At 40.5% G+C, this 69,443-nt stretch overlaps 9 protein-coding genes across 10 annotated transcripts; 5 read left to right on the top strand and 4 right to left on the bottom strand.

Moving 5' to 3' along the window:
- Window positions 1–5,760: 5,760 nt before the first annotated feature.
- LOC149649696 (NFX1-type zinc finger-containing protein 1-like) lies at window positions 5,761–12,124 on the top strand. The gene is made up of 4 exons (XM_089849258.1): window positions 5,761–6,039; window positions 9,385–9,975; window positions 10,443–11,068; window positions 11,580–12,124. Exons 2-4 carry the CDS (start codon window positions 9,404–9,406, stop codon window positions 11,984–11,986), a joined length of 1,605 nt encoding a protein of 534 aa, XP_089705384.1. The 5' UTR covers window positions 5,761–6,039; window positions 9,385–9,403; the 3' UTR covers window positions 11,987–12,124.
- A 1,739-nt stretch (window positions 12,125–13,863) lies between these two features.
- LOC149649697 (NFX1-type zinc finger-containing protein 1-like) lies at window positions 13,864–15,915 on the top strand. The gene is made up of 2 exons (XM_089849188.1): window positions 13,864–14,387; window positions 15,153–15,915. The coding sequence occupies exons 1-2, from the start codon at window positions 13,864–13,866 to the stop codon at window positions 15,913–15,915; spliced, it is 1,287 nt and encodes a 428-aa protein (XP_089705314.1).
- A 4,395-nt stretch (window positions 15,916–20,310) lies between these two features.
- Window positions 20,311–21,414, top strand: LOC149649698 (SCAN domain-containing protein 3-like). The gene has a single exon (XM_089849190.1). The coding sequence runs from the start codon at window positions 20,311–20,313 to the stop codon at window positions 21,412–21,414; it is 1,104 nt and encodes a 367-aa protein (XP_089705316.1).
- Window positions 21,415–22,659: 1,245 nt separating this feature from the next.
- LOC149649699 (uncharacterized protein F54H12.2-like) lies at window positions 22,660–23,982 on the top strand. Its single transcript, XM_089849191.1, has one exon. The coding sequence runs from the start codon at window positions 22,660–22,662 to the stop codon at window positions 23,980–23,982; it is 1,323 nt and encodes a 440-aa protein (XP_089705317.1).
- A 353-nt stretch (window positions 23,983–24,335) lies between these two features.
- Window positions 24,336–27,613, bottom strand: LOC149649700 (uncharacterized). The gene is made up of 5 exons (XM_089849257.1): window positions 26,895–27,613; window positions 26,747–26,834; window positions 26,281–26,690; window positions 25,380–26,222; window positions 24,336–25,304 (listed from the first exon to the last, which is right to left on the bottom strand). Exons 1-5 carry the CDS (start codon window positions 27,052–27,054, stop codon window positions 24,547–24,549), a joined length of 2,259 nt encoding a protein of 752 aa, XP_089705383.1. The 5' UTR covers window positions 27,055–27,613; the 3' UTR covers window positions 24,336–24,546.
- LOC149649701 (uncharacterized) lies at window positions 27,294–32,262 on the bottom strand. 2 transcript variants are annotated; one of them, XM_089849259.1, is made up of 2 exons: window positions 29,548–32,262; window positions 27,294–29,482 (listed from the first exon to the last, which is right to left on the bottom strand). In XM_089849259.1, exon 2 carries the CDS (start codon window positions 28,563–28,565, stop codon window positions 27,294–27,296), a length of 1,272 nt encoding a protein of 423 aa, XP_089705385.1. In that variant the 5' UTR covers window positions 28,566–29,482; window positions 29,548–32,262. The 2 variants fall into 2 exon arrangements, with proteins under 2 accessions (XP_089705385.1, XP_089705386.1); XM_089849260.1 differs by having other exon boundaries at window positions 28,005–29,482.
- LOC149649702 (NFX1-type zinc finger-containing protein 1-like) lies at window positions 32,139–37,070 on the top strand. Its single transcript, XM_089849192.1, has 5 exons — window positions 32,139–32,206; window positions 32,299–32,582; window positions 32,641–33,988; window positions 34,151–34,708; window positions 36,066–37,070. The coding sequence occupies exons 1-5, from the start codon at window positions 32,139–32,141 to the stop codon at window positions 36,601–36,603; spliced, it is 2,796 nt and encodes a 931-aa protein (XP_089705318.1). The 3' UTR covers window positions 36,604–37,070.
- A 13,091-nt stretch (window positions 37,071–50,161) lies between these two features.
- Window positions 50,162–51,954, bottom strand: LOC149649703 (uncharacterized). Its single transcript, XM_089849262.1, has 4 exons — window positions 51,173–51,954; window positions 50,915–51,110; window positions 50,653–50,854; window positions 50,162–50,535 (listed from the first exon to the last, which is right to left on the bottom strand). Exons 1-4 carry the CDS (start codon window positions 51,512–51,514, stop codon window positions 50,277–50,279), a joined length of 999 nt encoding a protein of 332 aa, XP_089705388.1. The 5' UTR covers window positions 51,515–51,954; the 3' UTR covers window positions 50,162–50,276.
- A 3,450-nt stretch (window positions 51,955–55,404) lies between these two features.
- On the bottom strand, window positions 55,405–57,197 carry LOC149649704 (uncharacterized). Its single transcript, XM_089849261.1, has 4 exons — window positions 56,416–57,197; window positions 56,158–56,353; window positions 55,896–56,097; window positions 55,405–55,778 (listed from the first exon to the last, which is right to left on the bottom strand). Exons 1-4 carry the CDS (start codon window positions 56,755–56,757, stop codon window positions 55,520–55,522), a joined length of 999 nt encoding a protein of 332 aa, XP_089705387.1. The 5' UTR covers window positions 56,758–57,197; the 3' UTR covers window positions 55,405–55,519.
- Between the last annotated feature and the right edge of the window lie 12,246 nt (window positions 57,198–69,443).

Raw genomic sequence — 69,443 nt, forward strand, 5'->3', positions numbered from 1 at the left:
GTTAGTTGTTCGCCTTATTGATCTTTACATCGTGTTAATAAAGAACAATTAAACATTCTTGAGAGACTTGACTAATATTGGCGTTTGAAATGAAGCATACGCCGGTTGCTTCGCCTCACTCAAATAGGTAGTATATAAGGGTGTCGAACTACAGCTAAAAGCAAGAACAACCGCAATTGCGAAAACCTTTGGTGGTGATCCCACCTTAGGGAGGCTAGACGTTTCTCGTAACCCTAGCTGATCGCCGCGAAAGTCTTAAACCCAACGATGACGATGGAGTAGAAGCCAGGTGTGCAGACTGGTGTCCATGTGGGATGGACAAAAACAAAGACCAGAAGATGGTGGTGTTAGAAGCCAGGTGTACAGACTGGTGTCCATGTGGGATGGTCAAAAACAAAGACCAGAAGATGGTGGTGTTAGAAGCCAGGTGTACAGACTGGTGTCCATGTGGGATGGACAAAAAAGAGACCAGAAGATGGTGGTGTTAGAAGCCAGGTGTACAGACTGGTGTCCATGTGGGATGGACAAAAACAGAGACCAGAAGATGGTGGTGTTAGAAGCCAGTAAGTACAGACTGGTGTCTATGTGGGATAGACAAAAACAACGCCCAAAAGATGGTGGTGTTAGAAGCCAATGAATACAGATTGGTGTTCATGTGGAATGGACAATTGACTAGTCAGATGAAGTAATAGTGGTCAGTTGAATTGTGGATAGCCTCAAGTTTTGAATTTTCCGGGAACTGTGAATGAGGTCCGGAAATAGCGAACACATTTGCTTCGATTCGGAAACTGCGAACGCGGTCCCCTGGGGTGTAAGTCAATAACAACAGCCAGACAGACACACACGTCGAAATTAGAACCTCTCCGTGACATACGTCACTCGGAGAGGTAAAAAGTCGAGAGAAAGAGAAATTAAATGTAATTACAAAGTAGAAAACATTAACACGTAATTAATCATGAGCAAATAGTACAATATCATTAGGCAAAAATAACAACACGGGAATAATTGAGACCATGTATATGTAGAAAAAAATTAAATGAAATAAAGTAAAAAAAAAAGATAATAAAGAAAAGTAATTAAAAAGGGACATTAAAAGTTGGCCAATCAGAATAAAATAAAAAAAAAAACTAATAATACAGTGAGGAACCGAGGGAAATGGAAAGTCACAAAGTAGCACTAAAAAATTTTATCAAATGACGACGGAATTGAGATTTGGTAGAAAGTATGATAATATCATTGGGCAATGAGTTCCAATCATCAATGACAGAAATGGCAAAATGCTTTTGGCGGAAGGTAGTCGCGACCCGCGGTTTAGTTAATTTCTGTGAGTGACCACGAGTTCTTGTATTGGAATATGGGGTGAAAAATAGAGAGGGGTCCAAATCAAGGTTACGATGGACAATATCGAATACTAAACACAGGTTGTTGATTTTGTGTCGTATGGCGATAGGGTCAATGTTTAGAGTAGATAGACGTTGGGGGGCTGGGTAGTTACTAAGTTTGTGCGGGAGCTTGGAGTAATCATTTTGGGCCTTTTGTATTACGTGGATATCAGTTAATAAATGGGGGGACCAAACTGGTGAACAATAGTCAATTAGAGGAAGGACTAATGAAATGTAGAGCGTTTTAATAAGGGGTATGGACCTAAAATTTAAGTTACGGCGGATTATGCCTGTCAGACTCCTAATACGCTTAGAAATTTTGAGTGTGTGAACGGAATATTTGAGAAGGGGGTCAATAAATACCCCTAAGTCTCTTTCACAAGAGGTCGTGGCTAAAGTTGTGGCATTAATGGAGTAGTTGAATAGGGGATTACGGCGACCTAAATGGAGAGTTTTGCATTTAGTGACATTAAATGAGAGTCCGTTGGCGATACCCCAGTGAACCAGTGCATCAAGATCAAGTTGGAGCAAGGTTTGATCAGTGGAGTTACGGATACGACGATAAAGTTTGGCGTCATCGGCAAAAAGGATGATGGAAGAGTGTTTCACAACCGACGGCATGGAGTTAATAAATATGTTGAAAAGAAGGGGACCCAAGATGGACCCTTGGGGCACCCCCTTCTCAACATACTGCCAGTCGGTTGTAACACCTTGGAGGACGACTCGCTGACGCCTGTTTAGGAGATAGTGGGAGAGCCAAGCAAGGGCGTTACCCGTGACACCAGCAACCTCGAGGGCATGGATAAGGGCACAGTGAGGGATCGAATCAAAAGCTTTACTAAAGTCGAGATATATGACGTCAACGGAGTGGCCATCATCCAACCACTGCGTCCATTCATTTGTGGCAAAAAGTAAATTTGTGAGACAAGAACGACGGGGAAGGAAACCATGTTGATAAGGGGAGAAAAAGTTTTTCGATTCGAGAAAGGAACGCAATTGTTCATGAACGAGACGTTCACATAACTTCGAGACTTGGGTTAAGGAACTAATAGGGCGGTAATTAGCGGGATCGGCCCTAGACCCTTTTTTATGTATAGGAGTGATATTGGCTTCTTTCCAGGCAGTGGGTACAGAACACGAAGAAAAGGAACGCGCTATGAGCAAGTAAAGTGGTAGAGCTAAGAGGGGCGCAAGGGCCTTTAAGAGGTTAGGGTGGATACCATCGGGACCTGGTGATTGTTTAACATCTAATATAGTGAGGAGTCAAAGGATGTCGCTAGGGTCACAAGTAAATTCACTTAAGGGGAGAACCGAGGAATTCGTGGGGATTGGAGGGAAGTTGAACGTTGGATGCGAGGATGTATATTGGACAGTAGTGGCAAGGTAATCGTTAAGGAGGGTAGCACACTCCCTGATAGTGTTGGTCAGGGAGCCATCTGGGCGTTTTAATTGCAGGACTGTGTATCTACACTGACGAAATTTATTTATATGAGAATAAAATGATTTCGGGTTGGAACGGATAAGGGTGGTGAGGGAATTCTCATACCAACGCCGAGAGTTTCGGTAATGTGTCGTGTGGGCATTGCGAGCTTGACAGTAAGCATTACGGAGACGAAGGAGTGTTGCAGACGCAGCACCACGGGATTTAGCTTTACGTAAACGCTGCCAAGCTTTTTGTTTGAAATCATGACTGGCTTGAGTGCGAGGAGCAGCGGAGATAGCTTTACGGGGTTTAGTTAATGGGGCAAAAGCTCGCACGCCATAATGGAGCAATGTGAGGAGGGAAGAACAAGTAGTATCTAGATCACCTTGACACAAGATCAACGACCAGTCAATGGTAGATAAAAAGCAACCAAATGCAATATAGTCAGCTTTAAAAAAATTAGGCTTAGGGACATGTATCCGACTGGTGGGAGAGAGTACAATGTTGAATAAGACGGAACCGTGGTCACTCGAACCAATTGGAGGTAATAAAACTGGGGAATGTGCAAGGTTAGGATCCGAACTAAAAATGAGGTCTAATAAATTATCATTACAAAATGGACCACCATCACGGGTAGCAAAACGAACAGTTTGAGTTAGGGAATGTTGTTGTATAGCATCACAGAAAAGTTTAGTGAACCGACACGCACCAGGTTTAGGGGAGGACGTAGACCAATCAATTAAGGGATAATTAAAATCACCTAGGAGGAGGAGTAGGAACTTATTGTTATCACAGTAGGCAATTAACATATTTAAGTACAAAATTAATGGGTCGTGATTGCGGTAAGTTGCATTGTTCGAACGATAAATTACGGATATAACAATCTTAAAGGTTGACTGGGACACTAAAACAGTTAAAATATCAAGACCATGGATATGTGGGGTGAAATTAGGAAGACCAAAGTCGTGAAAACTCAAGACGGTAACCTGTAACGAAGAGAGTTTATATAGCGCTACACCGCCGTAGGAACTAATAAGTCTATCTTGCCGATAGAGAGTTAATCCCGGTAGGGGATAATCACAGTCCTGAACTTCGGGTGACCACCATGTTTCGGTAACGGCAATCAGTGAGAGATGATATGTGGCGACTAGAGTAGTAAGCTCATCCAGTTTATAACGATTGTTAAGGCTACGAACATTGGTCAGTAACGCGCGAGAATCACAAGAAGATGAGAGGGAAACACGGTCAATGGCACTCGGGGAGCCAGTGGGTAAAATTGACGAGGCATAACAATGTAAATATGTAGACAAAGTAGGTCGAAAAACAGCGGCACGAGAGTTTAGGGTTGATATTACAGTGGTATCACACGGCAAGAAATGCCGGGGGACGATGAGTGGCGAACGGCGGAGGACATATGTAAGGGGACCACGGTACTGGGGGAGGGTACGGAGGGTGTCCAACAGCACCAGGGAGAGATGGGGCACCAACTGGAAGATTATTGGGGAAGGATAGAGGTGGACCAGTGGCGAAAGGAGCTGGCGGAGAGTTTGGAGGTGCGTTAAAGGCAAACATTTTCGGCACAGTACTAGATGAGACACTATGAGAGGGAGTAGTAGACCTGCCCACAGAAGAACTGTTTGTAGAACGTGGGAGAGGTGTGGGGCGTTGAGGTCTATTAACTATTTTACAGTTACGAATTTGAATATCAGTTTCACCATTAGCAAGTCGACGGGAGAGTTCAGCTCTGGCGGCGGCCAGCTTGGTACGCTGAGACGGAGTGTAATCGGGTCGCGCTTCAAGCGAAAGGTTAGGATCTTCGGTTTTACGCAAGCGAAAGTAATGATAGATCAAGCCCTTATGACCAGGGGAAAGAAGAATCACCTTTACTGGGCGGGGACGCGCACCTTGAGGGGGGGAACACGACCAAGTCTAAAGAAACGTACAAAAGACTTAATATTACAGTTGGACATGATCGACGCGATTTGATCGGCTTCATCATTTTGGCCAGATTCAGGGAGACCAAAGATAAGGATGTTGCATTGTCTGTTGAACATGGAGGCAGTTTCATCGTGTACTTGACTCACGATATCAGATAAGGCAGGTTGAGAACTTACTGTAGAAGAGGTAGTGAGACAGTCTTCGAGTTTGGTAGTTATGGATGAAATAGCGGCATCATGAGTTTGTAAATCAGAGTGTATAGTTTTAATAACAGGATGAGAGTCAAGGTCAGAATGGTTGACCAGGTTGCAAGTGATAGTGGACAGCGAGGCATCAACTGCCTTGATATTACTTGATAAGGTCAATAGATCAATTCCGTTAGTAGCAGTGTGGTCACTTATTTGTGACACAGTGTCTTGAAGTTTACGAACATCAGTTTTTAGAGAATCCAAGGTTTGGGCCAGTACACAAAGGGGACAAGGCAATATGACCGAAGTCGCAGAGATGAGAAAACTATGGTTGCATGTCGAGCAAGTAGACAATTTAAAGCGGGGCTGTCCAGAAGACGGAGATGTCGGTGAAGGGGTTGAAGAAGTGCCAACAAGCTGCGGAGGAGTTGGAGTAACGGGTTGACAATTGTCCGAAAGATCGGTGATCACAGAGTGTGCCGGCACCTTAGTAGGTGTACGCGGTAGGGTAGGCATAGTGAGTTGATCTATGACGGCACCAAAACCATTGAAATAGCACTCGAAAAACCGGCAGTACTGAGGCTGGCGTAGACCAACTTGGAAAACTAAACTAGAGTTAAGCCTTGGTTAAGAAGACCAAAATCATTATCCTTCAAAAAATACTAAACTATGACAACATCTAAATCTTGAAAAGCATAAATAACACTCAATTTAAAACTAATTTAAGTAATAATTAGTTAATAATTAAGTTAAATATTTCCAAAATAACAGAACTGTGGAGCAAATGTGCCGACACGCTTACGAGCAGACGACTTTGTCTTGGTTTTTAATACATGTTGAACGCCGGCGGCTTGCAGACGGTAAATTTGGATTTTTGCTGACAGACAGGTACAGAGGTAGTACTCTCGGTTTAAGTTTTAGTTTCGGTTTTCTCGGTTGTCGATTTGTAGCGCTGTGTGAAAATGCGGTGGTGAATACAATCATATCCAAAGCCAACCGTCGCAAAGGCGGCGTTCAAATAACATTCTAATTTACGTTGAAATGCATTGTTCTTAAAGAAACACCGGAAATTGACCAAGGCTTAGCGAAAACGAAACAACGAATATTTGTAAGTTTTTGTTCTTTTTTTTTTATTTAAATATTTTACGGGTTATTTGCATTTAATTTAAATACTTCAGATTGGGTTTAAAATTAACGATAAACATGTTAGTGTCTTCATTCTTTAATGAAATTTTAAGGTTAGGTAAATTAGGGACCGTCCATAAACTACGTCACGCGAAAAAAAGCATTTTCTGACCCCCCCGTCCCCCCAGATCACGCTTCGTCACGCTTTTCTCAGACCCCTCTCCTAAAAACCACGTCGTATTTCTTTAACCCCCCCCTCCGCACTATGATTTGTCTTAATTTACAAATTTAATTTGATTAATTTCTTGAGTGATTTGCCGCCCTCTCAGAAATATTTTGCTCGGCTGAAAATTCAAGTTCTCTTCCGTTTTAACCTTTTTCCCTCTGATTGACGTTTATAATTTTAATGTCTGGATGTGCTTTTTATAAGCTTCAAAAAAGTTCCATAAAGCTTAGTTAAAGGGGCACAATTTTAGGTTTCGACTAATCGAGCTTGAGATTTAGAAAATTTGCCCAAGAATCGAAACCATTTCAATCGGCAGGGGGATTTGATTCATCCTCACAAATAATGGGGGCGAATAAACAGAGACATAAGAGAGTTTACGCTGTTTATTTTAAATGCGCTATTTAAATTGGCTATATAAATGTGTAAATAGTAGATAATTGCTTAAATTTTCTACTATTTAAGTGATGATGGAATAACAATTTTGGTAAATTATTGTAACGGTGGACTATGGAACGTTGTCTTTCTTCTTCTATAACATAAGAGAGCCAATCGGCCTCTTACTGACTTCGTAACAAAATCAATGCTAAATGTGACGTCACGCATGGAAGAACCCCTCCCTCCCCCTTGTCACGGACCGTCACAAATTTAGAAACCCCCTCCCCCCCATAATAGTGTGACGTAGTTTATGGACGGTCCCGATTGTTGTTAATTTGATCATGTAGCCTAGTTGTAATTTAGGTGGGCGTTGAAATTTTATCATCAGGTAGTGTCAGTGTACATATCTACGCGTGTATTGTAGTAGAATTAAAGTCATGGGGTGTCATTACCTTCTTTGAATTTATAACGACTCAGCCTGTACACTTTGGGTACAAAGTACAGTGTATTATTTATATTTATGGAATGAGTTTTAGAATTAACCAGACATTAGTTAATTATGGTAATTAATTAAGATTAACTGCCCATTAATTAATAACTCAAGGCTCAAATTTTAAAAAGTAATTAAACTTTCAATTAATTTGATTATAGGGCGTTTCCTACTACTTGTAATATCTAAAAATATCTTTTAAACAAATTTAATCAAACGTTGTTATCTGCGAAGTGTATTGTGAAGTGTTTAAATATTTGATTGGATAAAAATAATCTACACCGATAAGCAAATATTGAACTCTAAACTAAGCAGACGCTGTAGCGGAATTATAAGCCCGCTCAAAAACGGGAGGGGCATAGTGGCGACATGGAGGTATAAACACGGGAGACCCTAATGCTGCCTAAGCAGTCTTTAAGTGATTTATTCTATCAATTCTTCTTCTAATTATAAGACCAGTCTGCATAATGAAAAATTGTAAAGAAATACAGTCTCCGAATGATTTTTAAATTCAAATTAGGTTCAGATTTCATGGTTAATTTGAAATAAGCCCCTCCGACCAATCGCGTAACGCCCTGCCTTTAAGGATAATAGCAGACAAACTTCTCCCGTCTTTTATTGCTCCATAGTACCCAACTGAAGGGCTAACACAAAAACGGCGTGTGCTTAGTTTTATTTATACGCGAATCGAAATTTGATGGCGGTTTTGAATTGCGTATTACAAATATACCGCCCGTTTACTGTTTTATCGATTGACAATGAAATGGAAAATTTCACACGCCGTATTCGGGGATTATTTGCCGAATACCAAATAATAATTATTATAATAAAATGGCCCTGGGTCGGTTATCAAAATGCATGCCCAGAATAGAGATAAAATAGGCGATAAAACTTTTATCACTGATTGATTTTAAATTCTTATCTCTAGTATTTTATTTGCAATAAATTCTAAACTAAAAAAAAATAAGATACACTAATTTTTATTACATTTTACATAAGTAAAATCATAAATTCATAAGATATGTTCCCTAAGTTTGTCACTGGTTACAAACTGGAGCTTGTCATGAAGTCTTGCGCGCGTCAAAGTCCACGGGAAGGGGGGGGTATGAAAGAAGAGGCGGGAGGGTCATAGCGATAGAGGTAAAATGGTATTACGTACTTTTCGCCGTCCCCGTCAGCAACGTCATCAAAACGTAGATAATTTAAATTTTTCGTTACGCGTTGAAGGGAGGGACTCTATACTGGGTGTCTATGAGTCGGACTGAAGTAAATACTAACTGTTCTCCATTCCTACTTCTAAAATAAAATCTATCACTGCCCAGAGTGAGTGTCCCCTCGAAAATGAACTGCCCTTTACAGAGCCTCACTACCGTACCGTCAAAGTTTTTGTTATTTTATTTTGTTGTTGAAATTTGTTGATGTAAAATTATTTCGTAATGATTACTCACCTAGGTATTTAAACATTCTTTGTTGGCAAAATTTCAAATATTATTCGTTTGGAACGAGTCAACTTAAGTACATGTAGACCTAGAATTTGCGCGTCATATCGGGGTTTTTCTCTCTCTAATGTGAAAACTGTTGTCTGGGAATTTCATATTGGTTTGGGTAACTTGAACTTCCTTCTATTTTAGCGTGAACCAAGAAGTGATATCTAGTTTATTAGGGAGAAGGTATAAATTCGCGTCTGCACATTTCTAGCTCTTTATCTCCAGTCCAAACATTACGTTGCCTGTCCGGAGTTAATACCCGCCCCACCTCTAAATTACAACCAGCATCTCATTGGTTCTTGAAACTCACGTCAGGGCGACGCGAATGACTATAGAATTCCGTATTTTCCGTATTGAGGAGAGGCGAAATAGCCCGGGACCTCCTTTTACGTCGTCCCCCCCTTTGTATTATCGAAGGGGGACTGCAGGACTATGGCGCGCGAATACTTAGGCATCTTATTCCTTCTCCCTAATAAACTAGATATCGCTTCTTGCATGAACTATTGTTCACAACGCTAGTCATTTTTAAACCCACGACATTGTTTTTGACTCTTCTTAATATAAAATTGAAATGTAAGTGGAAATCAAAATTTGTTACGGAAAAAATTACTTTGAACCTTCAGGGAAAACCAGTTTAAAATGTAAAATGTCAATTTAATATTTTGAAATTAATAAAATAATTAAATGTGTGGCAACGCTGGTAACATATCACGCTCCTATTCAATGGATCTACCGCAAATTCATTTGCAGCAACTATTCTACCGTTAAAATGAACCGGCGACCTTTTCGTGGACGCCGTAACCAAAACAATGACGCGGACCAAAGAGATCTCTTCGAAATTGCTCGGGAACAATTTAACGCGAATGGTCCTCAAGGGAACAGAGGACCGCGTGGTGGACATAACGAAGGTCGTGGACGTCGAGGAAACCGTCAAGAAAACGGAGGTCCTCGTGGCCCTCAAAACCAAGAGCGTAGAGGACATGGTGGAAATGCTCCCGGAGGTAACAGACGCGACCAAGACGACCATGATGGCTTCGGAGGCGCCCAACCTCGTGGCCCTCAAAACCAAAACCGTAGAAGACGTGGTGGAAATGGTCCCGGAGATAACAGACGCAACCAGGGAGGTGATGGTAGAGGCGCTGGTGAACACCCTGTGATTGGTGTGGTAAACCATGACGAAAGACCACCTAGGAATGGTAATGATGGTCGTGAAGAGAATGCCATTGGTGGATTACAACGTCAAGCTAAACAATTATACCCAATGGGATTCCGAAAACTTGAAGAATTGGAGACCAAGTCACCGGCGGAAGTCGTCTTCACCGTCAATTCGAATCGTAGCGGGTAAGTCACTCCTGACATGTCTTAAAGTGGAACCTATGGTATCTTAATGTTATAATGGGTTACAATGACGCGATTTGTTGCAAAATTGCTTCAATTTCAATATGAAATATGTATGGTGTTCCAAAAATTGTGGTGGGCCATAGTAGAGTAGGATGGTTCTATGGGAAATCATCAATTTTGAGTCGAAAATGTTCTATACTTCTAAGACCACCGATTTTGCCCCCACAAGGGATGCACCCCCTAAGTACAAGTTACGATTAGAGCAGTGCTTTATGGATGATCTCCTTAAATTTAAGGATGAAACTGAACACACAATGCTAATTAAATTAAAACACTCCGATGATCATGTGTCATCATAGAACATGTTGACTCAAAATTTATTTCCTATAGAACCACCTCACTGCGTTACTTTTTTTGGGACACCGTGTATAAAAAAGTATTGATTAAGTGTTACGTTCAAAATTAAGGTTCAAAGAACTATTGAATGAAAATTTCCTCACTAACGATAAGATTGGTAAATGTCTTCAAGTCATATCCTTGGGTTGCCAATGCGAGCATAAGGAAAATCGTTCCCAATTCCTTATAAATCTATTGAAGGAGAATGAGAAATTCCTTACAAGTCACCTCATAAAGTACTTGCTCGAAACCCAGAACAGTCCCCCAAACGCCTATCGTCTCGTATCAATGGGTCATCTCTTGGACTTGATTCAAACATTACAAAAGTTCCATCCTCAAGAATCACTTATGACCACGCAAATACTATTGCCCTTAGCCGGGGACACCATTAAACGTTTGACCAACGTCCTAGGGGAACAAAGGCGCTATTTAGAACGTTTGGAGACCTTGGACGCGGTCAAGAACAGCTTGGTTGATAATTTTAGCGTTGTACACGCCACCAAGAAACTGCCCGAAGGTGAAGTACCCAATTACTTTAGGGATATCCCAATTTTCCCTGATAAACACGACTTAATTACCAATGCCAGACCGTTCCTGAGGGCGAATATAGTTGAAGGACGCTACAAGAATGTAGAACATTATTTGGATGTCCAGTTTAGGTTGCTTAGGGAGGATTTCATCAGGCCCTTGAGAGAAGGTCAGTTGGTGTCTTGTAAATGCTATAAGATCGACAGGGTTGCCATTGGTCAGGGAGAAAATGGATGGGTTGGAAAATATCCCTCTTAACCTTAACAACTAGCTTTTGTTTGACCTAAAAAGGTCAGGGAAGATCAAATCATACTTGTTTGTGTTTGATATGTTTGGTACATGATCAAAAAGGTTGCAATGGGCTTATAGGGGTAAAGAACGCGACCTAATTCAGGTAAGTCACCCAAGATTTTTGCATAAGCCTATTTGAACTATCACGGACACCTCGAACTCGAGGCTGTACACCCGTAGCCCAGTTGAGATAGGGCCAAGGATTTAGTACGGTTGGATAGCCTACAATTAGAGCTATCATACACTCAAGGGATTTCCCTGGAAATTTAGTTACGACGTTCCAAATACAGAGTTTAAAACTGAGCTATAGCGATTTCATGATGGCAACCCCTAATGACATGTTACACCGCGACGCGAGATACTTACACTGTACTTACACATCCTTAAAGGAATTGCGATGTATTTGGAACAAATCAAAAACAACAAAACCAAGCAACGCTTGCAAGATATCAAAGTGTATGTGAACGTTAAAATCAGTCAAATAATCTTGACGGATGACGGGGTGGTACACTCGGTTAAATTCGAAGTTGCTAACGGAAGACGAGTCCAATGGGAAAAGAGTAAGCGTCTGCTGTACGGGTCCCTCGTTTGCTTAACCTTTGACAACTTCGAAACGATTTACTTCGGAACCGTGTCCGAACGTGACGTGGAGAAATTGAAAAACGGACAACTGGGGATCAAGTTCGAAAAACAGGACGAGATTATGAATGTCCAGGGTGAAAGCTTTACCATGGATGAAAACCGAGGCCTACTTCGAAGCCAGTCGACACGTCTTGACGGCCCTGCAAGATATTGAGGAGGACAGTTTCCCACTCAAGGAGTACATCGTGGAGTTGCAAAAGAAAATGGACAGACCAGATTACTTGAATGACGATACGGTGTATTGCTTGCGGACTTTGGTACAGATGGATACGCATGAGGATCTGTGTCGGATAGCCAGCTTGAAGGTTCGATTTAAGGTAAGTTGGTTATCAATCCCGACTTGACTAGTCATCAGGGTTGTCACAGTACCCGCGCAACAATGTTTTTCGTGACTTATATAGATTGGACTTAAGGACTTAACTTGTCCTTGCAAAATGTCTACCAGACAAGTACCCATTATATTGTGCGACGATAGTGCTTGGCTTACCGCGAAGGATTTCAATTTGGACCCATCGCAGTACAAAGCGTTGAAATCGGCCCTTAGACAGAAACTTAGCATAATTCAGGGACCACCTGGGACCGGAAAGACTTTCGTGGGACTGAAGATAATGGAAGCCTTGTTACATAATCAAAAAGCTTGGAAGGAACTTGAGGGCGAAGAACGCCATCCCATTCTGGTAAGTAATTGCAAATTTTATCTGGGCCCCTGTGTTTAGTAGGGCTGGGTAGAGGACAGTTAGGGCTATCACACATTCGAAGGTTTTTCCTGGAACATTCTAGAGACATGAACTTCTGAAAGTTTTGCTTTAGCTCTTAGGGTCAAGAATGAGGCTTTTTAACTTAAGGCTGTGCATCTCGAGTACTGATTGAGATATTGCCAAGTAATTAGTATTTTTGCATAGAGGGTAATTATGGCGAACACATACTCAAGGGATTTTCCTGGAAATTTTGTTACACTAGAGTTATGGCATTCCAAAGTCGGATGTTCGGGTATAGCTCCATTGGTCAGAATAAGGTGTTTCATTTCAAACCTGTATATCTCGAGTCCTGATTAAGATAGGGCCAAGTAATTAGTATGGTTGCGTAGAGGACAATTAGGGCGAACACATACTCAAGGGATTTTCCTGGAAATTTTGTTACACTAGAGTTATGGCATTCCAAAGTCGGATGTTCGGGTATAGCTCCATTGGCCAGAATAAGGTGTTTGATTTCAAACCTGTATATCTCGAGTCCTGAATAATATAGGGCCAAGTAATTAGTATGGTTGCGTAGAGGACAATTAGGGCGAACACATACTCAAGGGATTTTCCTGGAAATTTTGTTACACTAGAGTTATGGCATTCCAAAGTCGGATGTTCGGGTATAGCTCCATTGGTCAGAATAAGGTGTTTCATTTCAAACCTGTATATCTCGAGTCCTGATTAAGATAGGGCCAAGTAATTAGTATGGTTGCGTAGAGGACAATTAGGGCGAACACATACTCAAGGGATTTTCCTGGAAATTTTGTTACACTAGAGTTATGGCATTCCAAAGTCGGATGTTCGGGTATAGCTCCATTGGCCAGAATAAGGTGTTTGATTTCAAACCTGTATATCTCGAGTCCTGAATAATATAGGGCCAAGTAATTAGTATGGTTGCGTAGAGGACAATTAGGGCGAACACATACTCAAGGGATTTTCCAGAAATTTTGTTACACTAGAGTTATGGCATTCCAAAGTCGGATGTTCGGGTATAGCTCCATTGTTCAGAATAAGGTGTTTGATTTCAAACCTGTATATCTCGAGTCCTGATTAAGATAGGGCCAAGTAATTAGTATGGTTGCGTAGAGGACAATTAGGGCGAACACATACTCAAGGGATTTTCCTGGAAATTTGTTTAAACTAGAGTTATGGGGTTCCAAAGTTGGGCTTCAAGTGCGCGTAGCCTAAAATCATACCCACACTTGACTTAATTCAGATCGTCTGCTACACAAATCACGCTTTGGACCAGTTCCTGGAAGGGGTACTTAAACTAACTGACAAAATCGTACGCATGGGCGGTAGAAGCGGCAGCGATGCCCTGAAACCCTTCGCAATGAACCACCTTAAACGAGTCTACTCTCGCAGTATGCCAGGCGGTAACCAAATGGGCAGACATTTTCGCGACATGAAAAGCGAATTGGAGCGAATGTTGCACAACATAAAATCAAAAGAACGTACCCTTAAGTCAATCAATAAGGATATTCAGTCGGAAGTGGCTTTGAGAGACGTCATGCACGATATCCATTACCAAAGCTTTTTGTACGATGCCCCCAAGAACTTAAGGTTGTCCAGCAAACACCTTGGTTCCATTATGCAATATTGGTTGGGTCTTCAAATACCGGAACACGTTTGGAACGTCCCAAATGAAAATGCGCTAATTGTGCCAGATTATCGCGAAATCGAGGTTGAAGACTTGAACGTGTCCGATGCGGAGGAAGCGGTTGAGGAAGAGTTGGACTTGGATGCTGGTGAATATGAGGATGTACCACCACCACCTGTACAACTTCCACGAGAAGCCGCCGCCGCGGCTAACGGGTAAGTACTTGAATACTTCCGCTTGGTAATCTCCTTTATTAGTGTCCTGTAATTCCTATAAAATACCGCGTTGATGAACATCTCTTTGAATACCATTGAAAACGCGATTTTCAGCTGAGGCATAAGTACTTGAAATACTTCCGCTTGGTAATCTCCTTTATTAGTGTCATGTAATTCCTATAAAATCCCGCGTTGGTGAACATCCCTTTGAATACCATTGAAAACCCGATTTTCAGCTGAGGCATAAGTACTTGAAATACTTCCGCTTGCATGAAACGGTGTCCAGTAATTCCCATAAAATCCCGCGTTGGTGAACATCCCTTTGAATACCATTGAAAACCCGATTTTTAGCTGAGGCATAAGTACTTGAAATACTTCCGCTTGCATGAAACGGTGTCCAGTAATTCCTATAAAATCCCATGTTTTTGCGCCTGTCTTTGCAAATATGGTTTTTCGTCAAGAAGGGTTACATTTGCCAGGGTTCGTACGAGGGATTTGGAAAATGGGGGAATACGTCAGGGATTTAAAGTTTCGTTCTAGAAACTCGGGGATATGTCAGGGATTATGTTTGGTATATCAAACCATGATTGCTTCGAGCAAAGATAAATATGGGCTAAAGTGTCATCTTAAAATGGTCCCAGGGATATTGGAAAAATATCTTCAGGGTTAAGCTGGAAAAGTCGGGGATTTTCAATATCAAAATTTCGTCCAAACCCTAGCTGCTTGCGCATGATACAAAGCACAAATTTTAATTTACCATGACAGACAAGCGCAATTACCTAATGGCGAAGATGAGGAATTGTCTGACGAAGAGGACGTAGAGTACCTCATGGCCCAACGCCAAGAGGACCGAGTAGAAAATCGCAATCGCGTTGTCGTTGACGTAAATGATTCCGATTCCGACGATGATACCGCGAATCAAGTTCCGCAACCGAGAAACGGCGCTAATGCTGGTCAATGGCAGACGCAAGGCGGCAAGAAATCGCGTCAAAAATACTTAATGTCCAAGATGAAATCGTCCCAGGTTCTAACTGAAGACGAGATCCTGAAACGCCGCAACGTTTGGAGCCTCGAAATGGACGAAAAATGGCGTTTGTACAAGACGTGGATTAACTTATACACCACAACCATCCAAACTGATGTCGACGACTTGAAACGAGAGTACGAGAAGAAGCTGGCCACCATCGGAGAAGCCAAAACGGAAGAAGAGATTATCGTCGCCAAAGCCGCCTTGGTCATTGGTATGACCACAACGGGTGCCGCGAAGTATCGACACTTGGTTCGTAATATACGTTCCAAGATCGTCATCGTCGAAGAAGCGGCCGAAGTACTCGAAGCCCAGATTGTAACGTCGCTCAGTAAGTACACGAAACACTTGGTCCTTATTGGTGACTATCAACAGTTGCGACCCAACCCTGTCGTCTACGACTTGGCTAAGAAATACAATCTGGAAATATCGCTCTTCGAACGCTTGATCAACAATGGGGTACAGTTTGTCCGATTGGGTATTCAACACAGTAGTATATAAATAAGAGAACGGGATGGGTATGAATTTGCCATAGAGATAACATGGGGTATGATTAAAGTGACCATACGTCCCGGTTTAGCCGGGACAGTCCCGGTTTGTTAAACTTTGTCCCGGTGTCCCCGAAGAATGCCTCGGGACACTAAAAAGTCCCGTTTTCTGGAAATTGTCCCAGTTTTGATTATCGCGCGGTATATGTAATTATGTATTCTGCTAAATATTTCTTCAAATCTGTGAACAATGTCAAGGTGACTTGTGTAGTTTTTCTAGTGACGAGTGAGTCTTCTTTTATTCAAAATGCCTAGAGTCTTCTTTTATTCAAAATGCCTAAAGGCAAATGAGTTAGTTAAGCGCCAAGTTTATCAAAATTTAGCTCTTTCATCGAGATCAAATTTATAGACAGCGAAATTGCGGAACTCGCTTCGCTCGCTCTGAATTTTTAAACATAATATTTTCAATAGGCTTTGCTTTTCAAAGAGATTTTTCTACATAGTTTAAGCTAAAATAGGTTTACCTATGAGGATTTTTAGTACTATATTTCCTATAAAAACACACTTTCTTTTCAATTATATCATAATTCATATTTTCTACTAGGAATTAAAATTTTTGGCTGAGCTCCCTGGTGTTGCCTTGGGCCCCAGCCCCCCTGAGAAAAACAATGATCGGCGCCCCTGCTTAAAATCATCACCAGACCTCCATAAACAAATCTGTGCTTCAGAAAAATATAAGAAAGACAATATCAACCCTTAGAAAAATCTTAGTTGTGTTTACTTCAATCCGAATTTTAGTTTGTTTCTAGTGTTTACAAGCCGTCCCGGTTTGGGGTAAAAAATAAATGGTCACTTTAGGTATGATACCCTATGGGAAAATTAACATTGGGTATGAAAATTCGACGGTCTTGAATTTTTCCGAAGCGGCTTTTTTGTGCACCTTGGACGGCATGGAGAGTACGTAAGTTTTACGGTAAAATGAGAACAGAGCGGGACGGGTATGGACCATAGAAATAACATTGGGGGTATAAGTTTTGCCGCCTCATAGTACGGTAGAGGCTGACAAAGGTAGTACGGAGGGTCCGTACATAAATCGACGAGGGGGATTGGATTCTTACCGTTTCAGAGTACGGGGAACACCGAATTAATTGTACGAAAATTATTTGCCTAATCATCGGTGCTTTCCCTGGTATATTACGGGAGTCTGGGGTCGAAAGAGAACGAAGAGTTCTCAAATTTCCCATCCGAGAGAGAGATAGCTCTAGTTTCGTTACGATGAGAGAACGCGAGGTTTGGAATTTCATAAATTGTTTATGCTTGCGTTTCACCCGTACGAGACATTTGTCTGCGGCGGTGTGTTTTTTTTTTTAAATAAGGAAGGTAAATCAGAGTATAGGAAAGAAGAAAAAGATTTTTTTTTTTTGGTGTGATGCGAAATTAAGCAAAATTTTGACGGTCTTTGAACAAATCGCGTACGGTTGGATATAAGAGATCGGGAAAGTTTTGTATACGTACAGGGTGATAGAAGAAACATGAGGCATAGATTAGGGATATAGCCCTATGGAATATTACCATAGGTATATACATATTATATGAATTATAGTATTATTAAGGTACAGTTTTCAAAGAAGATATACAGTAGAGTATGTCTATATAATGAAGCAAAAGAGGAATATCTTTCGGAGAGAAAGGTACAAAGTTCAACATAATTTTCGAGGAAAATTTACTATATAAAGCTGAATTTTTACATTTTAAACATCATTCTGAATTACCTTCTGCGAGTCTCTTACACCTCAGAATTTAAATAATAATATGATGTAAGTATGGTAGTCTATACCTTGATATTTTACAGTATTTACAAGATATTTTCGAAACTTATAGGAATCCTCTCAAGACTTTCCCTATTTCTACCACCAAAGGGGTAACGGTTACTCCAGATTGTAACATTTTTATCGGAACTTTGGATGGAAGTGTGGGCATCGCTTTAACAGAAAGTCATTTCAAACAACTTCGGGACAAGAACGATCAAATATCTTCATTCTTGGGAAGCGATTCCATTGAAAATACTTCGTTTTTCTTCGAAGGATCAGAAACAAGACGAGTCCAGCTAAGCATTTTCCAAAATCGGAGAGTGGTGGACGTGAGAGAAATCATCCTCGGAACTGGGACGAATTATGGAAAGCAGTACCTAACCAAAAGGGGTTTTACCATATCGCAATACCCTTGGAAGACCTTGATGGACAAATACGACGAAGTCATATCGTATCACAACGAAGTGAAACGGGTCTTCAAAAATATCAAACGAGACGTACTGGACCATATTACTGAATACGTGGATAAGCAATGCAATGGTTGCAAAATTGATCATCCTTCACAAAAACAACACGATTGTCTGATGATTGATTGGAACACCCGTTTAGACACGTATTTTGTAGACGCGATGGATACTATTAGTTATTCCGAAATTACCCATAAAATTGAAACTTTTTAAATGAGGATATTCGCGATGCGATTATGTCTTTCATTGTATGTAACGCTAAAAAGATGTTGTATAAAACTGAAGATTTTTAAACAATAAATATTTAGTATTAAAGTCTCAATTCTCTATATCGTAGCTCATTTAAAATCATGGACCCAGTTATGAAGCATCCATTCACTGGGCTTGTCTCAGGTCCCACGCAATGTGGCAAGTCACATTTCATTGCCAAATTAATTAAGCATAATGCGTCCTGCATTTCTCCACCTCCCCAAAGAATAGTTTGGTGTTATACTGAGCACCAAGAGAAATTATTTAATTCCGTGTTGGAAAATAATCCTAACGTTGAGTTTCACGAGGGTTTATTAGACCCGAGCAATTTGAATCCCGAGGCTAGAAATTTTATAATCCTCGACGATCTATTATGCGAAATAGCTAATAACAAAGACGTCACTAACTTATTTATTCGAGGTTCCCATCACCGTAACACTTCGGTACTCATTTTAATGCAAAATTTGTTTTATCACGGGAAAGAAGTTAGGACCCTCAATTTAAATTCCCAATACCTCGTAATTTTTCGTTCGGCTAGAGACGTCTCCAGTGTCTTAAATATCGCTAAACAAATTTCCCCTTCTAATACCAAGTTTGTTGTCGATGCATTTCGTCAAGCCGTGGCGAAACCATACGGTTATTTATTCATCGACCTGAAGCCAAACACTGCAGATGAATATCGACTGCGAACGGGAATAATACCAGGGGAAGAAGCCGCTATATTTGTACCGAAATGACTATATCAACATCAAAACGGGTGTGTAAAAACTTGAATTTTTTAAAATTTTTGAGCACTTGTAACGCGAAACAGAGGAAGGCTATCATCAAACTATCGAATCGTGACGCTATATTAGCCTTAGTCGAATGTTGTATAAATGTACTACGCGGTAACATTCAACTAACAGACGGACAAAAGATACAATTGAAGAAACACCGTAATGTGTTGCATAAACTTTGTAGAAAAATTCCTCTCGCTAAGAGAAAACAGATTCTAGTTCAGAAAGGGGGTTTTTTACCTCTTTTACTTGCACCGTTACTCTCAATCGTTAGTTCAGTTGCTGGCTCTGCCATAAATCGTGCCATAAATAAATAAATGGCTCGGAAAATGATTTTGGTGTCCGAGGACGCTTTACGTCGAATGAAGAATGCTACCACCGAAGATGTCGCTCTCGAATCGGACATACCATCCTTGGATAAAGAAATGAAAACTATTCTCGACAACCCTCGTATTTGCGAATCGGAGAAATTAACTTTATATAATCAAACTTTGCAACGACACATTGCATCTAATAGGAAACCAGTTGAAAAACAACAGACATCGGTTAAGAAAACCTGGTACGAAGAAATTGCAACGTCTATCCCACCGAGCATGCTTCCTGACGCGATATCGTTGTACACTTGGACATTGAGGTATATTTCGTGGAACGAACTTGGAGAAATGGAAATTGGGGGAAGGGTCGTGCCCGGATCAAACGTAGTCGATTTAATTTACGATGCGGTTAGAAAAACCACACCAAATACCGACCCAACTGGTTACAAAAGCTTCTACGAAATATTGCAAAATAACAATGTACCGAAAAAATTTATCAAAAACCCTACTAGAGCGCGTGTATTGAAATCATTATTGTTTAACGCGACACCACCCAAACTTAATCAATGGGTGACGATTTGATTGTAATTACAAATAAAACGTTTATCACGAGTTATGAGCCTTTATTTACCTTTCATATCTCAAAATGGATGGTTGTACAGAAGTTGTAGCGCAAGGTATCGTGTCCAGATTATTTGAATCCTTTTCAAAAAATCCAAAAATATTAACCGGCGTCTTAATAATATTATGTTTCATAATAATCGAAGTTTTCGATTTCTTAATATTGTACTATGCAACACGCACATCCGGAAATAGTACCATTTATGGATAAGCTAGAAAATATTTATTACGACGTATCTGACTCTGGTGGGTACGTTGGTATTCGCGGATTGTATCGTTCAGCTAAAGAGAAGGGTCTCAAAGTGACGACAAAAAACGTTAAGGAATTTTTACAAAAGCAAGATACCTATACTCTACATAAAAATACCAGGTGGCGATATAAACGAAATAAGACGATAGCGTACGGTATAGACGATCAATGGCAAGCCGACCTCATTGACCTCCAGAAACTTTCGAAACAAAACAAAGGGCATCGATATATACTTGCTTGTATAGATATTTTTAGTAAATACGCTTTCGTTGAACCGGTGAAAGATAAGAAAGGAGATACTATAGTAAAGGCGTTGAAAAAGATACTGGATGGTGAAAGAAAACCAAGGCGAATACAGAGTGACCATGGGAATGAGTTTGTGTGTAAAGCCGTTCAAACTGAATTAAAATCACGAGGAATTGAGTTTTTCGCGACAAACTCGGAAGTGAAAGCCAGCATTGTCGAGCGATTTATCAGATCGTTTAAATCAAGGATGTATCGATACTTTACTGCGAAAAATACTTATACGTACGTTGATGTGCTCCCCAGATTAGTTAGTGCTTATAATAACAGTTACCATCGTTCAATTAAATGTAAACCTATAGAAGTAACACCTCAAAATTCCAAAATCATTTGGAAAAATTTATACGGAGATATTGACTTTAGTCCCCCTGTGAAGTACGATTTTGAAATCGGAGACATTGTCAGGATAAGCAAAAACAAAGGGCTTTTTGAGAAAGGATACGTCCCTAATTTTTCGGAAGAATTATTTCGAGTAATTAAGCAAATACCGAGACAGCCACCGGTATATAAACTGGAGGCGTTAAATTCGGAACCCATTTTGGGAGTTTTTTACAAAGAGGAAGTACAAAAGGTGGGAAAAGATCTCGAGACTTGCGCGTTCAAAATTGAAAAAGTGCTGAAAAAGAGAAAAAAAGCTGATAATACCGTAGAATTGCTGGTGCGTTGGAGTGGATACGGACCTCAATTTGACAGTTGGGTGCAGGAAATTGACTTACAATGAGTTTCTATATCACTTTACCATCCGATTCATCGACAAAATACTTTCCCAACAATACTACGAGTAAATTTAGGACGTATCTTCCAGAAGTAGTAAAACTTAACGGCCCTTACGAAGTTGGATTGACGGAAATAAGTTATCCAAGAACCTGGAATAATGTGAGGGGAGAAAGATCTATAAGAATTTGGTCCACTGACGCTAAAACTATGGAAACGGTAGTTGTTATTCCTAAAGGCAGTTTCTTATCAATTCGAGATTTACTCGGAATGTTGTTGTTCAATGATAGCACAATCAAATTCACGTATACTGCTAGTTTAAAACGCGTATCTGTTTTCATGGACTATAATTACACGATAAATATACCTGGTGATATCGCGGTTATGATGGGATTTACGCTTGACTCAAATGAAGATTACGTAATTACGGAATCCATGATGGCACCTTATATCGTGGATTTGGATGCTGGATTACATTCTCTGTTTGTTTACTCTGACGTAGTTACAAATACGATCGTAGGGGATAGTAAAGTCCCTCTTTTGAGAATAATCAGCGTGAAAGGAAAAGACGGAGAAACTGTCGATGTGGAATTTGCTCGACCTCATTATCTGCCTGTAGCTTCTTCGGACATACAAACTATAGAAATTAACGTTATGGATGAACTGGGAAACCCTATACAATTCGAACGAGGGAAGGTGAACGTTACTCTACACTTCAGACCGCGGAGGACCTGGCTCACCTTATAATAATACGAGCTGGATGGGGTAACTTTCAGTTCAGTGAATAGCGGCGAATGACAAACATCATGGGACGACCCCCTTACATTTCAGCCCTAAGCGATTATGAGAACTACTATTTAAACCAGGCTGGTTTCGGATCCATGCCTGTATATCGGGGTGTTCCTGTGCAAAGAGGGTATGGATTAGGGAACATACTGGCTTCGGCCTTTCGGAGTGCCATGCCCCTTTTTAAACGTGGTGCTCAGTTTCTTGGAAGAAAATTTCTCGATACCGGAGCGAAAGTCGTGACGGACGTTGCTAGTGGTATTCCAATCAAAAAGTCTCTAGTGACTAGATCGAAGAGCGCCGGCAAAGAAACCTTATTGTCAGCTGCGGATGTGGTTAGGGAGATGACAGGATCCGGAATTAAAAAGAGGCGGAGGGTGCATCGCAAAGTCACTCGGGTTAAAGCTAAGAAGAGGAAAACATCGTGTCGTTCTTATTCTGATATATTTTCCTAAAGCCCAAGAATATGGCGTTGATGCATCCTAACTCTAGTGGCTGCGTCAATTCCGAATTGGATATTTTCCAAGTCCCGTTAACGCAAACGGGAATTATCAGTGGTGAATGGGTCGAATACTTTCCCATTTCCAGCATCAGCAACAATTCAAACTTAGTTTTCTGCATTAGTGGAAATTCTGAATCCTACACGGATTTGTCCCAAACTCTGCTTCATGTTCAAGTGGATGTGAAAATGGACGATGGATCTTCCCCGAAAGCAGCCGTGATTGCCGCGGATGGTACAGTTACTACGCCGGCGGATAATGTAGCCCCAGTTAATTTGTTTTTGCATAGTCTCTTTCCCGAAGTGCATTTATTTTTAAACGAGAAATCGGTTACCCCTTGCGCTCAAAATTACCCGTACAAAAGTATGATTCAAACTATGTTAACGTTTGGAGACTCTGCAAAAAATAGTCATTTAACAAGCTCATTATTTTATCGTGACACGCCGTACAAGTTCAACGATTTTGCGAATAACAAGGGTTTCTTGAAGAGAGCTAAGTTCGCCCAAAAAGGAACTATAGATATGATTGGTGCTCTTCATTTAGACATTTGCCAACAACCTCGCTACCTTTTGAACTTGGTGGATTTAAAATTTGTTTTTGGAAAGCCCAATACCGAATTTTGCTTGCATTCTGACGTAAAATGTAAACTGAACATTAAAGCGGCATCGTTATATTTGAGGAAAGTCAAATTGATACCTGAAATCCCGCTTGCACACGCGAAGGTGTTACAAATGTCGAGAGCGAAATATCCAATTACCCGCACGGAAGTTACTTCGTTTTCGATCCCAAAAGGCAACATGAGCGTCGTGCAGGATCATTTATTTAATGGGCAGAAACCGAATAGAGTCGTCATAGGGATGGTCGAACAAAGTGCGTTTTTGGGTGATCTAAAATTGTCACCATATAATTTCCAACCCGTTGATGTGAATCACATTGGTTTGTTCGCCGACGGCAGTAGCGTACCACATAAACCGCTGACGCCAAACTTTGCAGAACATAGCTACATCCAAGCGTACGCTAATTTATTTCTTCAAACGGGTCAGTGGAATATTGACGAAGGAAATCAAATAAGCCGCGACGATTACCCTGGGGGAAACTGTCTTTTTGTCTTTGATTTGACGGCCGATTTAATGAACAATGCCACCCATTTTCATCTCGTTAAAAATGGAAATTTGAGACTAGAAATGAAATTCGCTTCCGCGTTAAAAGAAACCATCGCCGTTATTGTATACGCCGAATTCCAGAGTTTGATTGAAATTGATAAAAACCGAACCGTAATCTTCGACTAGAATGGATACGATACAACTAACGAGAATTTTGGGGAAAGATAAGTTCACCAGAAATTTATTTCGGGGTGTGTTTGCCGCTGACCAACTACCAAAATTTGTGACGACTTTTCCGTCTCTTTATATCGTGAACACCGATACGTCAAACGGTGCTGGTCAGCACTGGGTAGCCTTGTATTTCTCCAGAAATGCCAATACCGAAATGTTCGACTCGTACGGAAATCCACCTGATATGTTTCGTTTTAATGACTTTGTAGAAAGAAATAGTAAAACTGTGACTTTTAACTCGTTACAATTACAAGGAAATCTTAGTAGAACGTGTGGAGGATTTTGTGTGTATTTCGCTCTTAATAGATGTAGGGGTGTTAAAATGTTTAATATCGTGTCTAGATTTTCGAAAAATAAAAATCTAAATGATGAGATGATCAAAGAATTTATGTATTCAAGATATTCAATAAATTTTCAATAAATTATAGTGTTTTTCAAAGTTTATTTACAGAAAAATACATTCTATATTCATATATTTAAAAAAATCGTTAAATATAAGTTCATATTAACAATATTATTTTATTTATTTAAAATGCTTATCCAGTGGTGACCGTGTGATAGGGTACGAATGCCGTCTCCCAAAATATATCTTTTATTATCACAAGGATTGAGAGACATTTTATTTTGGGAGACAGTAAACAGCTGATGTTTCTGACTGACTATCCGCTTCATAGAATTACTCGTAACTCGAGTACTAAAGAGACAGTCCCGATAACTCGAGTGTCGGATAATTTTTTTCACTACTCTTTTACAAACACCTTTCGCGGTTTTTTTCTCCCCCTTTTCGGAGAGGATAGAATACATTTTGGGACGAAGTCCAACGAACTCACGTATAGGAATTCCATCCATCTCATCTTTCATTTTTCCTACAACCTTTTTGTTTACGTTATTGTAAAGAGGGTGATTCACGGGATATCCCGAGAAATCGAAAAGATGGGATGAATTATGAAAGTCTAAGTAGACGTCGTCCGTTTGTATATTATACGTGAGGCTGTCCGTGTCCGTGAAAAGTAACTGAGCCCTGTCACCGTAGGTCTTTCGTATGTACTCGTAATGAAACTCGTACATAGTTAGTTTCGAAAGATCCAAAACGGTGAATCCAGTGTAAATTGGTCTATTCAAAGTAAGCGACTTCTTCTTCATATGGATACCCACGAGTTCGTTGTGAAAAATCGTAAATTTTTCAAATGCCGGAGAGGACGCTTTCTTGATGGCTCGCTCGGGTGTTTGTACGAGATGAAAGTCTATCCGGTTTCTCAAGTTCTCCATCGTTTTACCTTTTATATATTTATATATTTATATATTAAATTAGATTGCAACATTTTCTTCAATTTATGTTGCGGTTTACTTACCAAAACACGAGTTGTTCAAAAGTTTGAAGAAATCTTTTTCAAAACTATTGGTGGCAAGTTTCCGCTTTTCAGTATTAAAATTTATGAAGGGGCGAAGCCAGGGACTTTGGTCGAAAGATAGTATACGGTGAACTTTCGTGAGTTTAAGTCCTTTCGATAAGTAGTATTTCAAATTGCGATAGTGAACTACGTATCGCTCTTTGTTGTAAAGATTGGGAACTAGTTTAGGTAGGGTGTCTTTCTCCGGAAGGTGTAATCGTTGTAGCATCAGTTTATAATAAGAAGAAAATTGTTCCGTTTTTATTCTTTGAGATTCGGGAGCGAGAGGGTAACAGTTATGTTCGTGATGAAGTTCAGCGGGATATTCTAAGTCAACCTCCAAAATGAAACCGTAAGGAGACTCGTCCGATAGAGAAAGCACGTGTTTATGAGCGTAGTCGAGGAGGTCTTCGACTGGTACCCAAGCGAATCTACTCGTGGGTAGATAATCGACCATGGCGAAACCATAAAGGTTGTTAACGTCGAGGTACATGATGTAATTACTCTCTTTCTTGGGGTCGTAGGTTTCGGGGATGTACGGGTTATTCGCTTCCGCGAAGCGATGGCTAATCATAGACACCCCTCCTCGAATACCACGTTCTATAAACAAGTGCATATCAATATCGAGAAGTAACTCCAACTTCACTTTAGTCATGTGAAGCGCGGACTCCCAGGCGAACCCCGGTCCGGTATATGCATGCGCGCAATCCAGACCGTAGTATTCTACGCACATAGCGCGGAAACTTTCGAATACGTCGGCGAGTTGAAGGGTATCCGCCTGCACGTATAAATCGTGGAGTTCCCCTGTTAATAAACCACCATTAATTTCACTTTTGTTTTAAAAATCTTCCATAGATAATACCTAGATTTTGGATTTTAAAAATGTTCCACACTTGACGAACATTCTCGTAACTCTCATCCGATATGTGTTCGTCAGTTAGAGCGTTGAAAAAGGCTTCCTTGGGTGGAAGTTCGACCTCTTGAAACTTCTCGACGTTGCTCATATAGTCGTAGGGATAGGTTAATTTTTTCAGTAAATACGGGACTTGATGAGCAGGATAGAAAGAGTTCAAGATGGGAAATTTTTCTCTACCTCCCATGGCCAAATTAGAAATTAAAGTTTCGAGACTAGCGGGCATAAAACGAATTGAGTCGATGAAACGTAAGCGACCGAAAGTGAAACTGATATACGTTTCACTGTTAGATGGAATACACGAAATGTTCTCATCTTTTTGAAGCCCTATCCTTTGCATTATAAGATGGGCATCATAACTGAAAATTTTATATAGTTTATTATAGTTAATATTTAATGTTAAAACAGAACTTACCGTGACAAATTATGCATTATGACAGGAGTAAACTTTCCTACTCGCAACTTTAAATTACAAGAATTGTGCGCAACTCCACGAAAACGCCCTAGTAATTAATATTAGTTAATTTTTATTAATATTTACAGTATATTTATGTTCGTATTACCAGAATAATGGCAATGATCTCTGACTCCCGGATCATCCTGTGTTAGGACGTCCTCACACACGTAACAATGAGTCGCTTTACGACATAACTCTTCCTCGGCTGGACTCAGATCCATAGGAATATTTTCCTTTAATAATTCAGTGATATTGTCTCGCTCCATCAACAAACTTTCGAGAAAAATGTCTATGGCATCGGTTCCCCTATATGTTACAGGCGCATTTGGCTTTCCGTCGGGTCCTATTACGACGTAACTGAAACCGCACGCGACGTGCTCAGAAAGTTTGGTTGTTGATGAGATTGAAGAATCTGGGTAACAAGTCTGGATTTTGTCAATTATAGATTCAAAATCCGCATATATGACGTATGGGACCTAAAAATAAATTTATTAAGACTAAGAACTTATGGAAATTCCAAATGACTTCCTACCTTCTGAAGCCAATCAATTTTTTCAAATTTCAAGATGGGTTTTTTGTATGGCATTTTAACGAGTTGTGGACTGTGCACGTTACAGTTTTTTAAGTGTTCTCTATGATTTCGTTCTGAGTTTTTTCCCGCGAAACGATGTAAACAATAACGGCAGACGTAAATTTTTCCGTTATAGTTTGTGAAATGACTTAATAGTCGGCTAATATCAGTAATTAGACAAAAATGTTGCTTTTCTTTGGATTTTAGATAAAGTAGGTCTATTTGTCGATCCTCGGGAGCTTTATTTTCGCTGACGTGGAGAGGAAAAACTTCTTTTTCGTAACCAAAAACGTTGATAGATAGATTGTTTTTATTTTCAAACCTTTTAAGTTTGAGTGGATTTAATTCAAATGGAAAACAAATGTCGGTGCAGTCTAACTCCGTTTCAAAAGCTACGTATTTATTTTGATCATCGCGATGAGATTTTGGAGGTTGAGGATGTAATTTCGCGAGAATACACCATAAGAAACACTTTTGATCATTAGTTTTAATATTTAAGAGTCCTTTTCCGGGATTATTCAGTTCAGGGGGGAGCTCTATATAGGTACCACCAACCAGTGGCATGTATCTAATAATATCCACTTGAAAAAACAAGATACGATCTATGGTCCATCCACTGCCCATATCTTGAAATTCCTCCATCGCCTGTACCATTTGTTTCACACACGAGTCTATTTGGTTAGATATTAAATGTGATAGTAAGGAAGTTTGAGTTCGGCTTCGGAAATAGGGTAATGCTTCGACTTCCGATCCGTCGTTCAGTTCGCGAACGTATCTCACACGTAAAAAAATGTTCCACTTTATACCCCGCTTCTTACTTAAATGGTTTTCCAAGTATTTAATTAATGATGATTTTATTTTTTTAATAATTAATTCTGGATCCGTTTCACTCGTTTGCGGGGTATATCGCGAACTCACGATGGCGTCTTCGAGAACCGCGACTTCTTCGAGGTTTTGAAGAAAGTCATCCACCTGGTGGTTGGTGGCTAAGTCGAGGTCTATGGGTTTTTGGTGAGATGGTCCAGGCGTGGGGGAAACTGGACGACTCCGATGAATTCGCGAATGCTGAATTAGTCTGTACCTTCTGGTAAAACTATTATTACATACATGGCAGACATATTTTGTTTTTCCATGTTGTTCACGAACGTGGCGATTTAAAAGGAACTTGAAAGAAAATTTTCTCGAGCATGAAGGGCATGAAAACATATTGCCTAGTTGTTCGTCGCGACTGATAATTGGCTAGGTCTGACTTGATCTTATATACTAATGAAATTTCATACCCATTACTCTCCCTAATCCTCTCTATATATGTGAAAGACTCGACACCCTCTGTAGTCGTGAAATATGATCTACGATAAAGTGACGCTTCTTGCTTCTTGCTACGCAAAACTATGCCAGCTTTTAGACAATCGTCTAATAATTTCATTGTAATAAAGAACTTCTTTCATCATGTACGTCATTGTGAAGAATTTTAAATTGATTTTCGCCATATTGAAATTAAGGAATAAGAATCAGATTTAAATTGTTGAGGTACGTTTGTAATAAAACTCCTACTCCCATTACGACAATAGGATTCTGTATAGAAAGTCCATGTTGTGATATAAGAAAAACATATTTGGTTTAAAAAAAAATACTTTTATTCGTAAGATAAATATTACGCATTCCATAGTTTCATTTGGTGCGCTTTGAATAATGCGCAATTTTTATTATCAGAGTGATATTTACACTCAATTGAACAGGGATTACACAAGTCTTTGTACTTGGGGCACCCTAATTCTTCGACGTTTATTATAGTTTTTCCAAAAAGTTCGGAAAGATATACTTGTTTTTCTAACCCCTTAGTGTAAAGGATTGGTGCTTTCTTCGATATGGACGCGACGATTCCAGATAATTCGTCCAATTCGTATTCACCCTCGTCCCATAGCATCCCGCAAATATGTCTGGAGATCCAGGAGTTTATAGCCTTGTCTTTCACGTTTAACTTGTTGTAGGGGAAAGGTGACCTAAATGTGTAAACATCACTTTCACCCGTTTTAATAACGAGAAACGCCAATTCTTTAAGGACGTATTGGTTGTTGGCTCTCATAAAGTTCGCTTCAACTATGCAGGAGTTTCCTTCCAACCTTCATTTTATAACATACATTTGTAACGACTCACTCAGAGAAACTTTAATATGATAATCGCTTACATTTTTAGTTGTTTTCCGAGATGTGTTCGAAACCAGATACGGATTAGGAATGAAATTAAATGGGTAGCATCACCCATTATATAATAATTCGCTATTAAAAATATAGCTTATAGATATACTGTATAAATTCCTTGAAAACTGTAACTTAATAATACTATAATCCATATAATATGTATATACATGCTAAAGGGTGTATATACCTATGGTAATATTCCATAGGGTATATCCCTCATCCATGCCTCATGTTTCTTCTATCACCCTGTACGTATACAAAACTTATATCCCACCGTACGCAGTTTGTTCAAAGACCGTCAAAATTTAGCTTAATTAAAACCTCGAGTTCTCTCATCGTAACGAAACTAGAGCTCGCTCTCTCCTTGCCTTCCAAGAGAGACGATTCAGACAAATCGAGACGAGATTATACATCCAACGTTATTCTAACGCCCTCCTGGTCTGAGTAATATGAGTCGGATATTTAAAGTATGCAATTATGTATTAGTGTAAATGAGACTAACCAATACATATTGAAATATTATTTTTTTTATTATTATTATTTCAGGCTTTAAACAAGTCTTTATTTATCATATTAACCAATGCATATTGAAATATTATTATTTTTTATTATTATTATTTCAAGCTTTAAACATGACTTTTATTCATCATTTAATTTAATAAGGCTTCGTCTACTATATTTTGCAAAGCGATTAGATTCTCCAATTCATCATTGAATTCTACTCTCTTCGGTCTCTTTTTATTAGATTTTTCCGTCGCTGTGCTTCTCTTCCTTCGCTTCTCCGCAAGTTGAGGTGATGACAGTGTCGAGATAGATAGTGCAGTGGTAGATGATGAAGGTGTCGTGATAGATAGTGCAGAGGTAGATGATGATGTGGATGGAACTGGTTCTGGCGCTGCAATTGGGATAGTAGACGGGGGCTGGGGAGTTGACGACTGTGGGGCGTTAAGGGCAGAGTGTATCAAGTTAACCCACGAGTCTTCTTCATCGGTGATACTTCGGTCCACTTTCTCAACCTTGAATATTAATAAAAATTGATAATTCAATTTTGAAACCTAAAACTAAAGGCCTATATAGAAACGTACCCGTATCAATTGGTTCAATCCACCAAGCTTTCGTCGAATGTTTGCGATGTTTGGATGATAGCAAAGGTGGACATCAATCGTGTTGTTTAATGGGTTTGGGCGGAAATCCACCCAAAACCCATTATGGGTTTTGCGAACCGTCACCTCAAAAAGCCGAAAGTCGAATAGTGGCAAATCCGGACGCCCGGGAATGGGACCTAAAGTCGCCGTGTACCGAATTACGGCAACGGTAACATTTTTATTTAACTGAGAGCTAGAGCTGCCTGTGGTGGACATTATTCACAATGAAGATTAATGAATATAATTTTAGATACCGTAAGGTCGGTATATATACTATCTTAAATAAGGGGTGGGGGTCGCAATTCCTAGACTGTTGACTGCTTATTCGAAAACACAAAGTTCATAAATAGATTCCGAAATTTTCATCAATTCCCACGAAACTACTAAGGTACAAAATTCAATATTGAATTCCACTCATTATCTTCGGTGTGAAAAACAATAATGTTATTAGAGCTCCTGGGAAAGGTATAAGGGTTAATATGTACTGGAAAACTGCAAAGATTTTCACCCTATTGTGAGAGGATTTTATTTTTCTGAAGCTGCAAATAAACCTTGAAACCGTGAAGTCATATTTCCTAACCTGGGGGGAATATTTTTTTTAAATTTGAGTCGAAATAATAGTGAAACCAGATGAGCTTTTTGATTTTTATTCATTAACCAATAAAGAATTTACATAATCTTGATGTTTATAAATCCACGTGGATAATAGGATACATTTTTGAAGACTACAAAAGTATTTCTTATTTTTTAAACAGTTTCTATACTCGGCTAAACAAGAAATTATTTGAAAACTGTACCTTAAAAATACTATAATCCATATAATATGTATGTACATGTATATACCTATGGTAATATTCCATAGGGTATATCCCTCATCCATGGCTCATGTTTCTTCTATCACCCTGTACGTATACCCAACTTTCCCCATCTCTTATATCCAACCGTACGCGATTTGTTCAAAGACCGTCAAAATTTAGCTTAATTTTCTTCTCTTCTATACTCCGATTTATCTAATTAAAAAAAAAACACCACCGCCGCAGACAACTGTCTCGTACGGGTGAAAGGCACGCATAAACAATTTATGAAATTCCAAACCTCGCGTTCTCTCATCGTAACGAAACTAGAGCTATCTCTCTCTCGGATGGGAAATTTGAGAACTCTTCGTTCTCTTTCGACCCCAGACTCCCGTAATATACCAGGGAAAGCACCGATGATTAGGCAAATAATTTTCGTACAATTAATTCGGTGTTCCCCGTACTCTGAAACGGTAAGAATCCAATCCCCCTCGTCGATTTATGTACGGACCCTCCGTACTACCTTTGTCAGCCTCTACCGTACTATGAGGCGGCAAAACTTATACCCCCAATGTTACTTCTATGGTCCATACCCGTCCCGCTCTGTTCTCATTTTACCGTAAAACTTACGTACTCTCCATGCCGTCCAAGGTGCACAAAAAAGCCGCTTCGGAAAAATTCGAGACCGTCGAATTTTCATACCCAATGTTAATTTTCCCATAGGGTATCATACCCCATGTTATCTCTATGGCAAATTCATACCCATCCCGTTCTCTTATTTATATACTACTCAACACAGAATGAAACCGGACATATCGCGACTACTTGTCCCTCATATCTACAGCGATCTTGAGGACCACGAGTCCGTTTTTGAGTACGAAGAAATCGAGGGTTTGAACAAAAGCGTCTACTTTGTAAAACACTCTCACAATGAGCTCCAGGAAGCCGATAGTACATCGCGAGTCAATAACCACGAAGCGCAATTTCTCGTGTCTTTGGTCCGGTATATCTTGCAGCAAGGTTACGAACCCACTAAAATCACTATTTTAACGACCTACTTGGGACAGTTATTTACCATCAAACGTTTGTTGACCGGGTCCCTGAAGGAGGTTAGAGCCACGGTGGTTGACAATTTTTTAAGGGGAGGAGAATGACATTATCTTGCTGTCCTTTGTCAGAAGTAACGAGGATGGTTATATAGGCTTTTTGAAGACTGAGAACCGTGTTTGCGTCGCGTTGTCCAGGGCTAAGAAGGGACTCTTTTGTATTGGCAATTTTGATTTATTCGCCCAAAAAAGTCCGCTATGGTCCAATATAACAAAAACCTTGGAGACAACCAAGGCTATTGGTCCCAGGTTACAATTGAAATGCCAGAATCACGGAAATGTCGTTGAAGTCGCCTCTTCATTCGATTTTAGCCAAGTACCGGATGGAGGTTGCGCTGAACCTTGTGATTTTCGGTTGCCTTGCGGACATGTCTGCGAGAAAAAGTGTCACCCATTCAATAGGGAACATGTTGACGTTAAATGTCCTAAACCTTGCGAACGCGTCAACTGTCCTTTAAAACATCGATGTCGCAAAAAGTGCCACGAGCCTTGTGGAGATTGCGTGGTTAGGGTTATGAAAACTGTTCCCAAATGTGGCCATGAAGTATTCCTGCCATGCCACGTTGACGAAAAGTCACATAAATGTACACTGCCTTGTCCCAAGTTGCTAACATGCGGTCATAAATGCCCCAGACCATGCGGGGAACGTTGTGGCGATTGCAGGAAACTCGTCACCGTTACTGGACCATGCGGACACGATATCCGAATACAGTGCCTTTTTTCCAAGGATAACGCTGAACTCATCGACGCTTGCAATGGTAATTGTCCCAAGGTTTTGAGTTGCGGCCATAAATGCGATAAAAAATGCGGTAAGCCTTGCCAAACTAATTGCGTCGTCAAAGTGAATGTGCAATTGGATTGCGGGCACGTAGTCAAATCCAGTTGCTATAAATCCAAGGATCGCGTCAATTTACAAGAAAATTGCGCCGCAAAATGCAACGCGAAGTTGAATTGCGAACACACTTGTTCCGGCAGTTGCGGAGAGTGTTTTCAAGGGAGACTTCACGCTCCTTGCAATATGCCTTGCAAGAAGATTCTGGTTTGCGGCCACGCTTGTCGGGCGCCTTGTTCCAATAGTTGCCCACCGTGCGGGTACCGTTGCGACAATAGGTGTCCTCATAGTCTATGTCAACAGACGTGCGGTTATCCTTGTCTGCCTTGTTTGGAAAAGTGTAAATGGAGCTGTAAACACGAAAAATGTCTTGCCAAATGCGGCGAGATTTGCAACAGACCCCCGTGCAAGTTTACGTGCACCAGGAAACTAAAATGCGGACATATTTGCGTTGGAATGTGCGGAGAGCCGTGTCCGAAGCTTTGCCGAACGTGCAATAAGGAAGAGTTGGAAACGATATTCTTTGGGGAGGAGGACCATCCAAAGGCCAGGTAAGTGTCTCTCTACAATTATGTCCACCGACATTAGAAGCACTTAGGACTTAATGGTTTAACGCCACCTACATACAACGCGTTGTACTTTGTGGGACCTTTGATAATATCAAGGGAAACTATGGAACACAGATCTAAGAGCTGTGAATTCTCGCGTTACAGATTTATTGAATTGGAAGACTGCGAACACGTCATCGAAATCTATGGTTTAACCAAATGGATTCAAGCCCAGAACGAAAAGACTAGCGAAGTCAAAATGCTCTCGTGTCCCAAATGTAAAACATCAATCAGACGCAACCTAAGGTTCGGGAACGAGGTTAAGTCGGCCCTAGCTCGAATAGAAACCGTTAAGCGAAAAGCCTTTGGGGAATTAGAGAAGAATAAACGCGATCAGTCCATTCTGGAAGCGGATGTCAGCCATTTTGATCACGATTTGAAGACGAGAAGCAAGAACCGAGTGGTCTTCACCACGTACCTGAATCCGCAAAGTGTCAAGTACAAGGAGTACCTGAAATACTTGATGGCCATCTTTGCGGTAAACACCTTCGATCAGGATAGTTTGATCAGATTTCGAAATTACTTGAGTATCTTGAAAGAGGTGGAGAACGTTGAGAACGGCTTGGATGATAGTGTCCTCAAGGCGTTAAACTCGGACCTGAAGTCTTTGTATCAAAAGGCCTTGGAATTTACCTCGTACACGATTGAAAGAATGACGCAAAAGTAAGTGCCTATCAAATTATGTCAGGGAAAGGGCCAGGGAAGATAATGGAGGGTTACCGGGTTGTCCGTTGGGATTTTGAAAACGAGCTTCAGGGAATTTTAGAATTGTCATACACGTCAGGGAATTTCATATTGGTTGGGTAATTTTCGTGGAAGTTTACGCTGCACAGTGCCGGATTAGTATCCTCTAAGCGCGTGCCTAGAGTCCCCAGTGCTCAGAGGGCCCCCGATGATCAGCCTTAAGCTCTCAGCTGTCATATCACAGTGGGCCCATGAATGTCTCGTGCATAGGGGCCCCCGATGATCAGCCTTAAGCTCTCAGCTGTCATATCACAGTGGGCCCATGAATGTCTCGTGCATAGGGGGCCCCCGATGATCAGCCTTAAGCTCTCAGCTGTCATATCACAGTGGGCCCATGAATGTCTCGTGCATAGGGGGCCCCCGATGATCAGCCTTAAGCTCTCAGCTGTCATATCACAGTGGGCCCATGAATGTCTCGTGCATAGGGGGCCCCCGATGATCAGCCTTAAGCTCTCAGCTGTCATATCACAGTGGGCCCATCAATGTCTCGTGCATAGGGGGCCCCCGATGATCAGCCTTAAGCTCTCAGCTGTCATATCATAGTGGGCCCATGAATGTCTCGTGCATAGGGGCCCCCGATGGTCAGCCTTAAGCTCTCAGGTCTCATATCACATTGGCCCATGAACGTCCAGTGCATAGAGGCCCCCGGGGGTGTTGATCCGAGTCCGACACTGTTCAGGCATGGTGTTTCATTTTTGACCAAAGTATAGTGGGTTCCATGGGCGATTTTGAGTGGAAAATGTTGTTTGAAATATTGCCACAAGGGACACCCTAAACTCGGTATGATTTGGAGTGTTTTAGCGATGAGTTAGCTCAAAATTCCATAAATGGAACTATCCCAATGCACTTCTGTTCTACCAACCTTTTTTGGAGTTAGTGCATAAGTTGATAAGATATGTTCATTCCATAAGTTTGTAAATTCTGGTTACAAACTGGAGCTTGTCATGAAGTGAGTGTGGTAGGTCATAGATTCGAGGTAAAGCGCTGTTGTCAAAGGCTTAGTATAGACTAAATAGGACCTAGATGGAAGCCCTGCAAAATTAACCACCGACTCCACCGAGTGTAGGACTTCAATTCTCACTCGTCGTTCTCGAACTAACTCAAGCTGTAAGTCTCTCAGTAGCGTTATGCTTATGGAAGGAACATGTCTTATGTTAGTGGTACTAGTTATTTTTAAACCCACAACATTCTGACATTTATGCAATTAAAAGTGTTGATGGAAAATGACCTTAGACACTCCTTGAAAGTTAAAAATATCGTTTAAATCTGTACCCAGAATGCGAAGGTCAGGTCGCCAAACGAACCAGCTAATCCAGGACTTTTCAAACGAAACGCGTCGTTTGCAATCCTTACACAATTTCTTCAAAGATTTTGGCAAAATTCGTGTAAACGGTTCATTGAGAGCCAAAGAATTCTTCGACGTCATCCTGGAGAAGTTACTGGTTAATAAGGCCATGACGGAAGCTGACTTCAAGGAACTAAACATTATGAAACAAAAACTGGTTGTCCTCAGCGAAGGAGCCGTAATTGGGGTTAGCCAGGAAGAAAAGTTACAAATACTTAAAGCCATGGGTCTCTCTCAGGGACATTGGTACACTTGTCCCAATGGACACGTTTATTGTATTACCGAGTGTGGAGGGGCCATGGTTCAAGGTCGTTGCAACGAATGCGGTGCCACAATTGGTGGTGGGTCACATAGACTCAGGGAAGATAATAGAGTCGCTAGGGCCATGGATGGAGCCAGACATTCGGCTTGGTCCGCGCAAGCTGATATGGCCAATTACCGATTAGAAGATGAGGCTGATTTTGACTAAGTACTTTATTTTTACTAACATAATTCCATTTTTATTATTATACTTGTCTTCAGTGACATATTAATCTTTTTACTTATCTCTAATTTTTCTTCAATTTTATTAAATCAACGACTTTGATTTTTGTAGTTTCTTTGTTTTGAGTAAGGCCAAGGCTTAGGGGTTTTTTTGTGATGAAATTTTATATTATAATCTTATCGAAAAGGGTTCCCCCATGTTCTAGCGTTAAATAGTTGCTTAGAAAGTGTTAATTAATTTTAAATGCTTCCTAAATTAGTAATTCACAACCAAAGAAGTTTTTTAAAATTAAAAAAATTGCCAAAGAAAGTTTTCACTGATTAAAAATAACACTAAAAAAGAAAGTGTTCATTCAAAATGGTTCCTCAATTTTAATAAATGCCAAAAAAATGTTAAATTAGTTGAGAAATTTGTTGTACTATTAACGTAGAATAAAGATATTTTCAAAAATTTCTAGGTAAAATTTGACAAGGCCTAAAATTCCTAAATCTACACGTGTTTACGAAGTATTTAAATTTTCCCGCCATTAAGACGAAAGGTGAAGCTGATTGGTGTACAGGTTTGAAGTATTTCCGGTTTGTGGATTTTCAACTTTATATTATGAAATATTAATTCCTTAACTGTTCCATAGTGGTAAATTGTAAGAAAAGGAGGGGAAATCTAAGTTCATCTTTCAAGTTGCTCTTAATAATTGGAACTAACTCCTTCTCGGAAAGGGGATGGGTCATCCCTAGATTCAGCTTCATTACTTCCCCGAAGAAATCCTCCACCGACTCCTTATCCTTCTGACTTCTAAGGTTAATTTCTATCTTAAGTTTAGAATCAGCTTCGGAATCTCTAAACTGAACCTTAAAATGTCTCTTAAACGTATTCCAAGTTAAATGAGGATGGGAAGGTCTTAAGCTACACATTTCGTCATATTGACGGACTAAATCCCTGTACCAATACAAGGCACGTCCTCTTAAAAGGAGAGGCAATGCAGCTAATCTTTCTTCATTTGATAGCTTGTGAAATTTAGCATACTCCTCAAAAGCAGCTAAAAATTCAGCGGCATTATCGTTAGACGATCCCATAAAGGCTAACCTTTCTGGCGGTTCAATAGGGGCTTTTCCCGTTTGAGGAGTTGAACCTCTATTTATTAACATGGGTAAATCCTTAACTAACCTATCAAAACTAGTAGCAAGAACTTTTTGTATTGCTACATTTTGGGTTGAATTATCTGCCAGTGTTTGGAGCAAGGGCAATATAAAAGCTTTTAATTCCTCTTCGGGAGTGTCTGGTCCTAATTGAGGAATTTGTCGGGACGGAGAATATTGGGTTCCGATAGTTCTAGTTTCTGGTTTAGGCAAAACATTAGCAGAACTAATTTTAGGCTTAACAATTGTGGACTCTGATTTAGGAGGATCAAGGGAATTTATCCCAGTTTGAGGAGGGAAATTAGAGGGAGTTAAACATCCCTTAGGGGCAGGAATACTCATATGAGGGAATAGTAAGTAAGGAGAGAAGTTAGGTTCTGAAGAGGCTGCAGCTCTCTTTTTTGAATCTTTTTCGTCTCTCTCTTCCTCAATACGAAGCTTCCGGTTAAAGTCCTCCAAGGTATCATCTGTTTCAGGCGGTGCTAGCATGTCGCCGTCGTCTTCCATAGACGCAACAAGATCTTCTTTTGATTTATCTTCCCTTTTCCCTAAGATTAAATTCTCGTCCTCATCCTCAGATGTCTGAGGCGATCTCCATGTTTGATTGTTAGCGTCCGAGTAAGCCATGATTTATTTAATTAGTTTACAGTAATCAAAACAATTTACATCAATCCAGTTAGGTCAAATTTATACAATATAAATATTAAGTCATCTAAATTCAATGATTTTATTACTAAGATAATTTTATTTTCAATTTGTTATTTAATTTAATTCTGATTTAGTTAGATTTAATTTAATACAATTATCTTATTAACTATCTATCAATGTGGAAGCCAAGGCTTAGAGCCACATGGGGGGCGGATATCCTAACCGACAATGATAAACAGTATTTCTGTGGGACTGACCGAGGCTTAGTCGGGTCCCTGTACCTCAATAATAATAACATCCGGAACTTAAAAAGGGAATACTTCTGCTTCTCCCGAGAGCCAATTTCCGTCTTCCCTTGGGAATTTATTTCCCAAGCGACAAAGAGAAAATACTAATAAACTTATATTTCTAGATGGCCGAAGGTGGACCAGATCCCAAGCGACCTATTTACTTTGAGCCTCCAAAAGGTTTTTCTAAACCAAAACCTTACTTGCGCACCCGTCCAACTATAGTGGACGAATCTCACTAGTTGAGTACCTCGTTTCTGCATCTTTAAGCCCTGTACTAGCATAAGCTATAGGGACTTCTATATTATCCTGTATTTGGGAAAGAAGGGCACCTAACCCTGCATCACTAGCATCGGTAGTTAAGATGCACGGGGAATCCCTTCTAAAGGAGGCTAAGGGGTGAGCCTTACAAATGGCTTCCTTAATTTTTTCGAACGCCTGTTGCTGTTCGAATCCCCAAACAAATTTTTGATCCTTCCGTTTAAGTCTATTAATGGGTGCTACTATTTGAGAGTAGTGATTAATAAAACGGTTGTGCCAACCTGCCATCCCTAAAAATCTTTGAACTTCCTTAATATTTTTAGGAGGAGGAAATTTTTGAATGGCTTCTATCTTAGAAGGATCTATATGCACCCCTTTTTCATTTACAATGTGACCAAATATGGTAGCTTCTTTTTGAGCGAAACGACATTTTTTTAACTGTAGGGTGAGACCCGCTTCCTTTAATCTATTGAGGACATATTCTAAACACGTTAAGTGTTGGTCCCAATCTTCGCTAAGCGAGATTAAATCATCTAGATAATCGATTAATTGGAAGTAATCTGCGTCCCTAAAAATCTCGTCGATTAGACGCTGAAAGGAGCTAGGGGCGTTACAAAGCCCAAAAGGAAGTACATTAAACTCATACTTTCCCATATGAGTCACAAAAGCAGTTTTTTCTCTACATTTAGGGTGCATTTCCACTTGCCAGTACCCTGATTTAAGGTCAAGTGTTGTTATATATTTAGGTCTTCCAACCCTAGCTAACATGTCCTCTATATTAGGTAAAGGATAAGGGTCCTTAATGGTAACCTGATTAAGTTTTCTGTAATCAATACAAAACCGATAGGGTTTACCCCGTTTTGTTTGATCAACTAAAACTACGGGCGAAGCCCAAGGAGAAAGTGAAGGTCTGATTATCCCGTCATCTAACATTTCCTTTACATGTTGTTCAATAATTTCCCTTTTCTGGTCATTAACTCGATAAGGCTGGGATTTTATGGGCGGACTAGTACCCGTATGAATTTCGTGGAAGACTAGTCCTGTTCTTCCTACTTTATCAGAAAACAACTCTGGAAATTTTAATAAAAGGGTTTCTAGTTGATGACGCTGTTCCTCAGAAATAGGGGCTGCGGAAACTGCGTCCCTAATACTATTTACAATCTCCTTATCTATAGGATCCTTTTCAGATGGTAATGAAAAAGGGATCCTTAAGTTACCCACTAAACATTGAGCTGACTCAAAATCTAACTTGACCCTATTTTCCTCAAGAAAATCTTGACCCAATATGAAGTCACTATTTAGGGAAGGAACTATGTAAAATTTAAATTTGAATTGTTTCTCACTGTCAATTGACTTAAGAGTAAATTCTAACTCGTGAGAACCTTTTGTGAACGTATGACGGCCGTCGCCCCAAACTACACAATCTAATTCTTCATCTTCAGGTAATTCTGAAGAATTTCTATGTTTACAAATTTTTGGCACTGGTCAAGACTAACAAAAGAGGCATCGGCCCCGCTATCTAATTTAGCGTGAACTGTCGCGTGTTCAAAAGTAACGGGAATAGTAACCCTTTTATAGACTGAACCCTTCCGGACGGATTCAATCCTCAAGGGAAACGCGACACGCTTCTTATTAGGAGAATTTATTGGGCACCGGGAGAGGGACCACGAGGGACCTCTCCCGTCTGGGCTTCCCCCGACTGGATCATATTTTTATTTGGACAATCGGGTGCAAGATGACCAGGTTCCTGACAACTGTAACAGGTGATCGTGCGTGTAGAGGGGTAAGACAAGGCCAACTGACGACCTGGAGATTTAGATCTCTGATTATAATATCTATTATAAGATCTTTGACCTCTATTTGAAAAGTTTTGAGATCTAGCTTGAGACCTAGAGTCTAAGGGTTTCAAGGGATATTCCCATTTAGGATGTGATGGGGAAGTAGGACAAGGGCTTTGACAATGCCCGGGGAACACTGACTATGGGCTGAGCCTTTATTGGCTGGGCAAGAGGACTCAGCTTTAACCTTAGGTTTTGGGGGAGATTTCCTCTTTTCCCTTTTCTCAGCATTCTTTTTCCTGACTTCAATATCCTTTTCTATGGTTTTACAGGAATTCCTTAACTGTTCCATAGTGGTAAATTGTAAGAAAAGGAGGGGAGTTCTAAGTTCATCTTTCAAGTTGCTCTTAATAATTGGAACTAACTCCTTCTCGGAAAGGGGATGGGTCATCCCTAGATTCAGCTTCATTACTTCCCCGAAGAAATCCTCCACCGACTCCTTATCCTTCTGACTTCTATGGTTAATTTCTATCTTAAGTTTAGAATCAGCTTCGGAATCTCTAAACTGAACCTTAAAATGTCTCTTAAACGTATTCCAAGTTAAATGAGGATGGGAAGGTCTTAAGCTACACATTTCGTCATATTGACGGACTAAATCCCTGTACCAATACAAGGCACGTCCTCTTAAAAGGAGAGGCAATGCAGCTAATCTTTCTTCATTTGATAGCTTGTGAAATTTAGCATACTCCTCAAAAGCAGCTAAAACTTCAGCGGCATTTTCGTTAGACGATCCCATAAAGGCTAACCTTTCTGGCGGTTCAATAGGGGCTTTTCCCGTTTGAGGAGTTGAACCTCTATTTATTAACATGGGTAAATCCTTAACTAACCTATCAAAACTAGTAGCAAGAACTTTTTGTATTGCTACATTTTGGGTTGAATTATCTGCCAGTGTTTGGAGCAAGGGCAATATAAAAGCTTTTAATTCCTCTTCGGGAGTGTCTGGTCCTAATTGAGGAATTTGTCGGGACGGAGAATATTGGGTTCCGATAGTTCTAGTTTCTGGTTTAGGCAAAACATTAGCAGAACTAATTTTAGGCTTAACAATTGTGGACTCTGATTTAGGAGGATCAAGGGAATTTATCCCAGTTTGAGGAGGGAAATTAGAGGGAGTTAAACATCCCTTAGGGGCAGGAATACTCTTATGAGGGTATAGTAAGTAAGGAGAGAAGTTAGGTTCTGAAGAGGCTGCAGCTCTCTTTTTTGAATCTTCTTCGTCTCTCTCTTCCTCAATACGAAGCTTCCGGTTAAAGTCCTCCAAGGTATCATCTGTTTCAGGCGGTGCTAGCATGTCGCCGTCGTCTTCCATAGACGCAACCAGATCTTCTTTTGATTTATCTTCCCTTTTCCCTAAGATTAAATTCTCGTCCTCATCCTCAGATGTCTGAGGCGATCTCCATGTTTGATTGTTAGCGTCCGAGTAAGCCATGATTTATTTAATTAGTTTACAGTAATCAAAACAATTTACATCAATCAAGTTAGGTCAAATTTATACAATATAAATAGTAAGTCATCTAAATTCAATGATTTTATTACTAAGATAATTTTATTTTCAATTTGTTATTTAATTTAATTCTGATTAAGTTAGATTTAATTTAATACAATTATCTTATTAACTATCTATCAATGTGGAAGCCAAGGCTTAGAGCCACATGGGGGGCGGATATCCTAACCGACAATGATAAACAGTATTTCTGTGGGACTGACCGAGGCTTAGTCGAGTCCCTGTTCGGGCGCCAATTTTATGTAACCCTCCGTAGAATAATTTAACTAAGGGAGAAAGACTCCCGAGGGCCATAAAAAGAAATAAAGACAACTTACTTTAATAATTCAAACTAGAAGACAAGTCTTCTTAATTTTATTATTGAACTCCAAAAGAAAAAAGGGATTTACCCGACTTTACAAGTTTACCGTACTCTCGACAGTATTACAAAAAAAGAATCAACCTCTCTAGTTGAGAGCTGACTAGTGACTGTTTTATCACAGAGATAAAGAAGGGAGGAGGGTCATGCAACATGGAGGTAGAACACCCTGCCAGACTCAAGGAGTAGAAACTACATGAGTCTGGCAGCCATGTTACATCCCCCCCTCATTAGGAACTCTATTTATCCTGACAAAAAAATTAAATTGAGAAGAGAGAGAAAAAAAGGGGTTACCCCGAGGAACCCTTAACTTATTAGCAGGGGTAAGATTTATAGATGTTAGCACAAAAATTTTTTTTTTTTTTTTTTTTTTCAATTATCCATAAGTTTCGGCAGAAGGGCGAATTTAGATCTTTTATCCCGGCGCTCGAAGGCGGCAGTGCTCCTAGGGAAGGGGCAATCAGTCACCAAATGATGGCCAATCTTGTGGCACCGAAGGCACTCAGCGGTTGACCAGATATACTGTTTTGAGGCTCCGGGAACTTTAGAGCGGATTAGCTTCTTCTCCATTGGAGTTTTCTTGGGAAGGATCGTGCGGGCTGCTTTAGTATTCGCCAACGGGCTCCTGGGAATCGATGTAACATGGCTGCCAGACTCATGTAGTTTCTACTCCTTGAGTCTGGCAGGGTGTTCTACCTCCATGTTGCATGACCCTCCTCCCTTCTTAATCTCTGTGATAAAACAGTCACTAGTCAGCTCTCAACTAGAGAGGTTGATTCTTTTTTTGTAATACTGTCGAGAGTACGGTAAACTTGTAAAGTCGGGTAAATCCCTTTTTTCTTTTGGAGTTCAATAATAAAATTAAGAAGACTTGTCTTCTAGTTTGAATTATTAAAGTAAGTTGTCTTTATTTCTTTTTATGGCCTTCGGGAGTCTTTCTCCCTTAGTTAAATTATTCTACGGAGGGTTACATAAAATTGGCGCCCGAACAGGGACCCGACTAAGCCTCGGTCAGTCCCACAGAAATACTGTTTATCATTGTCGGTTAGGATATCAGCCCCCCATGTGGCTCTAAGCCTTGGCTTCCACATTGATAGATAGTTAATAAGATAATTGTATTAAATTAAATCTAACTTAATCAGAATTAAATTAAATAACAAATTGAAAATAAAATTATCTTAGTAATAAAATCATTGAATTTAGATGACTTACTATTTATATTGTATAAATTTGACCTAACTTGATTGATGTAAATTGTTTTGATTACTGTAAACTAATTAAATAAATCATGGCTTACTCGGACGCTAACAATCAAACATGGAGATCGCCTCAGACATCTGAGGATGAGGACGAGAATTTAATCTTAGGGAAAAGGGAAGATAAATCAAAAGAAGATCTGGTTGCGTCTATGGAAGACGACGGCGACATGCTAGCACCGCCTGAAACAGATGATACCTTGGAGGACTTTAACCGGAAGCTTCGTATTGAGGAAGAGAGAGACGAAGAAGATTCAAAAAAGAGAGCTGCAGCCTCTTCAGAACCTAACTTCTCTCCTTACTTACTATTCCCTCATAAGAGTATTCCTGCCCCTAAGGGATGTTTAACTCCCTCTAATTTCCCTCCTCAAACTGGGATAAAAGCTTTTATATTGCCCTTGCTCCAAACACTGGCAGATAATTCAACCCAAAATGTAGCAATACAAAAAGTTCTTGCTACTAGTTTTGATAGGTTAGTTAAGGATTTACCCATGTTAATAAATAGAGGTTCAACTCCTCAAACGGGAAAAGCCCCTATTGAACCGCCAGAAAGGTTAGCCTTTATGGGATCGTCTAACGAAAATGCCGCTGAATTTTTAGCTGCTTTTGAGGAGTATGCTTAATTTCACAAGCTATCAAATGAAGAAAGATTAGCTGCATTGCCTCTCCTTTTAAGAGGACGTGCCTTGTATTGGTACAGGGATTTAGTCCGTCAATATGACGAAATGTGTAGCTTAAGACCTTCCCATCCTCATTTAACTTGGAATACGTTTAAGAGACATTTTAAGGTTCAGTTTAGAGATTCCGAAGCTGATTCTAAACTTAAGATAGAAATTAACCATAGAAGTCAGAAGGATAAGGAGTCGGTGGAGGATTTCTTCGGGGAAGTAATGAAGCTGAATCTAGGGATGACCCATCCCCTTTCCGAGAAGGAGTTAGTTCCAATTATTAAGAGCAACTTGAAAGATGAACTTAGAACTCCCCTCCTTTTCTTACAATTTACCACTATGGAACAGTTAAGGAATTCCTGTAAAACCATAGAAAAGGATATTGAAGTCAGGAAAAAGAATGCTGAGAAAAGGGAAAAGAGGAAATCTCCCCCAAAACCTAAGGTTAAAGCTGAGTCCTCTTGCCCAGCCAATAAAGGCTCAGCCCATAGTCAGTGTTCCCCCGGGCATTGTCAAAGCCCTTGTCCTACTTCCCCATCACATCCTAAATGGGAATATCCCTTGAAACCCTTAGACTCTAGGTCTCAAGCTAGATCTCAAAACTTTTCAAATAGAGGTCAAAGATCTTATAATAGATATTATAATCAGAGATCTAAATCTCCAGGTCGTCAGTTGGCCTTGTCTTACCCCTCTACACGCACGATCACCTGTTACAGTTGTCAGGAACCTGGTCATCTTGCACCCGATGGTCCAAATAAAAATATGATCCAGTCGGGGGAAGCCCAGACGGGAGAGGTCCCTCGTGGTCCCTCTCCCGGTGCCCAATAAATTCTCCTAATAAGAAGCGTGTCGCGTTTCCCTTGAGGATTGAATCCGTCCGGAAGGGTTCAGTCTATAAAAGGGTTACTATTCCCGTTACTTTTGAACACGCGACAGTTCACGCTAAATTAGATAGCGGGGCCGATGCCTCTTTTGTTAGTCTTGACCAGTGGCAAAAAATTTGTAAACATAGAAATTCTTCAGAATTAACTGAAGATGAAGAATTAGATTGTGTAGTTTGGGGCGACGGCCGTTATACGTTCACAAAAGGTTCTCACGAGTTAGAATTTACTCTTAAGTCAATTGACAGTGAGAAACAATTCAAATTTAAATTTTACATAGTTCCTTCCCTAAATAGTGACTTCATATTGGGTCAAGATTTTCTTGAGGAAAATAGGGTCAAGTTAGATTTTGAGTCAGCTCAATGTTTAGTGGGTAACTTAAGGATCCCTTTTTCATTACCATCTGAAAAGGATCCTATAGATAAGGAGATTGTAAATAGTATTAGGGACGCAGTTTCCGCAGCCCCTATTTCTGAGGAACAGCGTCATCAACTAGAAACCCTTTTATTAAAATTTCCAGAGTTGTTTTCTGATAAAGTAGGAAGAACAGGACTAGTCTTCCACGAAATTCATACGGGTACTAGTCCACCCATAAAATCCCAGCCTTATCGAGTTAATGACCAGAAAAGGAAAATTATTGAACAACATGTAAAGGAAATGTTAGATGACGGGATAATCAGACCTTCAGTTTCTCCTTGGGCTTCGCCCGTAGTTTTAGTTGATCAAACAAAACGGGGTAAACCCTATCGGTTTGTATTGATTACAGAAAACTTAATCAGGTTACCATTAAGGACCCTTATCCTTTACCTAATATAGAGGACATGTTAGCTAGGGTTGGAAGACCTAAATATATAACAACACTTGACCTTAAATCAGGGTACTGGCAAGTGGAAATGCACCCTAAAAGTAGAGAAAAAACTGCTTTTGTGACTCATATGGGAAAGTATGAGTTTAATGTACTTCCTTTTGGGCTTTGTAACGCCCCTAGCTCCTTTCAGCGTCTAATCGACGAGATTTTTAGGGACGCAGATTACTTCCAATTAATCGATTATCTAGATGATTTAATCTCGCTTAGCGAAGATTGGGACCAACACTTAACGTGTTTAGAATATGTCCTCAATAGATTAAAGGAAGCGGGTCTCACCCTACAGTTAAAAAAATGTCGTTTCGCTCAAAAAGAAGCTACCATATTTGGTCACATTGTAAATGAAAAAGGGGTGCATATAGATCCTTCTAAGATAGAAGCCATTCAAAAATTTCCTCCTCCTAAAAATATTAAGGAAGTTCAAAGATTTTTAGGGATGGCAGGTTGGCACAACCGTTTTATTAATCACTACTCTCAAATAGTAGCACCCATTAATAGACTTAAACGGAAGGATTAAAAATTTGTTTGGGGATTCGAACAGCAACAGGCGTTCGAAAAAATTAAGGAAGCCATTTGTAAGGCTCACCCCTTAGCTTCCTTTAGAAGGGATTCCCCGTGCATCTTAACTACCGATGCTAGTGATGCAGGGTTAGGTGCCCTTCTTTCCCAATTACAGGATAATATAGAAGTCCCTATAGCTTATGCTAGTACAGGGCTTAAAGATGCAGAAACGAGGTACTCAACTAGTGAGAAAGAGTGTTTAGCCATATGTTGGGCAGTTAAAAAGTTTAGGCTCTTTTTAGAAGGTCGTAAATTCACTGTCCTCACGGACCATCAGGCTTTACAATGGTTGTTTAACATTAGGGAACCAAATTCTCGGCTAGTTAAATGGGCTATGTACCTTCAAACCTTTGACTTTACTATTAAACATAAGAAAGGAGTAGAGAACGTAGTAGCAGACGCTTTATCGAGAGCTCCGATAAATGTCTTAAGTATCCATCTTAGTTCCTCTACTTCCAATACTACTAGTAATTTGGATCCAACTAGTAGTAGTACTAGTCAAAATTCTACCGGTAGTAGTAATAGTACAACATCCTCTAGGGACACTGTTGAAGGCCGATTACGTCCCCCAGGTCCTAGAGCCCTATATTCAGTCTTCACCATAGAAGACGTAAGAAAGTCTCAGAGGGAAGATCCTTTCGCTTCCCCAATTATTAATTCCTTGCAAGGACCTAACCCAGTTAGGAATAAAATGTTTGATATAAAGAATGATCTTCTTTACAGAAGACCATACAGGAATCATCCTGAAAAGATTTATTTACCTCCTCGATTAAGGCTAGAAGCTATGAGGTTGTTACACGACCACCCTTTATCAGCTCACAGGGGCAAAGATAAGACCCTTAGTAAGGTTACTTATAGATATTGGTGGCCCACTGTAATTAGTGACGTCCAGGATTATGTCCGAGGTTGCTCTTTATGCAAAAACAATTTAATGCTAGAAATAGGAAAAAGCCAGGGCTAATGCAACCCTCAGAAATAACTAGTCCTTGGGACCAAATAAGTGTCGACATTATGGGACCTTTCCCTTCTAGTAGACACCACTACAAATATCTAATAGTTTTTGTCGATTACATGACAAAATTCGTGGAAATGATACCACTAAAAACTATTACTGCTAAGACCTGTGTTCAGGCATTTAAGTCTATTATCACTAGGTGGGGAGCTCCTAAAGCTATTCTTAGTGATAGAGGGGTTCAGTTTACTTCAAAACTTTGGCTGCAGACGTGCAGAGCATTTAAAATAAACCCAAAGTTTACCACCCCCTATACTCCTAAGGGAAATCCCACCGAAAGAGTTAATAGAGTAATAGGCGAACTAATCTCGTTTTATGTAGGGAATCACCATGATAGATGGGATGAATCCCTTGACCTTCTTCAATTCGCTATAAATTCCGCACCCCATGAAACAACGGGCAGATCCCCGTTTTTCTTGAATTTAGGGCGGGAGCCACGTCTCCCTTGGGATTTAGATATTGAGGAACCCATTCAGGACAATGATCACCCCAGTCGTGATAAGGCTTTGAAGGTTCTTAAGGAACAATTAGCATTCAGCAATGAATTGTCCAAGTTAGCAAAGGCCCACCAGAAAAAATACTACGAGCTCCGCCATGACCCGTTAGAGTTTGCGGTAGGAACCTTAGTATGGATGGAAACTCATCCTTTATCCAGTACGACAGGTCAGCTCATGAAAAAGCTTAGTCCTAAATGGGCAGGTCCCTTCAAGATAGTTGCAAAGCACTCTCCCGTTGTTTACGAGTTAGAAGACGCTAACTCTGGGCAGAACGTAGGGAAAGTTAACCTAGAACATCTTAAACTTTATTGGACTAACGTAGCTGTCTTCGAAAACGCCGAAAATACCCCCGTTTCTCAATCCGAAGTCGCTGATGAAATCGAAGGTAGTCCTCCTACGAATGGTGGAAGCATGCACCACCAATCTGCGGAGACTTCTTCAACTACTTCATCTGAAGCATCATCATCTTCTACATCACCGTCATCTCCGGACGGTCAGGAAGTCCGTCAACCGATTCTTCCTGCAATTACCGATGTCCCTCCAACCACGACATCAAGTTCAGTAGAAGAGCAAGCAGCGGATCAACCGATCCTTCCTGCAGTTCGGGATGGTTCACTTCAGCCTACAGATTCTGATAGTGAACCGGGCATGGCCCTTTTTGAAGACCCTCCTCTCCTCCTTTTTACCTATCATGATATGAGGGCTTTTCAGCTCGATCATCCCTCTAACGATAGCCCGCCTTCTGCGGCAGGGGAGGCTTCCCCGTCTGATCAAGAATCAGTCGTGGAAAATGAGCTACATACACCAACTTCCAGTTTCACAGAAGAAATCGTAACGCCAGACGACAAATCAACGTCTTCTGAGCGATCCATACCGGAACCTGCGTTACAGCATTCTCCCTCTTCGGGTTTTTCGGAGGAAATAGTACCTCACGAACCGATTTCTATTTCTACCGAAGAAATAGCACATCCTGAACAGAATTCTACTCTGTCGGAAGAAACGTCAACACCTACACCACCTTCTCAATCGAAATCCCAATCGTTACGTGTGTCTGATAGTTCTTCAACCACGTTATCGGAGTCAATGAGAACGCCTCGTTTGAATAGGGCTACATTACCCGATATTTATCTAGAACCTTTTAAATTGGGATGGCGTCGAGAGGTATGTAAGAGGGCGACGGTTCAGCCCGGAGGTAACGAAGTAGACATTTACTACCGACCTCCTGATGATGATGACAAACGGTTAAGGTCTCCTTATGAAGTCCAAGTGTACCTCAATAATAATAACATCCGGAACTTAAAAAGGGAATACTTCTGCTTCTCCCCAGAGCCAATTTCCGTCTTCCCTTGGGAATTTATTTCCCAAGCGACAAAGAGAAAATACTAATAAACTTATATTTCTAGATGGCCGAAGGTGGACCAGATCCCAAGCGACCTATTTACTTTGAGCCTCCAAAAGGTTTTTCTAAACCAAAACCTTACTTGCGCAACCGTCCAACTAGTGGACGAATCATTAAACGTCTTGGAAAAACTTCAAGGCCCAAAGTGCCAAAAAATATGCTGTCTATGCAAGCAAGAAGGCCACAGCCATCAAGATTGCTTTGTCCCTCCTGAACACCTCAAATATTATATGAGCAAGGCGAAACCTACTATTGCTAAAGACGAAATAAGTGTATCCTGCAACCTGTGCAGAAGAGAAGGGCATACTGCCCGAGAATGTAATTTCATACACGACCTAACGGCAGACACAGAAGAATTAAAAACTAAGGGGCCTCTTACGGCGTACGCCCGGGTCAAAGAACAATTGAGAAGAAAGGAACAGAATGAAAATTCTGAACCCATCCCAGCGAGCCTAAGTCCAAGTAATCAAAGTTCGCCTCTATTCCACATTCAATGGCCTAACCCCCCAGAACGATTTCCGGTCCCTCCCGCTACTACCCAACAAACCCCTGGTTGACTTTTCCATGTAAATTTATGGTTGTTGGTACAGACAGCCTTGATTGTAATGCAGGACCCTTGAATGTGTGTGCTTAAGGAACAGAGAGCCAAGCACTGGAAACAAAACTTGAAAAGCTGCAGTAGGCAGGACTCAAATACTATCAGCTTTCGATCTTTTAGCACATCAAAATTTTCCGGCATATTTCTTGATCTGGAAAGCCCAAAAAATTTACAGTTAAACATTTAATAAAACGAAAGCATGCTATCTCTTTACAAGGCTAAAGGGACGAGGATAGTAGACGGATTTAAAGGCTAAGGTTATACTTACTCATAAACATCTTCCTCCTGTATCTCAGAGGGAGTATAGCTGACATCCAATGGGTCCAGGGGGCTATCTTCATCTTCATCCTCCTCCTCAAATTCTAAGACGTTCTTATCAGTTTCCTTTAATAAGGATTCTAATACAGATAGTTCAGGCTCGGTTTGTGTTGAACGATCACGTGTTTCTGGTTTAAGATTTGCTTGAATAACTTTGAAAAGGTTTAAAAATTAAAAAACCACCATGACATTTAAAAATTTATTTGTCTCACTCCTGTGTTTCACTGGAATTTTTCGTTGCTTTTCTTTATCAATTTGAATCTTAACGTTATAGGTCAACGTCTTTTCAGTCTGTGCTTCTATGTTCTGGAAATGTTTTTTGTGCAGTTGACTTACTATCGGTAAACCAATGGTAGTTTCAGTTGATCGAATCTTATGTGCTAAACCTTCTAAACTAACAGCAGAACTCTTTAAAGTAACAATTTAATTAGACTACTATTTATTTTGTGAGCTCAATATTTCATACTTACTATGCTACGATTTCGCTTACGCGGTGAATTTTCGTCGACGTTTCCAAACAAAGTAGGCACCGCAGACTTATTTAGCCTTCCAAATGATGGGACCATTTGCTTCTCTACATTCAGAATAGCTAGGGCTTCCCTGTTTCTTTCAAACGCGTTATCATGAAAGTGTAGCGAACATATCTTAGATGTTTTGGTTAGTTTTGATTCTTGTAGTCCCATGTTTTTAATCCACTGTACCCTTAACGCATCATTTTTAGGAATGTAATGAAACGTAATTCCATCCGAAAAACTATCACTTAAACAATTAGGCGCTACACAACGATATCTTGGGGATTTTTTCTTATACATATTAATAACACCGCTTAGGCCTTGGTTTGATCACAAAAAAAAACACTGTCTATTGCGGCAGCGGTATTGCCTATAGTGGTAAGTTTTACACTTGCACAAAACTTACGTATGATTAACTGTTCAGTTTACGAAAACACGTTCAAACTTTCCAAAATATAATTTATATCACTAATTAAGAGTATAAGACGGCCATCACGCCAACCGTATATTTTTAAAAAGGATACTGGCTGCTCTGGCAGTCTAGCACTATCAGTAGGAGGCGAGATACTAACTGGTGGGAAAATATGGAAAGAAAAGTACCAATTTTACTACTATCAGAGCGGTCAAAATCCCTAAGCTATGACGTCAGACAGCAGAGACAAATTCAATTCTATTTGGCGGCAATTTTAGCACCTCTTTTTTTATCAATATTTGAAGTTAATTTTTAAATATTTAGAGGTGGATTTTTGGTGAAATTTTTTTTATTATGAATGAGGACGTTGAAATCTATAGAAATGCATGATTTCTATAGGAATTTAAGAAGTAGTCAAAATGTCTTTACTTACTCTTTAAACGGAAGGATCAAAAATTTGTTTGGGGATTCGAACAGCAACAGGCGTTCGAAAAAATTAAGGAAGCCATTTGTAAGGCTCACCCCTTAGCTTCCTTTAGAAGGGATTCCCCGTGCATCTTAACTACCGATGCTAGTGATGCAGGGTTAGGTGCCCTTCTTTCCCAAATACAGGATAATATAGAAGTCCCTATAGCTTATGCTAGTACAGGGCTTAAAGATGCAGAAACGAGGTACTCAACTAGTGAGAAAGAGTGTTTAGCCATATGTTGGGCAGTTAAAAAGTTTAGGCCCTTTTTAGAAGGTCGTAAATTCACTGTCCTCACGGACCATCAGGCTTTAAAATGGTTGTTTAACATTAGGGAACCAAATTCTCGGCTAGTTAAATGGGCTATGTACCTTCAAACCTTTGACTTTACTATTAAACATAAGAAAGGAGTAGAGAACGTAGTAGCAGACGCTTTATCGAGAGCTCCGATAAATGTCTTAAGTATCCATCTTAGTTCCTCTACTTCCAATACTACTAGTAATTTGGATCCAACTAGTAGTAGTACTAGTCAAAATTCTACCGGTAGTAGTAATAGTAAAACATCCTCTAGGGACACTGTTGAAGGCCGATTACGTCCCCCAGGTCCTAGAGCCCTATATTCAGTCTTCACCATAGAAGACGTAAGAAAGTCTCAGAGGGAAGATTCTTTCGCTTCCCCAATTATTAATTCCTTGCAAGGACCTAACCCAGTTAGGAATAAAATGTTTGAAATAAAGAATGATCTTCTTTATAGAAGACCATACAGGAATCATCCTGAAAAGATTTATTTACCTCCTCGATTAAGGCTAGAAGCTATGAGGTTGTTACACGACCACCCTTTATCAGCTCACAGGGGCAAAGATAAGACCCTTAGTAAGGTTACTTATAGATATTGGTGGCCCACTGTAATTAGTGACGTCCAGGATTATGTCCGAGGTTGCTCTTTATGCCAACAATTTAATGCTAGAAATAGGAAAAAGCCAGGGCTAATGCAACCCTCAGAAATAACTAGTCCTTGGGACCAAATAAGTGTCGACATTATGGGACCTTTCCCTTCTAGTAGACACCACTACAAATATCTAATAGTTTTTGTCGATTACATGACAAAATTCGTGGAAATGATACCACTAAAAACTATTACTGCTAAGACCTGTGTTCAGGCATTTAAGTCTATTATCACTAGGTTGGGAGCTCCTAAAGCTATTCTTAGTGATAGAGGGGTTCAGTTTACTTCAAAACTTTGGCTGCAGACGTGCAGAGCATTTAAAATAAACCCAAAGTTTACCACCCCCTATACTCCTAAGGGAAATCCCACCGAAAGAGTTAATAGAGTAATAGGCGAACTAATCTCTTTTTATGTAGGGAATCACCATGATAGATGGGATGAATCCCTTGACCTTCTTCAATTCGCTATAAATTCCGCACCCCATGAAACAACGGGCAGATCCCCGTTTTTCTTGAATTTAGGGCGGGAGCCACGTCTCCCTTGGGATTTAGATATTGAGGAACCCATTCAGGACAATGATGACCCCAGTCGTGATAAGGCTTTGAAGGTTCTTAAGGAACAATTAGCATTCAGCAATGAATTGTCCAAGTTAGCAAAGGCCCACCAGAAAAAATACTACGACCTCCGCCATGACCCGTTAGAGTTTGCGGTAGGAACCTTAGTATGGATGGAAACTCATCCTTTATCCAGTACGACAGGTCAGCTCATGAAAAAGCTTAGTCCTAAATGGGCAGGTCCCTTCAAGATAGTTGCAAAGCACTCTCCCGTTGTTTACGAGTTAGAAGACGCTAACTCTGGGCAGAACGTAGGGAAAGTTAACCTAGAACATCTTAAACTTTATTGGACTAACGTAGCTGTCTTCGAAAACGCCGAAAATACCCCCGTTTCTCAATCCGAAGTCGCTGATGAAATCGAAGGTAGTCCTCCTACGAATGGTGGAAGCATGCACCACCAATCTGCGGAGACTTCTTCAACTACTTCATCTGAAGCATCATCATCTTCTACATCACCGTCATCTCCGGACGGTCAGGAAGTCCGTCAACCGATTCTTCCTGCAATTACCGATGTCCCTCCAACCACGACATCAAGTTCAGTAGAAGAGCAAGCAGCGGATCAACCGATCCTTCCTGCAGTTCGGGATGGTTCACTTCAGCCTACAGATTCTGATAGTGAACCGGGCATGGCCCTTTTTGAAGACCCTCCTCTCCTCCTTTTTACCTATCATGATATGAGGGCTTTTCAGCTCGATCATCCCTCTAACGATAGCCCGCCTTCTGCGGCAGGGGAGGCTTCCCCGTCTGATCAAGAATCAGTCGTGGAAAATGAGCTACATACACCAACTTCCAGTTTCACAGAAGAAATCGTAACGCCAGACGACAAATCAACGTCTTCTGAGCGATCCATACCGGAACCTGCGTTACAGCATTCTCCCTCTTCGGGTTTTTCGGAGGAAATAGTACCTCCCGAACCGATTTCTATTTCTACCGAAGAAATAGCACATCCTGAACAGAATTCTACTCTGTCGGAAGAAACGTCAACACCTACACCACCTTCTCAATCGAAATCCCAATCGTTACGTGTGTCTGATAGTTCTTCAACCACGTTATCGGAGTCAATGAGAACGCCTCGTTTGAATAGGGCTACATTACCCGATATTTATCTAGAACCTTTTAAATTGGGATGGCGTCGAGAGGTATGTAAGAGGGCGACGGTTCAGCCCGGAGGTAACGAAGTAGACATTTACTACCGACCTCCTGATGATGATGACAAACGGTTAAGGTCTCCTTATGAAGTCCAAGTGTACCTCAATAATAATAACATCCGGAACTTAAAAAGGGAATACTTCTGCTTCTCCCCAGAGCCAATTTCCGTCTTCCCTTGGGAATTTATTTCCCAAGCGACAAAGAGAAAATACTAATAAACTTATATTTCTAGATGGCCGAAGGTGGACCAGATCCCAAGCGACCTATTTACTTTGAGCCTCCAAAAGGTTTTTCTAAACCAAAACCTTACTTGCGCAACCGTCCAACTAGTGGACGAATCATTAAACGTCTTGGAAAAACTTCAAGGCCCAAAGTGCCAAAAAATATGCTGTCTATGCAAGCAAGAAGGCCACAGCCATCAAGATTGCTTTGTCCCTCCTGAACACCTCAAATATTATATGAGCAAGGCGAAACCTACTATTGCTAAAGACGAAATAAGTGTATCCTGCAACCTGTGCAGAAGAGAAGGGCATACTGCCCGAGAATGTAATTTCATACACGACCTAACGGCAGACACAGAAGAATTAAAAACTAAGGGGCCTCTTACGGCGTACGCCCGGGTCAAAGAACAATTGAGAAGAAAGGAACAGAATGAAAATTCTGAACCCATCCCAGCGAGCCTAAGTCCAAGTAATCAAAGTTCGCCTCTATTCCACATTCAATGGCCTAACCCCCCAGAACGATTTCCGGTCCCTCCCGCTACTACCCAACAAACCCCTGGTTGACTTTTCCATGTAAATTTATGGTTGTTGGTACAGACAGCCTTGATTGTAATGCAGGACCCTTGAATGTGTGTGCTTAAGGAACAGAGAGCCAAGCACTGGAAACAAAACTTGAAAAGCTGCAGTAGGCAGGACTCAAATACTATCAGCTTTCGATCTTTTAGCACATCAAAATTTTCCGGCATATTTCTTGATCTGGAAAGCCCAAAAAATTTACAGTTAAACATTTAATAAAACGAAAGCATGCTATCTCTTTACAAGGCTAAAGGGACGAGGATAGTAGACGGATTTAAAGGCTAAGGTTATACTTACTCATAAACATCTTCCTCCTGTATCTCAGAGGGAGTATAGCTGACATCCAATGGGTCCAGGGGGCTATCTTCATCTTCATCCTCCTCCTCAAATTCTAAGACGTTCTTATCAGTTTCCTTTAATAAGGATTCTAATACAGATAGTTCAGGCTCGGTTTGTGTTGAACGATCACGTGTTTCTGGTTTAAGATTTGCTTGAATAACTTTGAAAAGGTTTAAAAATTAAAAAACCACCATGACATTTAAAAATTTATTTGTCTCACTCCTGTGTTTCACTGGAATTTTTCGTTGCTTTTCTTTATCAATTTGAATCTTAACGTTATAGGTCAACGTCTTTTCAGTCTGTGCTTCTATGTTCTGGAAATGTTTTTTGTGCAGTTGACTTACTATCGGTAAACCAATGGTAGTTTCAGTTGATCGAATCTTATGTGCTAAACCTTCTAAACTAACAGCAGAACTCTTTAAAGTAACAATTTAATTAGACTACTATTTATTTTGTGAGCTCAATATTTCATACTTACTATGCTACGATTTCGCTTACGCGGTGAATTTTCGTCGACGTTTCCAAACAAAGTAGGCACCGCAGACTTATTTAGCCTTCCAAATGATGGGACCATTTGCTTCTCTACATTCAGAATAGCTAGGGCTTCCCTGTTTCTTTCAAACGCGTTATCATGAAAGTGTAGCGAACATATCTTAGATGTTTTGGTTAGTTTTGATTCTTGTAGTCCCATGTTTTTAATCCACTGTACCCTTAACGCATCATTTTTAGGAATGTAATGAAACGTAATTCCATCCGAAAAACTATCACTTAAACAATTAGGCGCTACACAACGATATCTTGGGGAATTTTTCTTATACATATTAATAACACCGCTTAGGCCTTGGTTTGATCACAAAAAAAAACACTGTCTATTGCGGCAGCGGTATTGCCTATAGTGGTAAGTTTTACACTTGCACAAAACTTACGTATGATTAACTGTTCAGTTTACGAAAACACGTTCAAACTTTCCAAAATATAATTTATATCACTAATTAAGAGTATAAGACGGCCATCACGCCAACCGTATATTTTTAAAAAGGATACTGGCTGCTCTGGCAGTCTAGCACTATCAGTAGGAGGCGAGATACTAACTGGTGGGAAAATATGGAAAGAAAAGTACCAATTTTACTACTATCAGAGCGGTCAAAATCCCTAAGCTATGACGTCAGACAGCAGAGACAAATTCAATTCTATTTGGCGGCAATTTTAGCACCTCTTTTTTTATCAATATTTGAAGTTAATTTTTAAATATTTAGAGGTGGATTTTTGGTGAAATTTTTTTTATTATGAATGAGGACGTTGAAATCTATAGAAATGCATGATTTCTATAGGAATTTAAGAAGTAGTCAAAATGTTTTTACTTACTCTTTAAACGGAAGGATCAAAAATTTGTTTGGGGATTCGAACAGCAACAGGCGTTCGAAAAAATTAAGGAAGCCATTTGTAAGGCTCACCCCTTAGCTTCCTTTAGAAGGGATTCCCCGTGCATCTTAACTACCGATGCTAGTGATGCAGGGTTAGGTGCCCTTCTTTCCCAAATACAGGATAATATAGAAGTCCCTATAGCTTATGCTAGTACAGGGCTTAAAGATGCAGAAACGAGGTACTCAACTAGTGAGAAAGAGTGTTTAGCCATATGTTGGGCAGTTAAAAAGTTTAGGCCCTTTTTAGAAGGTCGTAAATTCACTGTCCTCACGGACCATCAGGCTTTAAAATGGTTGTTTAACATTAGGGAACCAAATTCTCGGCTAGTTAAATGGGCTATGTACCTTCAAACCTTTGACTTTACTATTAAACATAAGAAAGGAGTAGAGAACGTAGTAGCAGACGCTTTATCGAGAGCTCCGATAAATGTCTTAAGTATCCATCTTAGTTCCTCTACTTCCAATACTACTAGTAATTTGGATCCAACTAGTAGTAGTACTAGTCAAAATTCTACCGGTAGTAGTAATAGTAAAACATCCTCTAGGGACACTGTTGAAGGCCGATTACGTCCCCCAGGTCCTAGAGCCCTATATTCAGTCTTCACCATAGAAGACGTAAGAAAGTCTCAGAGGGAAGATTCTTTCGCTTCCCCAATTATTAATTCCTTGCAAGGACCTAACCCAGTTAGGAATAAAATGTTTGAAATAAAGAATGATCTTCTTTATAGAAGACCATACAGGAATCATCCTGAAAAGATTTATTTACCTCCTCGATTAAGGCTAGAAGCTATGAGGTTGTTACACGACCACCCTTTATCAGCTCACAGGGGCAAAGATAAGACCCTTAGTAAGGTTACTTATAGATATTGGTGGCCCACTGTAATTAGTGACGTCCAGGATTATGTCCGAGGTTGCTCTTTATGCCAACAATTTAATGCTAGAAATAGGAAAAAGCCAGGGCTAATGCAACCCTCAGAAATAACTAGTCCTTGGGACCAAATAAGTGTCGACATTATGGGACCTTTCCCTTCTAGTAGACACCACTACAAATATCTAATAGTTTTTGTCGATTACATGACAAAATTCGTGGAAATGATACCACTAAAAACTATTACTGCTAAGACCTGTGTTCAGGCATTTAAGTCTATTATCACTAGGTTGGGAGCTCCTAAAGCTATTCTTAGTGATAGAGGGGTTCAGTTTACTTCAAAACTTTGGCTGCAGACGTGCAGAGCATTTAAAATAAACCCAAAGTTTACCACCCCCTATACTCCTAAGGGAAATCCCACCGAAAGAGTTAATAGAGTAATAGGCGAACTAATCTCTTTTTATGTAGGGAATCACCATGATAGATGGGATGAATCCCTTGACCTTCTTCAATTCGCTATAAATTCCGCACCCCATGAAACAACGGGCAGATCCCCGTTTTTCTTGAATTTAGGGCGGGAGCCACGTCTCCCTTGGGATTTAGATATTGAGGAACCCATTCAGGACAATGATGACCCCAGTCGTGATAAGGCTTTGAAGGTTCTTAAGGAACAATTAGCATTCAGCAATGAATTGTCCAAGTTAGCAAAGGCCCACCAGAAAAAATACTACGACCTCCGCCATGACCCGTTAGAGTTTGCGGTAGGAACCTTAGTATGGATGGAAACTCATCCTTTATCCAGTACGACAGGTCAGCTCATGAAAAAGCTTAGTCCTAAATGGGCAGGTCCCTTCAAGATAGTTGCAAAGCACTCTCCCGTTGTTTACGAGTTAGAAGACGCTAACTCTGGGCAGAACGTAGGGAAAGTTAACCTAGAACATCTTAAACTTTATTGGACTAACGTAGCTGTCTTCGAAAACGCCGAAAATACCCCCGTTTCTCAATCCGAAGTCGCTGATGAAATCGAAGGTAGTCCTCCTACGAATGGTGGAAGCATGCACCACCAATCTGCGGAGACTTCTTCAACTACTTCATCTGAAGCATCATCATCTTCTACATCACCGTCATCTCCGGACGGTCAGGAAGTCCGTCAAACGATTCTTCCTGCAATTACCGATGTCCCTCCAACCACGACATCAAGTTCAGTAGAAGAGCAAGCAGCGGATCAACCGATCCTTCCTGCAGTTCGGGATGGTTCACTTCAGCCTACAGATTCTGATAGTGAACCGGGCATGGCCCTTTTTGAAGACCCTCCTCTCCTCCTTTTTACCTATCATGATATGAGGGCTTTTCAGCTCGATCATCCCTCTAACGATAGCCCGCCTTCTGCGGCAGGGGAGGCTTCCCCGTCTGATCAAGAATCAGTCGTGGAAAATGAGCTACATACACCAACTTCCAGTTTCACAGAAGAAATCGTAACGCCAGACGACAAATCAACGTCTTCTGAGCGATCCATACCGGAACCTGCGTTACAGCATTCTCCCTCTTCTGGTTTTTCGGAGGAAATAGTACCTCCCGAACCGATTTCTATTTCTACCGAAGAAATAGAACATCCTGAACAGAATTCTACTCTGTCGGAAGAAACGTCAACACCTACACCACCTTCTCAATCGAAATCCCAATCGTTACGTGTGTCTGATAGTTCTTCAACCACGTTATCGGAGTCAATGAGAACGCCTCGTTTGAATAGGGCTACATTACCCGATATTTATCTAGAACCTTTTAAATTGGGATGGCGTCGAGAGAGGGCGACGGTTTGGCCCGGAGGTAACGACGTAGACATTTACTACCGACCTCCTGATGATGATGACAAACGGTTAAGGTCTCCTTATGAAGTCCAAGTGTACCTCAATAATAATAACATCCGGAACTTAAAAAGGGAATACTTCTGCTTCTCCCGAGAGCCAATTTCCGTCTTCCCTTGGGAATTTATTTCCCAAGCGACAAAGAGAAAATACTAATAAACTTATATTTCTAGATGGCCGAAGGTGGACCAGATCCCAAGCGACCTATTTACTTTGAGCCTCCAAAAGGTTTTTCTAAACCAAAACCTTACTTGCGCACCCGTCCAACTATAGTGGACGAATCATTAAACGTCTTGGAAAAACTTCAAGGCCCAAAGTGCCAAAAAATATGCTGTCTATGCAAGCAAGAAGGCCACAGCCATCAAGATTGCTTTGTCCCTCCTGAACACCTCAAATATTATATGAGCAAGGCGAAACCTACTATTGCTAGAGACGAAATAAGTGTATCCTGCAACCTGTGCAGAAGAGAAGGGCATACTGCCCGAGAATGTAATTTCATACACGACCTAACGGCAGACACAGAAGAATTAAAAACTAAGGGGCCTCTTACGGCGTACGCCCGGGTCAAAGAACAATTGAGAAGAAAGGAACAGAATGAAAATTCTGAACCCATCCCTGCGAGCCTAAGTCCAAGTAATCAAAGTTCGCCACTATTCCACATTCAATGGCCTAACCCCCCAGAACGATTTCCGGTCCCTCCCGCTACTACCCAACAATTTTTGAATGGCTTCTATCTTAGAAGGATCTATATGCACCCCTTTTTCATTTACAATGTGACCAAATATGGTAGCTTCTTTTTGAGCGAAACGACATTTTTTTAACTGTAGGGTGAGACCCGCTTCCTTTAATCTATTGAGGACATATTCTAAACACGTTAAGTGTTGGTCCCAATCTTCGCTAAGCGAGATTAAATCATCTAGATAATCGATTAATTGGAAGTAATCTGCGTCCCTAAAAATCTCGTCGATTAGACGCTGAAAGGAGCTAGGGGCGTTACAAAGCCCAAAAGGAAGTACATTAAACTCATACTTTCCCATATGAGTCACAAAAGCAGTTTTTTCTCTACTTTTAGGGTGCATTTCCACTTGCCAGTACCCTGATTTAAGGTCAAGTGCTGTTATATATTTAGGTCTTCCAACCCTAGCTAACATGTCCTCTATATTAGGTAAAGGATAAGGGTCCTTAATGGTAACCTGATTAAGTTTTCTGTAATCAATACAAAACCGATAGGGTTTACCCCGTTTTGTTTGATCAACTAAAACTACGGGCGAAGCCCAAGGAGAAACTGAAGGTCTGATTATCCCGTCATCTAACATTTCCTTTACATGTTGTTCAATAATTTTCCTTTTCTGGTCATTAACTCGATAAGGCTGGGATTTTATGGGCGGACTAGTACCCGTATGAATTTCGTGGAAGACTAGTCCTGTTCTTCCTACTTTATCAGAAAACAACTCTGGAAATTTTAATAAAAGGGTTTCTAGTTGATGACGCTGTTCCTCAGAAATAGGGGCTGCGGAAACTGCGTCCCTAGTACTATTTACAATCTCCTTATCTATAGGATCCTTTTCAGATGGTAATGAAAAAGGGATCCTTAAGTTACACACTAAACATTGAGCTGACTCAAAATCTAACTTGACCCTATTTTCCTCAAGAAAATCTTGACCCAATATGAAGTCACTATTTAGGAAAGGAACTATGTAAAATTTAAATTTGAATTGTTTCTCACTCTCAATTGACTTAAGAGTAAATTCTAACTCGTGAGAACCTTTTGTGAACGTATAACGGCCGTCGCCCCAAACTACGCAATCTAATTCTTCATCTTCAGGTAATTCTGAAGAATTTCTATGTTTACAAATTTTTTGCCACTGGTCAAGACTAACAAAAGAGGCATCGGCCCCGCTATCTAATTTAGCGTGAACTGTCGCGTGTTCAAAAGTAACGGGAATAGTAACCCTTTTATAGACTGAACCCTTCCGGACGGATTCAATCCTCAAGGGAAACGCGACACGCTTCTTATTAGGAGAATTTATTGGGCACCGGGAGAGGGACCACGAGGGACCTCTCCCGTCTGGGCTTCCCCCGACTGGATCATATTTTTATTTGGACAATCGGGTGCAAGATGACCAGGTTCCTGACAACTGTAACAGGTGATCGTGCGTGTAGACGGGTAAGACAAGGCCAACTGACGACCTGGAGATTTAGATCTCTGATTATAATATCTATTATAAGATCTTTGACCTCTATTTGAAAAGTTTTGAGATCTAGCTTGAGACCTAGAGTCTAAGGGTTTCAAGGGATATTCCCATTTAGGATGTGATGGGGAAGTAGGACAAGGGCTTTGACAATGCCCGGGGGAACACTGACTATGGGCTGAGCCTTTATTGGCTGGGCAAGAAGACTCAGCTTTAACCTTAGGTTTTGGGGGAGATTTCCTCTTTTCCCTTTTCTCAGCATTCTTTTTCCTGACTTCAATATCCTTTTCTATGGTTTTACAGGAATTCCTTAACTGTTCCATAGTGGTAAATTGTAAGAAAAGGAGGGGAGTTCTAAGTTCATCTTTCAAGTTGCTCTTAATAATTGGAACTAACTCCTTCTCGGAAAGGGGATGGGTCATCCCTAGATTCAGCTTCATTACTTCCCCGAAGAAATCCTCCACCGACTCCTTATCCTTCTGACTTCTATGGTTAATTTCTATCTTAAGTTTAGAATCAGCTTCGGAATCTCTAAACTGAACCTTAAAATGTCTCTTAAACGTATTCCAAGTAAAATGAGGATGGGAAGGTCTTAAGCTACACATTTCGTCATATTGACGGACTAAATCCCTGTACCAATACAAGGCACGTCCTCTTAAAAGGAGAGGCAATGCAGCTAATCTTTCTTCATTTGATAGCTTGTGAAATTTAGCATACTCCTCAAAAGCAGCTAAAAATTCAGCGGCATTATCGTTAGACGATCCCATAAAGGCTAACCTTTCTGGCGGTTCAATAGGGGCTTTTCCGGTTTGAGGAGTTCAACCTCTATTTATTAACATGGGTAAATCCTTAACTAACCTATCAAAACTAGTAGCAAGAACTTTTTGTATTGCTACATTTTGGGTTGAATTATCTGCCAGTGTTTGGAGCAAGGGCAATATAAAAGCTTTTAATTCCTCTTCGGGAGTGTCTGGTCCTAATTGAGGAATTTGTCGGGACGGAGAATATTGGGTTCCGATAGTTCTAGTTTCTGGTTTAGGCAAAACATTAGCAGAACTAATTTTAGGCTTAACAATTGTGGACTCTGATTTAGGAGGATCAAGGGAATTTATCCCAGTTTGAGGAGGGAAATTAGAGGGAGTTAAACATCCCTTTGGGGCAGGAATACTCTTATGAGGGAATAGTAAGTAAGGAGAGAAGTTAGGTTCTGAAGAGGCTGCAGCTCTCTTTTTTGAATCTTCTTCGTCTCTCTCTTCCTCAATACGAAGCTTCCGGTTAAAGTCCTCCGAGGTATCATCTGTTTCAGGCGGTGCTAGCATGTCGCCGTCGTCTTCCATAGACGCAACCAGATCTTCTTTTGATTTATCTTCCCTTTTCCCTAAGATTAAATTCTCGTCCTCATCCTCAGATGTCTGAGGCGATCTCCATGTTTGATTGTTAGCGTCCGAGTAAGCCATGATTTATTTAATTAGTTTACAGTAATCAAAACAATTTACATCAATCAAGTTAGGTCAAATTTATACAATATAAATAGTAAGTCATCTAAATTCAATGATTTTATTACTAAGATAATTTTATTTTCAATTTGTTATTTAATTTAATTCTGATTAAGTTAGTTAATAAGATAATTGTATTAAATTAAATCTATCTATCAATGTGGAAGCCAAGGCTTAGAGCCACATGGGGGGCGGATATCCTAACCGACAATGATAAACAGTATTTCTGTGGGACTGACCGAGGCTTAGTCGGGTCCCTGTTCGGGCGCCAATTTTATGTAACCCTCCGTAGAATAATTTAACTAAGGGAGAAAGACTCCCGAGGGCCATAAAAAGAAATAAAGACAACTTACTTTAATAATTCAAACTAGAAGACAAGTCTTCTTAATTTTATTATTGAACTCCAAAAGAAAAAAGGGATTTACCCGACTTTACAAGTTTACCGTACTCTCGACAGTATTACAAAAAAAGAATCAACCTCTCTAGTTGAGAGCTGACTAGTGACTGTTTTATCACAGAGATTAAGAAGGGAGGAGGGTCATGCAACATGGAGGTAGAACACCCTGCCAGACTCAAGGAGTAGAAACTACATGAGTCTGGCAGCCATGTTACATCACCCCCCCCCCCTCATTAGGAACTCTATTTATCCTGACAAAAAAATTAAATTGAGAAGAGAGAGAAAAAAGGTGTTACCCCGAGGAACCCTTAACTTATTAGCAGGGGTAAGATTTATAGATGTTAGCACAAAAATTTTTTTTTTTTTTGTTTTTTTTTCAATTATCCATAAGTTTCGGCAGAAGGGCGAATTTAGATCTTTTATCCCGGCGCTCGTAGGCGGCAGTGCTCCTAGGGAAGGGGCAATCAGTCACCAAATGATGGCCAATCTTGTGGCACCGAAGGCACTCAGCGGTTGACCAGATATACTGTTTTGAGGCTCCGGGAACTTAGAGCGGATTAGCTTCTTCTCCATTGGAGTTTTCTTGGGAAGGATCGTGCGGGCTGCTTTAGCATTCGCCAACGGGCTCCTGTGAATCCACCCCATGGTCCCGAACCGCTCCCACTGCGGCTCCTCTTCTTCTTCCGACTGAGGGGTTTGTTGGGTAGTAGCGGGAGGGACCGGAAATCGTTCTGGGGGGTTAGGCCATTGAATGTGGAATAGTGGCGAACTTTGATTACTTGGACTTAGGCTCGCTGGGATGGGTTCAGAATTTTCATTCTGTTCCTTTCTTCTCAATTGTTCTTTGACCCGGGCGTACGCCGTAAGAGGCCCCTTAGTTTTTAATTCTTCTGTGTCTGCCGTTAGGTCGTGTATGAAATTACATTCTCGGGCAGTATGCCCTTCTCTTCTGCACAGGTTGCAGGATACACTTATTTCGTCTTTAGCAATAGTAGGTTTCGCCTTGCTCATATAATATTTGAGGTGTTCAGGAGGGACAAAGCAATCTTGATGGCTGTGGCCTTCTTGCTTGCATAGACAGCATATTTTTTGGCACTTTGGGCCTTGAAGTTTTTCCAAGACGTTTAATGATTCGTCCACTAGTTGGACGGTTGCGCAAGTAAGGTTTTGGTTTAGAAAAACCTTTTGGAGGCTCAAAGTAAATAGGTCGCTTGGGATCTGGTCCACCTTCGGCCATCTAGAAATATAAGTTTATTAGTATTTTCTCTTTGTCGCTTGGGAAATAAATTCCCAAGGGAAGACGGAAATTGGCTCTCGGGAGAAGCAGAAGTATTCCCTTTTTAAGTTCCGGATGTTATTATTATTGAGGTACACTTGGACTTCATAAGGAGACCTTAACCGTTTGTCATCATCATCAGGAGGTCGGTAGTAAATGTCTACTTCGTTACCTCCGGGCTGAACCGTCGCCCTCTTACATACCTCTCGACGCCATCCCAATTTAAAAGGTTCTAGATAAATATCGGGTAATGTAGCCCTATTCAAACGAGGCATTCTCATTGACTCCGATAACGTGGTTGAAGAACTATCAGACACACGTAACGATTGGGATTTCGATTGAGAAGGTGGTGTAGGTGTTGACGTTTCTTCCGACAGAGTAGAATTCTGTTCAGGATGTGCTATTTCTTCGGTAGAAATAGAAATCGGTTCGGGAGGTACTATTTCCTCCGAAAAACCAGAAGAGGGAGAATGCTGTAACGCAGGTTCCGGTATGGATCGCTCAGAAGACGTTTATTTGTCGTCTGGCGTTACGATTTCTTCTGTGAAACTGGAAGTTGGTGTATGTAGCTCATTTTCCACGACTGATTCTTGATCAGACGGGGAAGCCTCCCCTGCCGCAGAAGGCGGGCTATCGTTAGAGGGATGATCGAGCTGAAAAGCCCTCATATCATGATAGGTAAAAAGGAGGAGAGGAGGGTCTTCAAAAAGGGCCATGCCCGGTTCACTATCAGAATCTGTAGGCTGAAGTGAACCATCCCGAACTGCAGGAAGGATCGGTTGATCCGCTGCTTGCTCTTCTACTGAACTTGATGTCGTGGTTGGAGGGACATCGGTAATTGCAGGAAGAATCGGTTGACGGACCTCCTGACCGTCCGGAGATGACGGTGATGTAGAAGATGATGATGCTTCAGATGAAGTAGTTGAAGAAGTCTCCGCAGATTGGTGGTGCATGCTTCCACCATTCGTAGAAGGACTACCTTCGATTTCATCAGCGACTTCGGATTGAGAAACGGGGGTTTTTTCGGCGTTTTCGAAGACAGCTACGTTAGTCCAATAAAGTTTAAGATGTTCTAGGTTAACTTTCCCTACGTTCTGCCCAGAGTTAGCGTCTTCTAACTCGTAAACAACGGGAGAGTGCTTTGCAACTATCTTGAAGGGACCTGCCCATTTAGGACTAAGCTTTTTCATGAGCTGACCTGTCGTACTGGATAAAGGATGAGTTTCCATCCATACTAAGGTTCCTACCGCAAACTCTAACGGGTCATGGCGGAGGTCGTAGTATTTTTTCTGGTGGGCCTTTGCTAACTTGGACAATTCATTGCTGAATGCTAATTGTTCCTTAAGAACCTTCAAAGCCTTATCACGACTGGGGTCATCATTGTCCTGAATGGGTTCCTCAATATCTAAATCCCAAGGGGGACGTGGCTCCCGCCCTAAATTCAAGAAAAACGGGGATCTGCCCGTTGTTTCATGGGGTGCGGAATTTATAGCGAATTGAAGAAGGTCAAGGGATTCATCCCATCTATCATGGTGATTCCCTACATAAAACGAGATTAGTTCGCCTATTACTCTATTAACTCTTTCGGTGGGATTTCCCTTAGGAGTATAGGGGGTGGTAAACTTTGGGTTTATTTTAAATGCTCTGCACGTCTGCAGCCAAAGTTTTGAAGTAAACTGAACCCCTCTATCACTAAGAATAGCTTTAGGAGCTCCCCACCTAGTGATAATAGACTTAAATGCCTGAACACAGGTCTTAGCAGTAATAGTTTAGTGGTATCATTTCCACGAATTTTGTCATGTAATCGACAAAAACTATTAGATATTTGTAGTGGTGTCTACTAGAAGGGAAAGGTCCCATAATGTCGACACTTATTTGGTCCCAAGGACTAGTTATTTCTGAGGGTTGCATTAGCCCTGGCTTTTTCCTATTTCTAGCCTTAAATTGTTGGCATAAAGAGCAACCTCGGACATAATCCTGGACGTCACTAATTACAGTGGGCCACCAATATCTATAAGTAACCTTACTAAGGGTCTTATCTTTGCCCCTGTGAGCTGATAAAGGGAGGTCGTGTAACAACCTCATAGCTTCTAGCCTTAATCGAGGAGGTAAATAAATCTTTTCAGGATGATTCCTGTATGGTCTTCTATAAAGAAGATCATTCTTTATTTCAAACATTTTATTCCTAACTGGGTTAGGTCCTTGCAAGGAATTAATAATTGGGGAAGCGAAAGAATCTTCCCTCTGAGACTTTCTTACGTCTTCTATGGTGAAGACTGAATATAGGGCTCTAGGACCTGGGGGACGTAATCGGCCTTCAACAGTGTCCCTAGAGGATGTTTTACTATTACTACTACCGGTAGAATTTTGACTAATACTACTACTAGTTGGATCCAAATTACTAGTAGTATTGGAAGTAGAGGAACTAAGATGGATACTTAAGACATTTATCGGAGCTCTCGATAAAGCGTCTGCTACTACGTTCTCTACTCCTTTCTTATGTTTAATAGTAAAGTCAAAGGTTTCAAGCCCATTTAACTAGCCGAGAATTTGGTTCCCTAATGTTAAACAACCATTGTAAAGCCTGATGGTCCGTGAGGACAGTGAATTTACGACCTTCTAAAAAGGGCCTAAACTTTTTAACTGCCCAACATATGGCTAAACACTCTTTCTCACTAGTTGAGTACCTCGTTTCTGCATCTTTAAGCCCTGTACTAGCATAAGCTATAGGGACTTCTATATTATCCTGTATTTGGGAAAGAAGGGCACCTAACCCTGCATCACTAGCATCGGTAGTTAAGATGCACGGGGAATCGCTTCTAAAGGAAGCTAAGGGGTGAGCCTTACAAATGGCTTCCTTAATTTTTTCGAACGCCTGTTGCTGTTCGAATCCCCAAACAAATTTTTGATCCTTCCGTTTAAGTCTATTAATGGGTGCTACTATTTGAGAGTAGTGATTAATAAAACGGTTGTGCCAACCTGCCATCCCTAAAAATCTTTGAACTTCCTTAATATTTTTAGGAGGAGGAAATTTTTGAATGGCTTCTATCTTAGAAGGATCTATATGGACCCCTTTTTCATTTACAATGTGACCAAATATGGTAGCTTCTTTTTGAGCGAAACGACATTTTTTTAACTGTAGGGTGAGACCCGCTTCCTTTAATCTATTGAGGACATATTCTAAACACGTTAAGTGTTGGTCCCAATCTTCGCTAAGCGAGATTAAATCATCTAGATAATCGATTAATTGGAAGTAATCTGCGTCCCTAAAAATCTCGTCGATTAGACGCTGAAAGGAGCTAGGGGCGTTACAAAGCCCAAAAGGAAGTACATTAAACTCATACTTTCCCATATGAGTCACAAAAGCAGTTTTTTCTCTACTTTTAGGGTGCATTTCCACTTGCCAGTACCCTGATTTAAGGTCAAGTGTTGTTATATATTTAGGTCTTCCAACCCTAGCTAACATGTCCTCTATATTAGGTAAAGGATAAGGGTCCTTAATGGTAACCTGATTAAGTTTTCTGTAATCAATACAAAACCGATAGGGTTTACCCCGTTTTGTTTGATCAACTAAAACTACGGGCGAAGCCCAAGGAGAAACTGAAGGTCTGATTATCCCGTCATCTAACATTTCCTTTACATGTTGTTCAATAATTTTCCTTTTCTGGTCATTAACTCGATAAGGCTGGGATTTTATGGGCGGACTAGTACCCGTATGAATTTCGTGGAAGACTAGTCCTGTTCTTCCTACTTTATCAGAAAACAACTCTGGAAATTTTAATAAAAGGGTTTCTAGTTGATGACGCTGTTCCTCAGAAATAGGGGCTGCGGAAACTGCGTCCCTAATACTATTTACAATCTCCTTATCTATAGGATCCTTTTCAGATGGTAATGAAAAAGGGATCCTTAAGTTACCCACTAAACATTGAGCTGACTCAAAATCTAACTTGACCCTATTTTCCTCAAGAAAATCTTGACCCAATATGAA

This window comes from Phalangium opilio, unplaced genomic scaffold (genome assembly GCF_054372755.1).
Source record: "Phalangium opilio isolate 3A_F unplaced genomic scaffold, DU_Popi_V2 ptg000087l_1, whole genome shotgun sequence".
NCBI lineage: Eukaryota > Metazoa > Arthropoda > Arachnida > Opiliones > Phalangiidae > Phalangium > Phalangium opilio.

What these genes read in the sequence shown, in the direction of transcription:
- LOC149649700 (XM_089849257.1), bottom strand. Translation starts at nt 27,054, where the DNA reads ATGGAGCGAGACAATATCACTGAATTATTAAAGGAAAATATTCCTATG. An exon ending in AGATCATTGCCATTATTCTG is followed by an intron (nt 26,835 to 26,894) that starts GTAATACGAACA and finishes ATTAATTACTAG; the next exon opens with GGCGTTTTCGTGGAGTTGCG. An exon ending in ATAATGCATAATTTGTCACG is followed by an intron (nt 26,691 to 26,746) that starts GTAAGTTCTGTT and finishes TAAAATTTTCAG; the next exon opens with TTATGATGCCCATCTTATAA.
- LOC149649698 (XM_089849190.1), top strand. Translation starts at nt 20,311, where the DNA reads ATGCAACACGCACATCCGGAAATAGTACCATTTATGGATAAGCTAGAA.
- LOC149649703 (XM_089849262.1), bottom strand. Translation starts at nt 51,514, where the DNA reads ATGTATAAGAAAAAATCCCCAAGATATCGTTGTGTAGCGCCTAATTGT. An exon ending in AATTCCAGTGAAACACAGGA is followed by an intron (nt 50,855 to 50,914) that starts GTGAGACAAATA and finishes ACCTTTTCAAAG; the next exon opens with TTATTCAAGCAAATCTTAAA. An exon ending in CAGGAGGAAGATGTTTATGA is followed by an intron (nt 50,536 to 50,652) that starts GTAAGTATAACC and finishes TGGGCTTTCCAG; the next exon opens with ATCAAGAAATATGCCGGAAA.
- LOC149649696 (XM_089849258.1), top strand. Translation starts at nt 9,404, where the DNA reads ATGAACCGGCGACCTTTTCGTGGACGCCGTAACCAAAACAATGACGCG. An exon ending in GTCAATTCGAATCGTAGCGG is followed by an intron (nt 9,976 to 10,442) that starts GTAAGTCACTCC and finishes TTCAAAATTAAG; the next exon opens with GTTCAAAGAACTATTGAATG. An exon ending in CATCAGGCCCTTGAGAGAAG is followed by an intron (nt 11,069 to 11,579) that starts GTCAGTTGGTGT and finishes ACATCCTTAAAG; the next exon opens with GAATTGCGATGTATTTGGAA.
- LOC149649699 (XM_089849191.1), top strand. Translation starts at nt 22,660, where the DNA reads ATGGCGTTGATGCATCCTAACTCTAGTGGCTGCGTCAATTCCGAATTG.
- LOC149649702 (XM_089849192.1), top strand. Translation starts at nt 32,139, where the DNA reads ATGCCGTCCAAGGTGCACAAAAAAGCCGCTTCGGAAAAATTCGAGACC. An exon ending in GAGGACCATCCAAAGGCCAG is followed by an intron (nt 33,989 to 34,150) that starts GTAAGTGTCTCT and finishes CTCGCGTTACAG; the next exon opens with ATTTATTGAATTGGAAGACT. An exon ending in ATTGAAAGAATGACGCAAAA is followed by an intron (nt 34,709 to 36,065) that starts GTAAGTGCCTAT and finishes ATCTGTACCCAG; the next exon opens with AATGCGAAGGTCAGGTCGCC.
- LOC149649701 (XM_089849259.1), bottom strand. Translation starts at nt 28,565, where the DNA reads ATGTTTTCATGCCCTTCATGCTCGAGAAAATTTTCTTTCAAGTTCCTT.
- LOC149649697 (XM_089849188.1), top strand. Translation starts at nt 13,864, where the DNA reads ATGGGCGGTAGAAGCGGCAGCGATGCCCTGAAACCCTTCGCAATGAAC. An exon ending in GCCGCCGCCGCGGCTAACGG is followed by an intron (nt 14,388 to 15,152) that starts GTAAGTACTTGA and finishes TTACCATGACAG; the next exon opens with ACAAGCGCAATTACCTAATG.
- LOC149649704 (XM_089849261.1), bottom strand. Translation starts at nt 56,757, where the DNA reads ATGTATAAGAAAAATTCCCCAAGATATCGTTGTGTAGCGCCTAATTGT. An exon ending in AATTCCAGTGAAACACAGGA is followed by an intron (nt 56,098 to 56,157) that starts GTGAGACAAATA and finishes ACCTTTTCAAAG; the next exon opens with TTATTCAAGCAAATCTTAAA. An exon ending in CAGGAGGAAGATGTTTATGA is followed by an intron (nt 55,779 to 55,895) that starts GTAAGTATAACC and finishes TGGGCTTTCCAG; the next exon opens with ATCAAGAAATATGCCGGAAA.